Source organism: Talpa europaea (assembly GCF_964194135.1).
Source record: "Talpa europaea genome assembly, chromosome: 2".
Classification (NCBI taxonomy): Eukaryota; Metazoa; Chordata; class Mammalia; order Eulipotyphla; family Talpidae; genus Talpa; species Talpa europaea.
The window spans coordinates 135,245,030-135,317,118 of NC_140068.1; the positions used below are offsets into that span (position 1 = coordinate 135,245,030).

Consider the following 72,089-nt stretch of genomic DNA (forward strand, 5'->3'; position numbering starts at 1 on the left):
CCATCCTTGTGTTCCTGGAATAAATCCTACTTGGTTGTGGTGAATTATCTTATGGATACATTGTTGGATTTTGATGGCTAAAATTTTACTGAGGATTTTTGCATCCGTGTTCATTAGAGAGAATGACCTGTAGTTTTCTTTTTCTGTGTTGTTCTTGTTCGGTTTTGGTATTAGTGTAATGTTGGTGTCATAGCATGTGTTTGCTATTATCCCTTTCTTCTCAATTTTTTGAAAGAGTTTGTGAAGGATAGGCACTAATTTTTTTCTGAATGTTTGGTAGAATTCATTTGTAAATCCATCAGGTCCTGGGCTTTTTTTGGGGGGGAGGTTTTTGATTACCCTTTCAATTTTGCTGCTTGTATTTGGTCTGCTTAGGTGTTCTATTTCTTCTTTATCAAGCTTTGGGTGATTGTAGAGTTGTATGAATTTGTCCATCTCTTCTAGATTGTTGAACTTGTTTGCATATAAGTGTTCATACTAGTTTTTGATTATTCTTTTGATTTCTTCTGTGTCTGTTGTGATTTCTCCTCTTTTGTTTGTGAGTTGATTTATTTGTGCTTTCTCCTGTTTTTCCTTTGTGAGCCTGGCTAGGGGTCTGTCTATTTTATTTATTTTTTTCAAAGAACCAGCTTTTGGTTTCATTGATGTTTGGATTGTTTTTTAGTTTCGAATGCATTTATTTCTGCTTTCATTTTTATTATTTCTTTTCTTCTACTGGTTTTGTTTTTTTGTTGTTGTTCTTTTTCTAGTTCTTTGAGCTTTGAGATTAGGTTGTTTCTTTGAGATCTTTCTCGTTTCTTGATGTGAGCCTCTATTGCTATGTATTTCTCTCATATTACTGCTTTTGCTGAGTCCCATACATTTAGGAAATTGGTGTCCTTTTTGTCATTCAATTCAAACTATTTTTTTAATTTCTTCTTTGATCTCCTCATTAGTCCAGTGGTCTTCCAGTAGTGTGGGTTTCAATCTCCATGAGGTAGAAGAGTTCCTTGGCTTCTTTTCATGGTTTATTTCTAGTTTGATGCCTTCATGGTCAGAAAAGGTGGTTGGTATGATTTCAATCTTGGTGTATTTGTTGATGTTTGTCTTGTGTCCCAGTATGTGATGGATCTTGGAGTATGATCCATGTGCATTTGAGAAAAAATATGTACTCAGATTTTTGGATTTAGTGTTCTACATATGTCTGTTAAGCCCATGAGCTCTAGATCCTTATTTAGAGCTTTAGTGTCTTTACTTATTTTCTGTCTCATTGATCTATCCATTGTTGATGGTGATGTGTTGAAGTCTCCCACTATGTATGTGTTTTATCTGATGTCTGTTTTCAGAGATGACAATAGTTGTCTGATATATTTTGGTGCTCCTTCATTTGGTAAATATATGTTAATGAGTGTTATTTCTTCTTGAAGTATTGTCCCCTTGACCATAATGTAGTGACTGTTGGGGTCTCTTTTTATCTTTTTGAGCTTGACATCTGTTTTATCTGATATAAGTATAGCTGTTCCTGCTTTCTTTTTTGGTTCATTTGCTTGTAGGATTGCTTTCCATCCTTTAACTTTGAGTCTATTTTTATCTTTTGTAGCTAAAAGTGTTTCCTGGAGACAGCAAAAGGTTGGATTTTGTTTCTTAATCCAGCCTGCGAATCTGTGTCTTTTTATTGAAGAGATTAGTCCACTTTCATGTAGAGTTAATATTGCTATGTAAGCATCTGTATTTGCCATTGTGTTTATATTTTCTTTGATTTTATTTATTTATTCTTTTAATACCTTTTTTTTTTTTTTTGGCCTTCTTTCGTTGTTATTCGTCCCTCTGAGGTTCTGGCTTTAGGATTCCTTGCAGTATTTTTTGGAGTTGGGGTTTAGTAGTAATGAAATTCCAGAGTTTGGGTTTGTCTGGGAAGGTCCTTATCCTTTCTTCATAGAGGAAGGAGAGATTTGCGGGATAGAGTATTCTTGGTTGGCATCTGTTTTCTTGGAGTCTGTTGACTATGTCCCTCCACTCTCTCCTTGCCCATGGTGTTTCTTCGAAGTCTGATGTCAGTCTGATTGGTTCTCCTTTGAATGTTATCTGTGTCTTCCCTCTTGTCAGCTTCATTATTTTTTCCTTGTCCTGGATTCTTGGGACTTTACTATTATGTGTCTTGCTGTATTTTTCCTTTCGTCGTGGAAGTTTGGTGTTCTTCTTGCTTCTTGTATATCAATTTTCAGCTCCTTCTTCACGTTTGGGAAGTTCTCTTCAGTTATCTCCTTGAATATTTTCTCAGTTTCTACATCTCCCTCCTCTCCTTCTGGGATTCCCATAACTCTTATATTTCCTTTCCCCATGGAGTCAGATAGTTCCCGAAGTCTTTCTTTGGTCTTTTTCCTTCATACTTCTCTTTCCTTTTCTGTTTTGGTTCTTTTTATTTCTGTGTCTTCAAGAGTACTTATTTGTTCTTCCATTTCATCTATTCTGCTTTCATTTGTTTTCCCAGAGTTCTTTAGCGCCTCCATTAATTCTTTGATCTCCTGCATTTCTTTTACTTCCCTATTTAGGGATTCATTTTCATTCTTCTGATGGTTGATTATTTTTCCCTTATCATTGTTTTCCTTTATGACTTCTGTCAGTTTTTTAATCATGGCAATTTTAAATTCTGCAATAGACATGGTGGCATATATATCTATTCAATTTAGTGATTTTGTACTTTTTTAAATAGAGGCATGTTTTATTTATTTATTTGTTTGTTTGTTTGTTTTGTTTATACATGCACTGGGTACAGTCAGAAGCATGGGAGGGTGAGAGAATTCACCAGAGCCAGAGCGGGGAGCAGAGCAGGCAGAAGGACCGAGGTACACTGCTGAGGGGAGCAGCGGGTGGCAGGAGAGGTCTGCACACCATGTGGGACCCTCCTCAGGTGTCAGGGGAGCAGCCGGGGATGGAACCTGTGCCGCAGAGGCTGCGGGCAGCTTCATAACCCAGCGCTCAACCGCTGCGCCACCGGGGGGAGGCCCGGTGATTTTTTATTTTTATGTATATGTCCAGAAATGGATTGACTGGAATTTCTCTGGTCAATTGATTTCTTTTTTTCTTTACTGAAGTAACCATGACTTTCAGGAGTGAATGTGATTTAGTTGGAGAGGCTCACACCTCTTCAGATGTATGTTATCATCCTATAACCACCATCAAAGCACCCATAGTACTTTTCCCTGTACCTCTCTTTTTCCTATTTCTAGTTTCCTTTACCCTAGTAGCTTCAATTTGGCAATAATATTTCTAGGGTGTGTAGTGATTTGGTTTTGAAAGTTCTTCTTTTTTTTTTTTTTTTTTTGGTTTGGTTGTTTATTATCCATATGTTAGTGAAATCATCTGTTGTTTTTTTCCCTCTGACAAATAACATAATTCCTTCCATTTCCAGTCTCCTTGTATCAAACTGAAGAGTTCATTTTTATAGCTGAATAATGCACCATTTTGTATATAGATAACATTGACTTAAAATACTGCTCTGTTTTTCCATATTGCACTGCAGATAACATAGGAGTGCATATACCTTTGAATTAGTGATTTTGCCATCTCTGAGTAGATACTGGATCACATGGTAGATCTGTATGTAATATTTGAGGAATCTGCAGTTTTTCCCATAAGGACAAGACCAGTCTTTATCCTCACCAACAGTGTGCAAAGATTTCTTTTTTCTATATGTCCTCACAATTTTTTTTTTTGTTTTATTTTTTGGTGGTGGAGGGAATAAGGGCCATTCTTATTAGAGTGAGGTAGAATCTCACAGTAATGATTAACATTTCCCTGATGATAAATGATGATATATATATAAATTTTTGGTTTAATATATTTTATTTTATATAATTCTTACATCATTTTTCATTTTTGCACAATGTATACATTTTCATTTTGGTTATATTACCCATACAATTGCACCCCCCCTTATTTTGACCCTAATCCCTCATCTCCTCTCCTTCACCCCCCTGTAGTGTGTCTCTGGCTTATAGTTGCTAGTTGATTTTGATTTTTTTCTTTATTATAATTGGTCCTTTTCATGGTCCCTTATTTAGGTTTTCTAAATTCCTGCTATGAGTGAGACCATCTGGTATTTTTCTTTTTCTTTCTGGCTTATTTCGCTGAGCATGATCCCTTCCAGCGCCATCCATGTTGCTGCAAATTGCATGTGTTTATCTTTTTTTGAATGCTGAGTAATATTCCATGGTGTATATGTACCACATCTTCTTGATCCAGTCATTTATTTTTGGGCATTTGGGTTGTTTCCATAGCTTAGCTATTGTAAATAGTGCTGCTATAAACATAGGGGTGCTGGTGCCCTTTGGAATTAATGTTTTTGTGTCCTCTGGGCAAATACCTAGGATTGGAATTGCTGGATCATATGGAAGCTCTGTCTTCAGTAGGTTAAGGAATCTCCATACAGCTTTCCACAGTGGTTGGAGCATTTTGCACTCCCATTTGTTGTTGCTAGGTTTTTTTTTTTTTTTTTTTAATATGTGCCATTCTCACTGGTATAATATGGTATCTCATTGTAGTTTTAATTTGCATTTCCCTGATTACAAGTGATGTTGAACATTTTTTCATATGCCTGTTGGCCATTTGCATTTCCTCGTTGGAGAAGTTTCTTTTTAGCTCTTCTGCCCTTTTTTTGACTGGATTGTTTTCTTTTTTTTGTTGTTGTTGATCTCATTAGCTCTTTGTAGATTTTTGTGTGCCTTTTGGTCATCGTTATATCTTCTTTGAGAAGTGTTATTCAGCTCTTGATTTGCCCATTTTTGATTGGGTAATTTCTTTTTTTTATTGAGTTGTATGAGTTCTTTGGAGATCATATATATTTTCTCCTTGTCAGATGTATGATTTGAAAATATTTTCTCCCATACTTACAGTGCATTTTGTTTTAATGAAGCAAATAAGATAGAAAGAAACCAAGAAAAACAGTCAGAAATCAACTCTCAAGATTGCATTGGAAATCATTATATATTAATGACAACTTAAAATGTTAATAAATTAAATTTAATCAAAATACAACTTTATATTGACACTATGCAAACAATTCTGTTACTAAATAGATTAAAAACAAAACTAGAACCAAGGGAACAGATTTCTGATTAAGATGATGAGGTTGGGGAATCAATGACCAGCATGGTGATTATGGGTAATAATACCTACTACATACCTGAAAGTTGTTAATAGTAACAACAAATGACCCATGACAAAAAGATATAGGAATTATGTGACATGCTAGATGTGTTAAGTAATACTACACTGCTTATCATTTGGTATTTAAATTTTGTTAAAATACAACTCAACCAAAAAAATATGTATATCTTAAACTTATACTAATGTCAATTAGATGTCATATATGTCAATGAATTTTGAGTGAAAACAGGACCCAACTATTGGATGTCTACAAGGTACTTTCTTCAGTTTTAGGAACTCTCATATTGTCAAGCAAAAATAATGGAAAATGATATTCCATGCAAATGGGAAACAAAAGACAGCATGGATAATGATACTTGCATCATATAAAAGAGACATTAAGTGAAAACTTTAAGAGACAAAATGCTTTTAGCATAATGATAAGGAGCTGAATTAATCAAGAGGTAGAAAGAGGTATCAGCATAATTAAAGATGGCTTATATAACACAATTTCAAAAGTGAATACTTTACCCAGATAACAATCAGTAATGAAATATTGGGTTGAAGTACATTGTAGACCTAAGAAACATATACAGAACTTTCCACCTAACAATGTGAGAATCCACATTCTTCTCAAGTGTACAGGAATCGTTTTTCAGGATAATGATATATTAGGTCATGAAACAAATATTAACATCTAGGAGTTGATAAAGATCATGTCAAAGTAGTTTCTCTGACCTCAATGGTATGAAATTAAAAATACACAACAGGAAGATAATGGAAAACATTAAAAATCAGTGGAAAATAAACTACACGGCTTTCAACAATCAAGGGCTAAAAGAAGAAATCAAGAGAGAAATTAAAATGAAAATGGACATGCAGCATACTGAAATTTATGGTGTTTAGTAAAAGTAGTTCTAAGGATAAATTTATATCTGTCTCAAACAAATATCCCAAATTTACAGGTCAGTGAACTAGTCTAAGGAAAACAAAATAAGTTCAAATTTAGAAGAAATGAAATGAACAGAATGAAAGAAATGAAACAGAGACTAGAAAACTAGTAGAAATATCATTAAAGGTAAGAACAGGTTATTTGAAAAGAAAAGCAAAATCGAAAACCTTTATCTAGACTGACAAACATAGAACTTACTCTAGTAAAATCAGAACTGGTGGAGGAGGCGTTACAACTCATGCCACAGTACAAGGATCATAAGAAACTATTATGACTACAAATTTAATAACCTGTGGATCTGGATCCTTTCCAAGATATATACAAGATAACAAGACTCAATGATGAGGAAATAGAAAACCAACCAAAAGTCAGACACAATGTATGGCAACATATAATATCCTGTCATGATAAAAACTACAAAATAGGTGTATTGGAACATACTTCAGCATAATAAAGGCCATGTATGTAATCATGTTTTATTCAGAGGCACCACACAAAGGGTCAATCCTTCCTTTTAATATTTATATTGAAAGCAGAGGCACGTTTGGGAAAATCATATCCTCTGCTCACAAAGCAAAAGTAACTTGGACTTTGTCATTTTCATGTTTATAATTTTGATATTACTATAAACTCTGAATTTTAGTGTTAGAGAAAATTTTAGAGATCATAATGGCCAACATCTAGCCCAAATAAAAACTGTGTCTTTCCACTTCTATGTAGCTGTCATGCAACCTCATCCTGAACAGCTGTAGGGTCTCAGTAAATCTCTAGGACACCACATTTACTAAATAAAGTTTAAACATTTTAGAGCTCATCTTCATATTGAGCCAAATCTTCCTTCCTATGTATGTCTTTACTATTTCTTTTCTTAATATGTGGAAAAACAGATATAGCATGGGTAATTGTAATCTTGAAATAGTAATCTTGAAATTGTAATCTTGAAATATAGGAAGGTATCTTCATGATTTTCTGTAGTATTAAATATCGAAAGATTCTAAAATGTTCAATTTTCCTCATTTTTAATCTGTATGTCTTCCATGAAGTCAACAAGTTGCAAGTCTACCTAATTTTATGACTTTTTTCAAAGACACATCTCTTTGTTGTTTTATGTCATTGGAAACTTATGAATATTTTTCTCATTAAGCAAGAGAGAAGATTTATTCTGGAAATTCAGGAACACAGATACATGTACTGAATGATTGTCTTAAATTACACCTTTGTATAATATTCTTAGTTCACAAATGTGCAATTAGCTCTATATTAACAAATAGTTGAATTATGGTGTTAAAATGATAGTTTACATAGAAACCATGATTTTATCTGTGGCATCAAAAGATTGAAAAAGCTCACACTTGTGAAATGTTAATAGGATGAAGACTAGTTTTGTGATAATGGAATATACGGTTGTTAACTATAATAATTTGGGCTTAACATTGAAATAATGAGTTTATTTTCATAAGAGTTCTTATGATTATAGTAGACATATCATAGACCACACACAAATTAAAATATGTTTTTTTTTTTACTTCTTCACTCAAAGTGAAATCACATTGCCATTCATTTTTTGGATTCCAAGTAACCAAATGACAATTACATCTTTTTAAAAAATGGGGAAGTTTATTATGCGTTATAATATTATCTCTTAGAATTAAATTATTGCCTTGTTTATTCAATTAATGGAGTTAAATGTTTTGTGTATATTCTTTTTTTAAGATTTAATTTTATTTATACAAGAAGCAGGGTACAGGCCAGATATGTGGGAGGGTGAAAGGATTCACCAGAGATAGTGCAGGGAACAGAACAGGCAGACTGAGGAAACACACTGCTGAGGGGAGAAGCGGGTGAGACAGGAGAGGTCTGCTCGCCATATCAGTTGCTGCAAGGCCTGCAGGGATCGAACCAGCACTGCAGAGACTGCAGACAGCTTCACAGTCCTGCGCTCAAACGCCTACGCCACCAGGGTAGGCCCAGTGTGGATATTCTTGAATCTAACACATGTTATAATATTTTTCAATAATTTGGTCCAATTACACAAATGCATTGAAATTTCAGGAAACTAGGTGTGAATGTTATATCAACTCAGCAAGAAAACAATCTGAGGAACAGTAAATATAATTGCAGGTTTTGGCCCCAGAGTATTTACCTAGAAGAACACCAAATACCCACTGCACCCAAACTCTGTTTATGCCAAGGAGATATCATAGCCCAACCTCCAGAGGCCAAAAGAAGATTGAAATGGACTCATTTTTTTCTCCACAGTTCAGATTTTTCTGAATGTGACTGTCTTGCAGAGATCAGGACTCTGAACTAAGTGTTAGCTGCCCACACTGACAGCTTCTCATTCTGTTGAGGGAAGATGTTCTTGAATATGCTCTCGTGAATTTCCTTAGGTTGTATAAAAACATAGATTACAATGAATATTGAAAACCCATAAATTACTTAGTTTGAATGGGTGAGATAATCAGCTACTGCCATTTAACTTGTAAAATATGAAATAATATGTATGAGTTATGATAATTTTAATGGAAGTTAGGAATTTGGGAGAGAACATTGAAAACTCCTCCCATTCCAGAATCATTTTATGGATGGTGATTCCCATCTTTCTGTAAAACGGTTTTCTTTTTTTTTTTTTTTAAGATTTATTTATTTATTTATACAAGCACTGGGTACAGTCAGAAGTGCGGGAGGGTGAGAGAATTCACCAGAGCCAGAGTGGGGGACAGAATAGGCAGACTGAAATACACGGCGGAGGGGAGCAGCGGGCACGGCAGGAGAGGTCTGCCGCGCCATGTGAGACCCTTGCCATCAGCCGGGGATAGAACTGGCGCTACAGAGGCTCTGGGCAGCTTCGCAGACCAGCGCTCAACCGCTGCACCACCAGGGGAGGCCCTCTGTCAAAGAGTTTCTGTACAGAACCATCATAGAAGTAATTCAGTGTGAATGTTCCTTCCAGTAATATATATATTTTCTCTTATAATAGTGACTTATAAGATATGTGAGATGTTTTCCACATCAGAAAACACAGGTAAATTGCTGAAACGTGGGAGGAAAATTTATCTATCTTCACAAAATAAGGATCAAAATAAACTACAGCTAAATATTAAGAGAGCATAACAAAAATCATGCTTGTCCTAACCACTCATTCCAGCCTTCTTATTTATTCTAATTCTAAGGGAAAAATCTGAGTTATGGAAAATTCTAGAATGAACTCTCAGTATTTCCAGAAAGACAGAAAAGTTCTGACAATGAAAATAATGGGTAAATATCATTAGCAGTATCTAAATACATTTAGAAAAGACTTTCATGTAGAATGATTTAGAATGATTTAGAATCATTATATCCATCTAAACATTAGATTGCTTAAAAAGATCAATGTTCACCTAAAACTGTGCTAAAGATGCTGGATTTTGAATTCCCCATTGTTATCACACAGCAATAATTTGGGCACAATGAACCATTACAGTTAAAGATGTAAAACCAATATAAAAGTCTGATCAATAATGAAAAAAGAAAAAAAAAATGTGACCATCATTGTGTTCATAAATTAATCCTCATCAAAAAATGACAAAAAAATCTGAAATAACAATTAATCACTAGCAAAAGAGACACTTAAGTCCCTTCATTATTTTTCCTTCTATACTTGGTATCTCAAACAGTTAATTCAACACTATTTTAAATAAGTCTTAGATATTTATTACACATAAGTGTAATAAGTGACACAGTTGTTTTTACATACACACATACTAACACAACTCAATTGTGCTAACATGTATGAATTTTTTTTAAGAGTAACAACATGACTACTCTAATCCTTACTGGCAATCATAGATTTAAATTAATGGAAAGACAAGCAAAATAATTTTGGGTACATCTTGTGATATTGCCATGAATATGGAATGGAGATGTTTATGTTAGATTTCTAAATAGAAAATAAGCAACATTCTCCCAGGCATAAAAATGGAAATCTGGGGCCTCCCCGGTGGCGCAGCGGTTGAGCGCTGGGTTGCGAAGCTGCCCGCGGCCTCTGCGGCGCCGGTTCGATCCCCGGCTGCTCCCCGGCCACCGGAGGAGGGTCCCACATGGCGCGCAGACCTCTCCTGCTGCCCGCTGCTCCCCTCAGCAGTGTACTTCGGTCCTTCTGCCTGCTCTGCTCCCCGCTCTGGCTCTGGTGAATTCTCTCACCCTCCCACGCTTCTGACTGTACCCAGTGCATGTATAAACAAAACAAACAAAAAAAACAAACAAATAAATAAATAAAACATGCCTCTATAAAAAAAAAAAAAATGGAAATCTGGAGGTCCCGCAAACCTCACCTGCCTAGATAATTAAATTTGTCATTACAGTTTCTGGAATAGTCAGTGATATCATCATTCTCTCTTCAGTGTTGTATAAATATAAAATTAATTGGTTTAATTTACAGTATTTTGACACTCCAGTGCAACAATCCACACATACACAGGTAATATATGTAAAATGAATATACAGCAGAATATCATATTAAAACTAAAAAATAACAAAGACAAAAACATTAGTAATTACATTAAAATGTTTACTGCTTTGTTCTTTACTTCAGTGGTCCCATTGAAAATTATTCTTGCATGAGGTACAAAGTAGAAATTGTGGTTTACTTTATTAAAAGTTACTCCTCATGATTCGGTTTTACTAAGAAATATTGTTTCCTGATGAATTTCACTGTTTTAATATCAAACGATGCTATAGTGTGAGAGTTTTAATATGTTCGGCTGATGTATGTGTTCATGCTTATAATATCAGACTCTGTTAATAGCTGTAGTTCACAGTACTTTAGTAAATTAAAAACTCAAAATTTTCCAACTCTGTTCTTCCAACTTTCCAATTCTTTCCAACTCTGTCCGTTTCTCTAGATTCTTTCTATATCTTTATAAGCTTTAGAATCAGTGTACCAATTGCAAAAGATACCTGCTGAAATATTGGTTGGTATTACATTAAATTTGTAGATTGAGCAGGAACATAAAAAATTCCTCTCTTCCTATTCATGGCCAGAATACTGTATAAATATGTAAGTAAAGACATTTACTTATGTCTTTAAAAAGTCTTTCCTCAGTCATGTATGGTTTTTAGTGTAATGGTATTATACACCATTAAAATATTCAAATCCATTTCTTCCATGGACACAATGCTGCGTTATAATATGAATATTTCAGATGTGCACAATTAAAAATCTACCTGTATATATACACTGCGTTAAGTTCAGCACTAAAGCTCCAGTTCTGCCCTCCATATAAGTGACATATTTTACCTGAGTCACCCACTCCTCTTCCCTTCCCTTCTAACCAGTAGTTGTTCTTAAAGTTAACTTTTGTTTTATTTGGTTAACGTATTTTTTTTCCCCTCGGTATATAACACATGCATGAAATCATATGCTGTTTGTCTTTCTCTGACTCATTTAACTGAACATAAATATCTGAGGCTCATCAAGGTTGTCACCAGGGCAGGATTCTAGCCATTTACACCTTTGGGATCCATCAAGTGCATTGACCTCATCTTCTTCAGCCGATCGTCTGTCCCTGAGCACTGAGGTTGTTTCCAGGTCTTAGCTATTGCTAATAACACTGCAATAAGGATAGTGGTGCACATCTCTTTGAATTTATGTTCTTTTATTTTTTTGGCTAAATAGGATAACTGGGATCATATGGAATTACTAATTTTAATTTTTTGAGGACCATAGTTTTCCTTAATGTTGGCACAGCTTTCATTCCCTTCAAGAACTTGTAAACATTCCATCATCTCTACATCCACTCCATCACTTTAAAGTGTTGAATAATATATATTTTGGGTATTTTTCTTTTTGTCATGTGAAGTGTAAATATTTTCTCCCATTCTGTGGAATACCTTTTTGTTTTAGAGTTAGATTCCATGTATAGAGGCTTTCATTTTATTTCATTTTTAAACATCATTGTTAATTTCTTCACAAATGACAGGACTTCCATTTTTAATGACCAAGCAATTTACTACTGTGTATATAAACACAACTTCCTTAGTCATAATTCTTTGATAGACACTTATGTTGTTTCTACTCATTGCCTCTGTTTTCTGCCATGCATTTTGTTTCAAGTTTTCACTAAGCTACGTGTCAATGAGCTTATTGTCTATGTTTCTTTCCTCACTTTTTAGGTCATACCTTCAATGTTTTAATCCATGTTGAATACATTTTTGTAATAAGGTGAAATTCCAGGTAACTGGGTTTAATCATTAAGTCAACTCAACAGAAAAATACTCTGCAGGAACAATGACTGTAATTATAAGTTTTGGTCCCAGGGCACTGACCAAGATCACCAAATGCCCACAGCACCAGACACACTGCTTGTGCCAAAGTGACTTCATAGTCTAACCGCTAGGGGCCAGGAAGGGTTGAAATGGACTTATTTTCTCTGTCAAGTTCAGATTTTTCTGAATGTGCATGAACTCAGAGATCAAGACTTTGAGCTAAATGTCAGCTGCCCACACTGACAGCTTCTCCTTCAGTTGTGGGGAGAAGTTCTTGAATATGCTGTGGTGAGTTTCCTTAGGTTCTAAAAATATAGATTACACAGAATAATGAAGTCACCATAAATTACTGGTATTGAGTGGGTGAGAGATGAGCCACTGCTATTTAACCTGTAAAATATGAAATATTTTGCATGAGCTATGTTTATCTAAACAGAAATTATGATCTGGGAAAGAACATTGTAAAACCTTCCTTTCCAGAAACATTTTGTGGAGTGCAGTTCCCACCTCCCTAGCAATGCCTTTCATTACATAACCATCTTAAAAGTATACAGTGTGAATGTGTGATGGGAGGACACTCTGATACTCCTTGTATTCCCACCATTCTTTGAGTCTTATAATTGCCACTTATAAATGATAGGAGGGGCTTTCACATCAGAAATCACAGAAATTATTCAAGTAAAGTAGAAAAATTAAAAAATTGGGAATGAATTTGACATTAAGGATAGTGAAGTAAGGATAAAAAAGAAACAATAAAGATTAACAGATCATGATGACACCGTGATTCTTGTCATAAACATTAATTCAGTCTCTGATTTCTTCTAATCATCAGGGAAATTTCTGAAGCAGAGAAAATTTAGAAAAATTTGGAATGGACATGTTACTAGCCAATTTTTTGGTATATAGAGAAAAAGACTTTCAAGGAAAATAACTGGCAAAAATCATTAGATATCACACTTAGTACATTGAAAAAGAACTTTTGTTAAGTTTTGAAAACATTATCTACCTAAAGTTTAAACACTAATGTTTAAAAACATGAAAATTCATGAAAAATGTTCATGGAGAAGTTAGACTTTGAATGCCTCCTTTGATCTTTATTTTATGTAGGACTTTCAGAAAAGAAAATGTGAAAAATCTTGATTATCTTGTTTAAAGTAAAGGCTTATATAGAAAGGGAAAATTGCCTTGAAATAATACTAAAAATGAACCTTTTCTCCCTCTTCTTTTTATCCCTCGTTTTATCCCTTTTTAAAGTTGTGCTCACAGCATACTAAATACTAGTTAGATATGACTAACCCATAATGTGACAAAATTCTTTTTACATACCCACAAACACACAGATGATTGGGGTTAACATATAAATTATACATAAATATATATTCATATGTATGTAATGTTATATTGTTTTTTCAAAAGGCAGAAAAGATATGTAAAGTTTTAAAGAATAAAACAAAAATTGCATTTAATTTCACTATGTGGCTACCATATAAATCATTATCAATAGATGATTTAAATTAATAGAAGACAAGACAAAATACTTCTGGGTAAATCACACAATATTTTCATGCATATGGAAAAAATCATTTTTGTTGGTTTCTATAAGGTAAAGTGAGCAATCTTCTCCCATGTACCTAGGCATAGAAACTCTTGGAGCCTCCAGAAATCTCAGTTATTAAGTTTCAGTTGCAAGAGACAAGGGGCTCCTCAACAGTATAAAGTCTTTTCTATCAACCTCAGACTTAAACAAATCCTTGATTAATTTAAATGGTACACTACAGAAGCTAGAAGCATCAATCACCCTCGGTGTTCAGAACATTAATACAGGAACATGAATGGATTTCAGCCTGTAAAACTAAAAAGGAGGCTCATTTTCCTGTGGGTCTCAACCATCAAATCAGGCCAACAATACATAAAATAGTTACAAACAGTATCAATCCCTCACCATTCAGAATATTAAGGCTGTTATGTTTTTTTTTTGTTTCCTTATATGCTTTATTCTCTGCTTATTCCATGTCTTTAGAACATGAAATGTATGTAATATATCCAAATAGCAATCAGATCCAGTAAAGCATACTTAATACAGTTATATTTTTAGGATTTGTCAATACTTTTGCTGCAGTACTAATTTTAAATGAACATAGTTTTCTATATAAGAATTATTCAGATGATGATTTAAAATATCATTTAGATATAAAGTTTTGTTGTTGGCATACAGACTGTTTCAAAACTTTGGCTAAATAATTTGCTCTTTTCCACAGAAAATGCACAAATTAGGCCATACTGCTTGCCTGTTTTAAGATTTTTCTTTTTGTATGAAATAAGAATAATATTTAATATTTTTATTTTTATTTTTTAAAAGATTTTTTTTTTATTTATACAAGAACTGTGGTACAGGTCAGAGGCGCGGGAGGGTGAGAGAATTCACCATAGACAGAGCGTGGAGCAGAACAGGCAGATGGATCAAAGACACTGCTGAGGGGAGCAGCTGGCAAGAATGGAGAGGTCTGTCATGTCATGTGGGTATCTCCCTGGCCAGATGGGAATCGAACCCGCACTGCAGAGGCTGTGACAGCTTCAAAGCACGATGTTCAACCAGCTGTACCACCGGGGAGGCCCAATATTTAATATTTTTATTATTAATTTTATTGACAACATTGATTTTGGGTCTACATTTTCATTTTCAGGTGTATGATACCACTAGCTATCTTTATTCATAATTAACAGTACTTAGGGCCTCCCCGGTGGCGCAGCGGTTGAGCGCTGGGTTGCGAAGCTGCCCGCGGCCTCTGCGGTGCCGGTTCGATCCCGGCCACCGGAGGAGGGTCCCACATGGCGCGCAGACCTCTCCTGCCGCCCGCTGCTCCCCTCAGCAGTGTACTTCGGTCCTTCTGCCTGCTCTGCTCCCCGCTCTGGCTCTGGTGAATTCTCTCACCCTCCCGTGCTTCTGACTGTACCCAGTGCTTGTATAAATAAATAAATAAATAATAAATCTTTAAAAAAAAAAAAAAGTACTTAGTATTTTATTTTTGCTCTTAACTAATGTTTCGGGTTCAAACATTAAAATTCATATATTTCTATAATATTTTTATTTATTTGTTTATTCAAGCACTGGGTACAGTCAGAAGCGCTGGAGGGTGAGAGAATTCACCAGAGCCAGAGTGGGGAGCAGAACAGGCAGAAGGACCGAAGTGCACTGCTGAGGGGAGCAGTGGGTGCGGCAGAAGTCTGCGTGCCATGTGGGACCCTTGCTGGCAGCCAGGGATTGAACCGGCGCAGCAGAGGCTGTGGGCAGCCTCAAAACAAAGTGCTCAACTGCTGCGCCACCGGGGAGGCCCTGCAATTCATATTTATTCAATATTTTATTTAATTAGGTATTAGAGTAGAAATATTTTGCGTGTATATATTAGGTATGTAATTTTCTCAAAAAAAAAAAAAACAACACGGTGAAAGTTCTGTTATACATTTCATTTGGGAAATTAACATTTTTCAGATGAGTTTGGAGTTTTATGTGAATTATACTGGTTATTTATATATCATAAGTATTGTAAAATTTCTATCAATTTTAAGTTTCATAATTCCATTCAAAAGAGAAAATATATAAAAATGAGTGATATTTCCCTCATACATAAAATAAAAATTAAATAGCAGTTATATAAATCAGTTGTTGATAGAATGGCATATGATTAGGTAGAGTGATTCATGAAAAAGAATAGGAAACTAAGAAACGTTTATAAACACCATTGTATGGACTGGCAAATAAATCTAAAGGAAAATTGAATATTCTGGCCCTTAATTAGTAAAATTATTTAAAGGTTGTATTAATTTTATTATGTATATTATTATTTTTCTTGTCTATGATGAAATGGGCAATACTATTTAAAATCTTGTTTACCCCTGTTTCCATAACTGAGGCAAGTAAATGAAATTTCTTGACATAATTTTTAGTCTCAGAACTACTTCATATTTGTGATGAAGTGTGATTTCTTCAAATGGCTTTTTGCCAAACTTGATTGAGTCCAGGTAGATTAGTAGGTTAATTAAATTTCAATATTCTTTCACGGGCTCAATTTGTCTTGCAGCCAACAATACTGGGAAATTAAGAAGGACTATGGCTAATCTCACTTTGAGTGGGTTTTTTCTGATGGGATTTTCAGACAAACCTGAGCAGGAAATCATACTTGCTTCTCTGTTCTTAGTCTTCTATCTGGTGGCATTAACTGGCAATGTCCTAATTATCACAGCAACTTCCATGGACAATAGTCTCCAGTCACCCATGTATTTCTTCCTGAAACATCTCTCCTTTCTGGATCTGTGCTACATTTCTGTGACTGTGCCAAGGTCCATTTATAACACTTTCATCCACAGTGGCTACATTTCCTTCAGGGAATGCATAGTGCAGTGTTTTGCTTTCACTCTCTGTGCAGCTTTTGAGATGTCCATGCTTACAGTGATGTCCTATGATCGCTACGTGGCCATCTGCCTTCCACTGCGCTACGAAATCATCATGGATGTCCGCACCTGTGTCCACGGAGTGATAGGTGTCTGGATCAGTGCGGTTATTACTGGAACCATGCACACAGCTGGAACTTTCTCCATCCATTTCTGTGGTTCCCATATCATTCACCAGTTCTTCTGTGACATCCCCCAACTCTTGAAACTCTCCTGTTCTAATGAGTACTTCGGCGAGATAGGGGTCAGTGTCTTCTTGTCTCTAATGGCATTTCTTTGCATTATCTTTATTGGTCTGTCCTACACAAAAATATTCTCTACTGTGCTGAGGATGCCATCTGCTGAGGGCAGAGCTAAGGCTTTTTCTACTTGCCTTCCCCACCTCGCTGTCGTCATTTTATTCATTTCAACAGGTGTCTTTGAGTATCTCAAGCCATCTTCTGACTCTCCAAGTGCACTGGACACTTTGCTCACTATTATGTACACGGTTGTGCCCCCAACACTCAACCCATTGATCTATAGCCTGAGAAATCAAGCTATGAAGGCAGCTTTAAGAAAGATTTTCCAAAGAAAACTCTGCTTTTTTTGTTGAGGCACTTCTGTAAATTCTTGGTTGGGATACAAGTTCAAAATAAATTGGGAAAACTATTGCTTTAAATAAGTCAAAATGAACAAAAATTAAATGAATTTATGAAAGAATAAAGACTGAGGACTCAATCTGGGAACAAGCTCCTGATAGTTCCGGAAAAGCTGTCTGAACTTTGATCTAGTCAAGAGGAGTTTATATGACTTACAAGGGAAATGTTTCAAGATATGATAGCAGCCCATTTTGTGTATTTCTGTGATGTCTTCTGTGCATTGAGAATAACCAGAAAAAAATGCTAAGATTTTCCCTATGGTATATTTCTTATTATGGAAGCTGGGAGTTTAAGCTTTACTGATCTTTAGTTACTGATCTGTCCACAGGCAGTGGGATCTAAAATGCTTTTTCCCTCAAGAGCATTTTTCCTGGGCTCAGCATCTTCAGTCCAAGGCCCAGCTGCATCTTAGTTCTTGACTTGTGCCCCTAATTTGGGACTGTAACAGTGTGGTCCTCAGGGAAAGGGGACGTTCCAGATTGCCTTTTGTACCCAAGGTAGGGGGGAGCTGAGCAGGGAGTAGTAGAAGCTGGAGAGAAGACTGAGAGAAGTAAGGAAAATGGATGGAGAAGGAGACCTAGAAGAGGCACATGGAGCAGAGAGAGACAAAGAAGCTGCCCCTGATTCTCAGCCTTGGGATTGTTCCAGGGATTTGCGAGACATGGAAGGAGACACTTAAAACAGATGTGGTTGAGAGACCTTGGGGAGGTTAACAATGCAGCATTTACCTTGATTATGATTTTGCTCTTTTCCTTCCTGGCCCTTTCTGCTGCTTTTCTAAGGGTCCCGTTTGGAAGGTGCTTTAGATTTGTGGCTAGCTTTTGGGCCTCAGCAGCCTCATTTTGGGCCAACCCTATTTGGCTGGACATTTACCCACAATAGAATGGGTCACTTGGGTGTTTTGTGTGAAAGCTATTTTACCCATTTTTTTCCTTCTCTTTATTTCACACTAATTGTATTAAAGTTGTTTACATTAAAGGTCTTACACACTAGAATATGATTTGTTTTGATATGGTGAATGGCAGAACCTATTTAAAGTGGGCATGTTTGGGAGTTCTAGGATGTCTGTCACCCTGTTCAGTAATAGGATGAGGGAAAAGGGTACCCATTGATGTCAGTTTGGTCAACCAAACATAGCATAATCAGGCAAAAATAATTTAACAGAGAAATGAGCATAGGGAAAGTTGTCATATGAGAAAGTTGTCAGAGTAGCTATCTAATAAAAGATATTCACAAAATAGCTCTGTAAACACTATTCCTTCAAATGCAATAGATTAAAATCTAACCCCATGAAACTGGGTGTGCAAAATTTCCATAATTTTAAAGAAGTTAACATGATACCTTCAAGAATCATACGTGCCAGGATGACAGAAAATAATAAGCATGAGATTCTTTTCTCAGTTTGAGTTACACTGGAGTTGGAATATTATGTGATACACATGAATTGATGAGAACAACCAGACTCGAGCGCCCATTAACTCTGGCTTTGCTAAGGCTCTATGAACCTCACAGGACTCCTTGAGCAATATATTCAGGTCATTCTGGGAAAATCTTATACCATATTTTGCATCTAAAAATGCAAAGGCTTAATTGCCATGCATGTGGGAGGAATCTTTAGACAACACAATAATCTGTATATTATTAAAAGGATGCTGTACTAACAGAAATAAATGTATTTGAAAAATAGGGGAAAATGTACATAGGAGTATAATGTTCAGTGATTGGAGTATAAAAATCATGGATGGACTGATAACATAACACAAGGGAAGACATAAATAGTGAACTGAAATAAAAGTTTTCAAATGTAAAAATAAGATTTTCCACCAAATGAGCAAATGAAGCAGTGACAAAACATCATGAGAAAGTGATTCAATCATAAGTGACAGAAAAGAAGACTCTAACATTGACTTATAAAAGTTCCCAAACATCATTTGATATTTTTCCATGCTTTGAAGTCATGTAAAGAGACAACATTTAGGGCCTCCCCTGGTGGTGCAGCGGTTGAGCGCTGGGCTGCGAAGCTGCCCACAGCCTCTGCAGCACCGGTTCAATCTCCGGCCTCCGGCGAGGGTCCCACATGGTGCGCAGACCTCTCCTGCCGCCCGCTGCTCCCCTTAGCAGTGTACTTCATCAGTCTGCCTGTTCTGTTCCCCGCTCTAGCTCTCGTGAATTCTCTCACTCTCCCATGCTCTGACTGTACCCAGTGCCTGTATAAATAAATAAATAAATCTTTTTTTTTAAAAAAAAAGATGAGTTAAAAAAAAAAGACAATATTTAAATAAATAATTTTCTTTTTTTTTCCCCAGAATTTATGTAGATATAAATGTTTATGTTTGAGACACAAATATTCCCTAATATATGTAAATGAATCTGCAGGTACAATACTTATTGAAACTTTAAAATAACAAATGCAAACATTAATGATTACAGTAAAAGTTTTACTATTTCATCCTTTGCTTTCAGTAATCTATTTAAAAATTATTTTTGCATAAAATATAAGTTGTAGTTATTTTATATTTTCTAGGTTTTTATATTTGTTTTAATTTTTTAATTCTTTTTTCTTTCAATCATTTTTTATTTTTTTATTTATATATATTTTACATCATTCTTCATTTTTGTAGAGTGTATCTTTTCTCCTTTCTGGTGTAGTTCCTATAATATTCCCACCACCAATTCACCCATGCATTATCACCATAGTCCCTTGTGCTCTTCCTCCCCCTGTTTTGATCCCTCCTCCTCCCAGTCAGAATATCCCTGATTTATAGTTGCCTGTTAATTTTGTATTTTTTTATTTATTATAATCATTTCTCCCCTGATCCCTTACTGGTTTCCCTCATATTCCTCCTATAAGTGAAACCATCTGATACTTTTCTTTTTCCTTCTGGCTTATTTCACTGAGCACAATCCTTTCCAGCTCCATGCATGTTCCAGCAAATGGCATGGATTCGTTGTATAAATATACCACAACGTTTTGATCCATTCATCTGTTTTGGGGCATTTGCATTGTTTCCATATCTTGGCTATTTTAAATAGTGCTGCAATAAACATAGGAGTGCATATTTCCTTTCAAATTAGTGTTTTTGTGTCCTTTGGGTAGTTGCCTAGCAGTGGAATCACTGCATCATCTTTAAATAAGTTGTTTCCTCAATTAATTACAATGCCATTGACTGAAAAGTTTTTTTTTTTCTGATGAATATCACCTTTGTTATGTCAAATGATGATATAGGTGTGGGAGATGCTAATCTGTTCAATGGATGTGTGTGTGTTCATGCATGTAATATCAAACTCTGTATTACTGTAGTTTCACAGTACCTTACTGTGTATGGACTCTGTTTTCCAACTCACATATTCTAGGCTTCTCTATTTCTTTTCTTGATATGTGAAAAGACCATCTAGTCCTGTTAATCCTAACAATTCTTCAGATATGTGTTATCACCTTGTAACAGGGTGGTCCCCAGGAAATGGGGAGGTTCCATGTTTCCTGCCTCACTCAAAAGGAGGTGGTGCTGAGCAAAGAGAGAAGAAGCTGCAGAGGAGACTGAGGAAGAAAGGAATCAGGATGGAGCCAGAAGGAGACCTGGAGGAGAAACATGGAGCCTAGAGACTCATGAAGAAACTACACTTGCCTTTTGATCGTGGACTGGGTGACACAGATGTGGGTGAGAGACCCGTGGGGAGGTGACAATGATGGTTTTGTCTTGATTTTGATTTAACTCTTTTCCTTCCAGACATGTCTGCTTGTTTCTGATCCTTTTCTGTGGGTCCCCACTGGAAGATGCTTTAGACTTGTGACAGGATTTGGGGCCTTGTTCTGGGCCAATTCTGCTTGGGTGGACTTTTTACCCATGAGGGGATGGGTAACTTGGGTGCTTGATTTAGAAACTAGATTCTTTGCCTTTCCTGTATTGTTTCCTAATTGTATTAAAATTCCTTCCCATTAAATTCTCATATGTTTTGTATTGATGCAGCAGATGGCAGAGCCTATTTAGAGCAGGCAGGTTTGCTGGGTCTGGGCTGCCCCTCTTCCTGTCCTGTAACATCCTTATATGATTTTCTGAAGTCATTTAAATTTTGAAATTCTAAAATTCTTCACTTTTCCTGAATTTTAATTTGTATGTCCTTCTTCATGAGCTCAACAACTTACAAGTTTACACATTTTTATGTTGTATTTTCTCAGACATATGTCTTTGTTATTTTATGCCATCAGAAATCATGAGCTATTTCTCTCATTCCTTAAAGTAGAAAATGTATTCTTCAAATTAAGGAGCACAGGTAAAAGTACTGAATGGTTGACTTAAAGCCTTGAATACTATTCTTAGTTCATAAATGTGTGACACATTGACAGTTAGTTGAATTATTGTGTTAAAATGATAGTTTATTTATTGTAGAAACCAATTTAGACCCATTTTGTGACATTAAAGGATTGGAGAAACTCATGTCTGAAATGACAGCCATGGATAAAGACTTGCTTTTAATAATGAAATAAATGCATGCTTGTTAACTATTTGGTTTGGACTTAACCTTGAAGAAATGAGCTTATTTTCCTAGCAATTTTTATGTGATACTTGTTAGAAAAGAAAGGAGGCCAAGATTACCAGATAAAAATGAGCTTTATTAGAAGTCCAGTGAGGTGACAACTCTCTGCAGGCCAAGAGTTGAGCCCCTAAATGGGAAAGAAAGTTTTTAGGGTCTGGCTACTGCTGGACCTTTATCTGCCAGTGGGGATCTGCTGGAATCAATTTACTGACAGCGTCGAGGGTCTCTCCTGCCCTAGAGGGTGCGTTGGAATTTACTGCAGGGGTGGGGGGGCGCAGGGGTCCTGTGTTGCTGTCAGCTAATGTCTAGTTTAGCTTATCCCTGGTATCTTGGATACTGGGGCAATGATGGGTTTCATGATAGGCCTGTGTGTGCTCTCTTCAATACTAGTCAAACCATAGACCACACACGTGATTCTGAAAAAAATGGCTACTTGTTACTTCCTCATTCAAAGTGAAATTACATTGTTATTTGGTGCCATACGATTAGGAGGACAGTGGTGATGGTGCACAGGTGCCTTGGGGAAGGAAATTCTATGGGGACTCATTTTGAGGGGATGGGGGGAAGCAAATATTGTTTAAAAATAAAAAATTTAAAAAAGTATAATCTGAAAGCCAAAGGAAGTGAACATTTCAGGTAACTCTATTGATATTCATACTAACCACTTATAAAATCAATACAATTTAGAATATTTTCCTCACATTCAGTGCCAAAGATTAAATTAAACTTGAGTTACTTGGTAATTTGTATCCGTGTGCTCTGTGTGTCTTTATTTTTTTTTTTAATTTTTAAAAAAGTTTTATTTATTTTTTTTCCCAAGAACCAGGGTACAGGCCAGATGCATGGGAGGGTGAGAGGATTCACCAGAGACAGAGTGGGGAACAGAACAGGCAGACTGGCAAAATATACTGCTGAGGGGAGCAGCAGGTGAGGCAGGAGAGGTCTGCTGTACCATGTGGGACCCTTGCAGGCTGGCAGGGGTCAAACCGGCACTGCAAAGGCTGCAGATAGCTTCACAGCATGGCACTCAACTGCCTGTGCCACCAGGGGAGGCCCTGTGTGGATTTATTTTAATCCATGTTTTGCTATCACTGTATTAAATGAGAATAATTTCCCAAAAAAAAAAAAAAAAGATTAGGCTGTACTTCACTGCTTCATTAATAGTAATCCGATGGTATTTACCCCTTTTCAGAAAAGGGCAACGTTTATTAGGCATTGCAAATATTATGGACTTAAAATTAAACTAATGAGGGCCTCCCCAGTGGCACAGGGGTTGAGCGCTGGGCTGCGAAGCTGCCTACAGCCTCTGCAGCATCAGTTCGATCCCGGCCACCAGCAAGGGTCCCACATGGCATGCAGACCTCTCCTGCCATGCCCACTGTTCCCCTCAGCGGTGTGCTTCGTCAGTGTGCCTTTTTTAGTCCCCGCTCTGGCTCTGGTGAATTCTCTCACCCTCCTGTGCTTCTGACTATATCCAGTGCTTGTATAAATAAATAAATAAATAAATAAATAAATAGTTTAAAAAATTAAACTAATGAATTGCTGAAACAATGAATAGTACTTAATTAAGATTTTGGGGGTATTCATCTCTCAACTTATGTCATGATATTTTTCAATAATTTTGCCCAATAAACACAAACAAGTTGAAATTCCATGTTACTAGGTAAGACCATCAAGACAGCTCAGCAGAAAAAAGAAACTTTGTAGGAACTGTTGTGTCAGTAACACCACACTGATAGAGAAACAGGAGTCTAGAGTAAGCTGCACCATGTAGAATGCTGCTGAAGAACAAGATCCTGGCCTTTTTATTGATAAAATAATCATACAGTGTCAGTTGTAAGGGAAAGGAGGAAGAAAGGAAAAGGGGAAGGATGAAACTAGAAAATGTACTGTTATCTACGGTATCAAGGATTGTGAGTCTGCCCTCCAGGCACATCTCATCTGCTTGATGACTCAGCATTGTAATTGAGATAAAGCTGTAGATCCCCAGCCAGGGTTTCAATCTCATCAACAAGCTATTCCACTGTTCAGCTTCTGGGGTCCCTTGTCATATATCAGTCCTCCCCAATCCCCTCCCCTGGGGTTCCAGGGCATAACTTATGATGCATAGCCTTCCCAGAGTGATCAAGCTTTCTGCACTTGATTGATTTGAAAGGCACCTTGCAAAGTTGGGCTCCTAATAACTAATTGACTGGGCAATCCTGTCCTAATAGGAATAAGGAGCTGTAGGTAACAAAATGGTGGCCAAATAGGCCACTAAAAATTAGCAGATCCACAGGAACAATAAATATTATTCCAAGTTTTGACCCCAGGGTATTTACAAAGAACATCAAACACCTGCTGCGTTTACTAATTATTCTTATGCCAAAAGATTTCATAGCCTAACCTTTAGAGACCAAAGAAGGATTGAAATGGACTTATGTTTCTCCTCAGTTCAGAATGTTCTGAATATGACTGAATTGCAGGACTTTGAGTGAAGTGTCAGCTGCTCACACTGACAGCTTCTCCTACTGTTGAGGAAAGATATTCTTGAATATGCTCTGGTGAGTTTCTTTAAGTTTTATAAAAAGATAGATTACACAGACTAATGGAAAGCCCATAAACTACTTAATTTGAATTGGTGAGATAACAAGCTACTGCCATTTAATTGTGAAACATGAAATACTAGGTATGATTATTTTAATGGAAATTAGGAATCTGGAAGAGGACATGGTAAAGTCTTCCCTTTCCAGAATCATTTTATGGACTGCGATTCCTACCTCCTGGAAATGTTTTTCTTTAATAACCATCATAATATAATGGCTTAAAAGACATTTGAGATATTTTCCACATCAGAAATCATTGATAAATTGTTAAGTGCAATAGAAAATTTTATAAATTTAGAATGGATCAAATATTTTATTGAAAGCAAAATAATTACATTTTCCAGCATCATGAAATAAGGATCAACAACAACAACAACAACAACAACAACAACAAAAAAAAACATAGAAAATGACATGCTTCTTGTAATTCCAACTTTATTATTCATTTTCATTCATAGGGAAAACTCTGAATTTTTTTTTAAGATTAATTTATTTATTTATACAAGCACTGGGTATAGTCAGAAGCATGGTAAGGTGAGAGAATTCACCAGAGCCAGAACGGGGAACAGAACAGGCAGACTGATGAAATACATTGCTGAGGGGAGCAGCGGGCATGGCAGGAGGGGTCTGTCGTGCTATGTGGGACCCTTGCCCGGCAGCTGGGGATCGAACCAGCTCTGTGGAGGCTGCAGGCAGCTTTGCAGCCCAGCGTTCAACCGCTGTGCCACCAGAGAGGCCTGGGAAAACTCTGAATTAAAGAAAACTCTGGAGTGGACTTGTGAATGGTCATTATTTTCAGAATACAAAGAAAGTTCCTGAGAATGAAAATAACTAGTAAAAATAATTAAATGTATCTTAATACATTTAGAAAAGACTTATATTTTATAAACATTATGTCTATGTGAACAGTAAACATTGTTTAAGAACATCAATATGACCTAAAACTGTGGTAAAAGTTTTGAATTTTTTAATTCCCCCTTTGTTATAGCAGAGTGAATAAACTGGAGAGAATAAAATAGTAAATTAAAAGTGTAAAACCAACTTAATGTTCTGATCAACAATGAAAAAAGTGATTTCATTGAAGAAAACAATGTTACTATCATTATGTTCATAAACAGATACTCATAAAAATAGACAAAAAATATTGAGTTTGTTTGTAAGAACCAGCAAGTTACATTCATGTCCCATCATCATATACTGTTTTTGTACTTGGTACCACAGACAGTTGTGCAGCAGCATATTCAGTAATCTTAGAAAGTTATCTATAACCCAAATGTGACGTAATTGTTTTTGCATTCACACATACTCATATACATAATTGAGTTAATATGCATGATTTTTTTCCTTCAAAAGGAAGAAAAGTTATATAGTTTTAAAGATGCAAACAAATACTGCATTTGATCCCTCTATTTGGCTCCTGTGCTTATTAATGTAATTGCAGATTTAAATTGATGGAAGACCAACCAAAATACTTTCGGGTAAGTAAGCAATATTTCCACACATATGGAACTGAGTCTCTTTTTCTTGGTTTCCTTAACAGAAAATAAAAAATTTCTCCTATACACAGATATGGAAGTTTCTGGGGGTTCCAGACACCTCATCTGCCATGTTGAGTGTGTCATCATAATCTTTAGAATGTCAGATGTCACCTTAAAAGTGTCTCCTCAATGTGGTCTAAATATAAAATAATCATTTCATTTAATGATAACACTCCAGAAGACACCCACACATATACACAATCACATCCAAACACAGACAATAAGGCTGAAACAATTTTCCAATAAGTTTCCTTGTGTGTGCAAGCAACTCCCTCATTAGTCAAGTCTTTTCTATCAATCCAGACAATTTTCCAATTAAATTACATAAAACCCAACAGGATTTACAAACATCAATCACCCTCAGCTTCCAAGTAAATTATTCTGGTGCATCCATGGAGGTTAGGCTGAAAAAATAAAATGCAGGATCATTTTCTTATGTGTTTCAGGTCAGGCTAACAAATCAAACTGTTATAGGGCAACCCCGATATAAAATAAAATGGGTTGCCTGGCTGTGGGTCCTCACCCACGAGCTTAAAAGGGACTTATTAATACTCCACTACAGGCACACACAAAAGGTTAATAAAAAGGTTTATTTACAAGGGAAAGGGAATTAAGGAAATGTACAACTCAGGGAGAAAATAGGGAAATAAAGTCTTTAATGCGTCCTACCTGATCCGCTGACCTGGAAACCCAAAGGCACTCTCAGAGCTGGCCAAATGCTGTGAGCTGGCGGGGAGCCCAAATGGGGGAACCCCTCCAAAGCCCAAGTGTCTGGCTTTATACCACACCTGGCTGCTTAACCCCACCCTCAGGTCCCAGCCACCTTCCCTTCCATGGTGATGGGATTTGGAGTTCCCATTGTCTTTTGGCTTTGGTCTGGAGTTGGGGGTGGAGTCTACAAAGCCTGTATGGAATTAGCTTTAGGACATCCTTTTCCCCCTAACAAAACCAGTAATAAGGATAATCATTCCCTCACCATGCAGAAATTATTACTGTTGTTATGTATTATATTTCCTTGTATTCTCTATTCTCTGCTTACTCCAACATTGAGTATTTACACATATTGATAACATACAGTGTGTGTGTCTTCCTTCTATGTCATCCACATAGTGATCAGATTGTATTTCAGAAAAAAATGTCATCATTATAATTTTCAAGACCACTAGAATATTATTATGAACATAACAACTCAAGTTCAATTTTAGAATTTGTCGATATTTTTGTTACGGTGCTAATTTTAAATGAACCTAGTTTCCTTAACTAATTACCAAAGAATATAATTAAAATGGTCTCTAGCTAAAAATTACATTCTCTAGGTGGTAGATTGTTTCAAGTCTTCTGCTAATAATTTTCTCTTTTCTGGATGTGTGCACAAATTTGATTTTACTACATATTTGTTTTAACTTTATATCTTGATTTTTATTAAGCAAATATCATATTTGTTTATTTTTAATTTTATTAGTTTCATTTAAGTAATGTTGATTTACAAAACGATATGTGATTTGGGCTTTGACTCAGACCTCCTCAGATGTATATACCAATAGATCAGTTTCTCTATAATTAATAGAACTATTTTAATTTAAATGTTAACTAATTTTATGAGTACAAAAATTGTTTGCATAGTTGTTTTGTTTTTGTACTCAGAATGAGTGTAAATTATATGTATATTGGTTATATTTCATATATATATGTTTCCATTTATTTTTATAAAAATACACTTGGGCAAGTCTGTTCTTTTTCATTTTCAGAGGGAAATTAACATTTTACAGTAAACATTTTTATGATATTTTATGCTAATGATAATGGTTATTTTATATATGATTATTGCATAGGTATTATTAGCTTGATTTTCAATATATTATTTATTGAGAAAATATTTAGTCAGATGAAAAAACACGAGGCATGTATCCTCTCACATAAAAAAAAAATATATATATAAAATTGCAACCACAAATCCATTGTGGTTGCAATAGTATAAAAAGAGATAGAATGATTAATAAAAAGGAAAAGGTAGATAAGAAACTTCATAAATGTGAATGTATTAAGTATATAAAACTTTTAAATATAAATAAAAATTAATGCCATACAGCATGGTAACAATATTATGCATTTAACAATGTATTTTAGGGCATTCATGGTATTCTATGCGTTAAGTCTCAGCACTATCACCAAAATGGCCTGAGTTGGATCCCTGACAAGGGAGCTGACCCACATGGCACAACAGACCTCTCCTGTCTCATCTACTGCTCCCCTCTGCAGTGTATTTCAGTAGATCCACGTGTTCTGTTCCCCATTCTGTCTCTGGCGATACTCTCACCACCACACCTCTGGCCTACACCCAGTTCTTCTATGTTAAATAAATAAATAAATAAACAAACAAACAAATAAATAAATAAATAAATGTTCAAATATATATTATTAATTTTATTATATGTGTTTGGGCTTTTTTTCACTGAAATGCTCAATAATCACATAATCATCTCCCTAACCTATGTTTTCATGACTGAGTCAAGTAAAATAAAGTGCTCCACATGATTGTTAGTATTGACAAATACTTTCATATTTATTTATGAAAGTAAATTTATAAAATTTATTTATTTCTTCAAATAACTTCATCCTTTCCTTCACTGAAAGGTTATGTAATAATAATTTGTGAATAGTTCCATTTTGTCTTATAGACAACATAACACAGAAATGATGTGTGATGGCTATATGAAGGAATATGGGGAATTTCACTATGAGTGGGCTTCTACTGTTGGGATTTTCTGCCACAGCTGAGCTAGGACTTGTCCATACTTCTCTGTTCTTAGTCTTATACATGGTGGTGGTAACTGGAAATATCTTCGTTATCACAGCAACTTCCATAGACAATAGTCTCCAGTCACCCATGTATTTCTTCCTGAAACATCTCTCCTTCCTGGATCTGTGCTATATTTCTGTGACTTTGCCAAGGTCCATTCACAACTGTTTCATGCACAGAGGCTACATTTCCCTAGGGAAATGCATAGTGCAGTGTTTTGCTTTCACTCTCTTTGCGGCTGCTGAGATGTCCATGCTCATGATGATATCTTATGACTACTACGTGGCCATCTGCCTTCCACTGCACTATGAAATCATCATGGATGCCAGCACATGTGTTCATGGAGTGATAGGCATCTGGATCAGTGGGGTCATCTCTGGAGCCATGTACACAGCTGGCACTTTCTCCGTGCATTTCTGTGGTTCCCATACCATTCACCAGTTCTTCTGTGACATCCCCCAACTCCTGAAACTCTCTTGTTCTAATGAGAACATCAGTGAGGTTGGGGTCAGTGTCTTACTAGCTGCTATGGCCTTTCTTTGTGTCATCTTTACTGGAGTGTCCTACACACAGATATTCTCTACTGTGCTGAGGATGCCATCTGCTGAGGGCAGAGCTAGGGCCTTTTCCACTTGCCTTCTCCACCTCGCTGTGGTACATTTTTTTTTTTTATTTCAACAAGCTTCTTTAGTTTCTCAAGCCACCTTCTGCCTCTCCAAGTGCACTGGACATTTTGCTAACTATTATGTACAAAGTTGTGTCCCCAACACTCAACCCCATGATCTACAGCCTGCAAAATCAAGCCATAAAGTCAGCTCTGAGAAAGGTTTTCCAAAGAAGAAAAGACTGACTCTTTTGTTGTGGCCCATTGTTAATTCTTAGTTGGGAGACAAGTTCACAAAATGTTGGAAAACTGCTGGGTTAAATAAATTGAAGTGAGTGAAAATTAAATGAGTTTATGAAAGAATCAAGGCTGTGGACTCAAGCCTGCGAACAACCTACAGATAATTCGGAAAAGCTGCCCAAGCTTTGTGCTCTTGGATGAAGATATTCTCTAATTTCCAGGGGAATAAGGCAAGGATCTGGGGAAATGTCTAGTTGTTGTTGTCTGTGCATTGATTAAAAAAAAAGATGAGAGTGTCATCTACCCAGAATTGGGAGAGTTAGCTCTTCCATAAACCTTGATATCTGTCTATTTTGAAGTTACTAATTTGCCCAGAGAAAGCAGTTTCCAAATGCTGTTTTATCTCAAAGTACATTTTTCCTAGACATAATATATTTAGGTCCAGACCAGTTAAATTTTCACTCATGACTGTGTCCTTTAGTGAGGAATAGAGGCGGGGGGGGGCAAACTGATACCCAAATTGTGGTGAGCCAAACAGGCAACCAGAAATTTACCGGTAAATTGAGAAACTAGCACATTGACTGTCATATCAGTCATTCAGTAGCACTATGAAAATTACTTTCGTAAACAGTGTAAATTAATATGTCGCCACACAAAATTCGGTGTGAGAAAAAGTTCCATAATTTTAAAGAAGCCAGTGTAGTCTCTTCCCTGATGATTTCTGTCAGGATGATGGCAAACGGTAACATGAGGTTCTTTCTCATTTTCACTATTCTCCTAAGGAGTTGGGATATCATATGGTGCCTGTGAACTCAGTAGAACTACCTGACTCTCAGCACCTATTGACCAGGTAGCACCCCACTAAAGCTCTATCTACTGTAGGGCCTCCGGGAGCAATACACAGGGGTCACTCTGCAACTCTCTCTATGCACTTCGTTGTCTCTGAAGATACATGGATTGCTTGACACTCAAGTGAGAGAAATTTTAAATCACACAATAATCTTTAAGTTGCTCAGAAATACATATTCTCAAATGTTAAAATCACTTATGGAAATATTGGCAAAATAATGGCTTTATTGTGTACTAACAAAAGGAATAGTGATGTTTAAAGATAGGTAAATAAATTTATGGATGTATAGTGAGCAGTGATCAGAACTTCGAAATCAATGGATGTATAATCATCTCATATCTCAAATAAAGACATAATTAATGAACTGAAAGACACATTTTAAATGTGATAATATGAAATTCTGCCAAATAAACTCACAAAACAGTGGGAGAAAACAGCATGAAAAAGAGATTGAATCATAAATGATAGAAAAGGAGAGTCTATCAGGCTTATAAAAGTTCCCAAACACCTTTTCATCTATGTTTCCATACTTTAAAGGTAAAGATAGCAGACTATATTGAAAAAGATTTTTCTATTTTTTCCAAAATTAATAGTAATTTAAAAATTTTGTCTTGAGAAACAAAATTTTTGATATATGTAAAATGAATTCAAAAGCATGGTATCTTACTGAACATTTGAAATAACATACCAAACAATAATTATCATTAAAATTTTACTTCTTTATTCTTCATTTCAACAATCCATTGTATAATTAATTTTGCAAACTGTGACGTAGTTTTGATTCCTTTTATTCAAATGGTATATGATGGATTCTGTATCTTTATTTATTTATTGTAATTTTATATATTTTTACATCATTTTTCATTTTTGCACAATGTATGCATTTTCATATTGGTGATAGTCCCCTTACAATCCCACCCCCTTATTTTGACCATAATCCTTCCTACCTCCCTATCCCATACTATGTCTCTGCTCTATAGTTGCTTGTTTATTTTGATTTTTACTTTATTATAATTAGTCTTTTTCCTGGTCCTTTATTTAGGTTTTCTAAATTCCTGCTATTAATGAGAGCATCCACTATTTTTCTTTTTCTTTCTGGCTTATTTTTATTTTCTTTTTGTTTCTGGCTATTTCTTTCTGGCTTATTTTGCTGAGCATGATCCCTTCCAGTTCCATCCATGTTGTTGCAAATTGCATGAGTTTATCTTTTTTGAATGCTGAGTAATGTTCATTGTGCATGTGGACCACAACTTCTTGATCCAGTCATCTATTTTTGGGCATTTGGGTTGTTTCCAAAGTTTAGCTATTGTAAACAGTGCTGCTATAAACCTAAGGGTGCAGGTGCTCTTTGGAATTAATGTTTCTGTGTCCTTTGGGCAAATACCTAGGAGTAGAATTGCTGGATCATATGGAAGCTCTGTCTTCAGTAGGTTAAGGAATCTCCACACAGCTTTCCATAGTGGTTGGACCATTTTGCACTCACACCAGCAGTGTGGGAATGTTCCTTTTTTCCACATCCTAGCCAACATTTGTTGTAGCTACTTTTTTTTTTTCACACAACACTAATAATAAAGGACTCCTCACAAAAATCTACAAAGAGCTAAAGAGACTCAACAAAAACAAAGTAAATAATCCAGTCAAAAAATTGGCAGAAAAACTGAAAAAGAACTTCTCTAAAGAGGAAGTGCAAATGGCCAACAGGCATATTAAAAAATGTTCAGCATCACTTGTAATCAGGGAAATACAAATAAAAACTACAATGAGATACCATCTTACAGAAGTGAGAATGGCACATTTTAAAATATTAATTTTTTATCTTGCAAAACAAATATTTGCTGATGTTTGTAAAATGAATTCAAAAGCATGGTATCTTATTGAAAATATAATATAACAAAGACAAAACATTTATAATTTTTGCTAAAATTTTACCGTTTCATTCTTTATTTCAACAGTCCATTGTAAAATTAGTTTTGCAAAAGTTGTGAGGTAGAAATGTTGGTTTCTTTTATTCAAATGATATCTGGTGGATTCTGTGTCTTTCAATGAGAAATCACGTCCTCAGAATTTCAGTGCCATTAATTGAGAAATATTGTTTTCTGATGAATTTCACCTGTGCTTTGTTAAATGATGTTATAAGTGTGTGAGTTTCTAGTCTGTTCTATTGGTATATAGGTTCATGCTTATAATATCAAACTCTGTTAAGAAGTAGTTTCACAGTACTTACTATATTAAGGACTCTAAGTTTTTCAGCTCTTTTCTTCCAGATTGTTATGCTTCTCTAGAGTCTGTCAATAGCCTTACAAGCTTTAGAATCCCCAATGGCAAAATATTAAATTTATATATTAAGCAGGAAAAGAAATAATGTCTTCTAATCCATGACCAGAATATTTTTTTGCATTTACTTATGTCTTTAAGAATACTTTTCTCCTTTATATACAGTTTTTTATTATAATGGTTTTTGAATCTTTTTTTAAAATCAAATCCATTTCTTTTTAAAATGACTTAAGTGTTTATTTATGCATACAAGAAGTGGGGTACAGGCCAGAGGTGTGGGGGGTGAGAGGATTTATCAGAGACAGAGTGGGGAGCAGAACAGGCAGATTGATTGAAATATACCCCTGAAGGGAGCAGTAGGTGAAGCAGGAGAGGTCTGCTGCACCATGGGGGTCAGGTCCCTGGCTGGCAAGGGATCAAACTCATTCTGCCATGGCTGCAGATAGCTTCATAGATCTGCAACTTAACCCCTTGTTCCACCAGGGAGGCCCTCAAATCCATTCTCTAAATGGATACCACATGTCATTATAATATCATTATTTCAAGTGTGCATGATTAAAAATCAACTTGTGCATATATTACATCAAGTTCAACACTAAAGCTCCATATAATTGACATATTTTACCTGTGTCACCCCCTCCTATTCTCCCTTCCCTTTGGAAAGCACTAGTTGCTCCAAAAGTTTCTTTTTGTTGTTGTTGTTGTTGTTGTTGTTGTTAGTTCATCTCTTTGTTTTCTAACTATACAGCACATGAGCAAAATCATATGTTCTTCTTTGACTCATTTCACTAAACATAATAATCATAGGCTCATCAAGGTTGTGACAAATGGCAGATTTTCAGCCATTTTAAACCTGTAGTAAACATCATAGTAAACCTGTGCCACATCTTTAGTCATCATTCTTTGTTGTCATTTTTTTCCCTTTTGGCTAACTCTGTCTTTGCTTTTATTATTTATATATATTTTACATCATTGCTTATTTATTTATTTTTTTACAATGTTTGTTTTCCTTTCTCAGGTGTAGTCCTTATAGAATTTCCACCACCATTTCACCTGTGCACCAACACCATAGTCCCTTATGCTGTTCCCTCCCTCCTTTCGATCCCTTCCCCACCCCTTCTCTACAGAATGTCTCTGTTTTACAGTTGCCTGCTGATTTTGATAGGCACTTATGTTGTCTCTACCTCTTTGTTAGTGTAAATAGAATCTCTATTTTAAAATACTGGTTTCACATTCTTTTAATGGGGACCAAGAGTGGAATTTCTGGATCATATAGTAGATCTATTTTTAAATTTTTGAGAAATCTGCATCTTGTTCTACAAGGTAGTTGCATTAATATACCAGTGTATGATGATTCCCTTCTCTCCTTCTCTCTCCAGCACCTGTGCCTTCTTGTCTTCTGGATAATGGACTCTCACAATCTTGAGATGAGATGTGATTGTGGCTTTGATGTACAAATCCTACAATAAAATAATTGAACATCTTTTCATGAGACAGTTGGCTATCTGTCATCTACAGTGAGCACCTATTCAGATTTTCTGGCCATTTTTAATTGGGTTGTTTGTTTTTTTTTTTTTCATTTTAAATTGTATGAGTTGATTATATTTTTTAGACATTAATCCCCTATCTTATATACAGTTTGTAAATATATTCTCATATTAGTAGGTCATCTTTTACTTCTAATGATGGTTTCCATCACTGTGCAGAAGGTCTTTAATTTGATGCAGTCCCCTTTGTTGATTTTGAGTTTGTTCCCCTTGATGTTGGAGTCCAATCCCCAGAGTCATCACTAAGCTGATGGCAGTAAACCTATTGCTTCTGTTTAATTTTTTTAAATATTTTATTTATTTATACAAGAACGGGGTACAGGTCAGAGGCACGGGAGGGTGAGAGAATTCACCAGAAACTGAGCGGGGAGCAGAACAGGCAGACGGACCGATGACACTGATAAGAGGAACAGCGGATGAGGCAAGAGATATCTGCCACACCATGTGGGTTTCTCCCTGGCTGGGCTGGGAATAGAACCAGCGCTGCAGAGGCGGAGGATAGCTTCACAGCTTGCACTCAACCTGCTGCGCCTCCGGGGAGGCCCTATTGCTTCTGTTTAACCCCAAGTAATTTTATGGTCTCAAGTTTTCACTAAAGAAAATATCAATGAATTTATAGTCTATGCTTCTTTCCTCATGTTTTAGGTCATAACTTCAAGGTTTTAATCCACTTTCAATATGTTGTTGTAATAAGGTGCAATTCCAGGTAACTGGGTGCAATCATTACATCAACTCAACAGAGAAATACTCTGCAGGAACAAATAATGTAATTACAAATTTTGGTCCCAGGGTGTTGCCCAGGAATACCAATACCCACAGCACCAAACAACCTGCTTGTGCCAAAGTGACTTCATAGTCTAACCTCCAGAGGCCAAAGAAGGGTTGAAATGAAGTTATTTTCTCTTAAGTTCAGATAATTCTGAATGTAACTGAACTCAGGAGATCAAGACTTTGAGCTCAATGTCAGCTACCCACACTGACAGCTTCTCCTTCAGTTGCAGAGAGAAGTTCTTGATTATGCTCTGGTGAGTTTCCTTAGGTTCTAAAAAGATAGATTACACTAAAAAATGAAAAGCACTCAAATTACTGGTTTTAGAGTGGGTGAGAGATGAGCCTCCGATATTTAACCTGTAAAATATGAAATATCATGTGTGATCTATGATTATTTACTTGGAAATTATGATCTGGGAGAGAACATTGTAAACTCTTTCCTTTCCAGAAACATTTTGTAGAGTGCAGTTCCCACCTCCCTAGTCATGCCTTTCATTACATAACCACATTAGAAGTATGCAGTGTGAGTGTGTGATGCGATGACACTCTGATACTCCTTGTATTCACATTATTCATTGAGTCTTATAATTGCTACATATAAATGATAGGAGGTGCTTGCAAGTCAGAAATCACAGATAAATTGTTCAAATATGGTACAAAAATGAAAAATGGGAGGGATTTAAACATATTGATGAGAATAAAGTCACTACGTATTCCAATTTTCACAGTCTAAAGATGAAAAATAAATCTTTTAGATTGAAAGACTATGATTTAAAATTCCTTTAAAACATTATTGTAGCCTGCTGATCTAATTCTCAATGAAAGTTGTGAAGTAGAGAAAATTCAGAAAAATTCTGGAAATGAGTTTTTAATAGCCGAAATTTTAGACATATAGGGAAATTTAGGGAATTTTTAAAATTTAAGGAAATATTTAGAAATATAGGGAATAAGACTTTCAAGAAAAATAACTGGTAAAATTCATAAAGGGCATCACTCTTAATACAATGAACAAAAACTTTTATTATTTTTTGAAAACATAATATCTACCTAATGTTTAAACATTAATGGTTTAAAAAACATAAATACTCACCAAACACTGTGATATGTTAGATTTTGAATACCACCATAAAAATAAGACAGTGAATAAGCTGGAGAGAATGAAATAGTTGAATGAAAGAAGTATAATTATGGATTTGCACTGAATGGAGGACTTTCATAGAAGAAAAAAGTGACAATCTTCATCTTCTTATCTTCTTATTTAAAGTAATAGCTCATAAAGAAAGGCTAAATTATCCTGAAACAATACCTACAAGCCAACAAAAGAGACACTATAAATCTCTTTATACCACTGCCTCTTTTTTTGGTATACAGACAGTTGTGGCTACAGCATATTAACTGCTAGTTAGACATTTACAAACCATAATGTGACAAATATCTTTTTACACAGCCAAAAACACACAAATATTTGGGTTAATGTTCATATGTATGTAATGTTAAAAATAATTAAATATTTTTTCAAGAGTTAGAAAAGACAAGCAAAGATTTAAAGATGAAAACAAAAATTGCATTTAATTTCACTATATGGCCACTGTATAAATTATTAACATTAGTCGATTTAAATTAATGGAAAGAGCAAAGAAAGTACTTCTGTGTAAATCAAGAAATATTTTCATCCATAAGGAATATACCATTTTTTATTGGGTAGCATGAAGAAAATTAAGCCACCTTCTCCAAGATACACAGTATTAGAAGTTCTTGGAATCTCCAGAAACCTCACTGCTCAGTGTCAGTCTTCAGAAACAATGCCTGGATGAGCAAATATGACATTGAAATGTCTAGAATTGTCAGGTGTCATCTTTAAAGTCTCTCTTCAATATTTTTTAAATATAACATTTCTTGCTTTAATTTAACAGTATTATAATGCCCCTTTGTAATACACAGAAAGACATACATGCTTACACACCCATTCCCAACAACCACTCCCCCCCCACACACATACACATGACTGATTTTTAAATAAGTTTTACTTGATGTATGCAGGGATTCACTCATCGGTTCCAAGTCTTTTCTATCAAAATGTTATCCTATGCCTTCACTATCCCTGCTTTGGGTGATGTGTCTGTAAAGATGTCTTTGATGTGCAAATCACATAGTGTTTCGCCTATATTTCCTTCTATATATTTTATGGTTTCAGGTCTTATGTCTAGTTCTTTAATCCATTTTGAGTTGATTTTTGTGTATGGTGTGAGGTAGTGGTCAAGCTTCATTCTTTTGCATGTAGCGACCCAGTTTTCCCAGCACCATTGATTGAACAAACTTTCTTTGCTCCAATGCATAGTCTTTGCTCCTTTGTCAAAGATTAGTTGACCATAAATCTGTGGGTTTATTTCTGGATTTTCTATTCGATTCCATTGGTCTGTATGTCTGTTCTTGTTCCAATACCATGCAGTTTTGATGATTATGGCTTTGTAGTATAGTTTGAAGTCTGGGAGTGTGATGCCTCCATTCCCTTCTTTTTTTTTCAGGAGAGCTTTGGCTATTCGGGGTTTTTTGTGATTCCATATGAATTTCATCAATAATTGTTCTATTTCTTTGAAGAATGACATTGAAATTTTGATTGGAATAGCATTGAATCTGTATATTGCTTTTGGAAGGATGGCCATTTTAATAATGTTTATTCTTCCAATCCACGAGCAGGGGATGTCTCTCCATTTCTTTTTGTCTTCTTCTATTTCTTTTAACAGTGTTTTATAGTTTTCTTTGTATAGGTCCTTTTCACCATTGAGAATGATACTGGCTGTTGGCTTGTCATATATGGCCTTTATGATGTTGAGGTATGTTCCTTGTATCCCAAGAATTTCAAGGGCTTTTATCATGAATGGGTGTTGCATTTTGTCGAAAGCCTTCTCAGCAAAAGAGACAATAACAAAAACAAAGAGAAACCCCACCAACTGGGAGAACATTTTTGCACCCAACACTAACGATAAAGGACTGATCACAAAAATCTGCAAAGAGCTGATGAGACTCAACAACAACAAAGAAAATAATCCAGTCAAAAAATGGGCAGAAGAGCTAAAAAGAAACTTCTCTGAAGAGGAAATGCAAATGGCCAACAGGCATATGAAAAAATGTTCAACATCACTTGCCATCAGGGAAATGCAAATCAAAACTACCATAAGATACCATCTTACACCAGTGAGAATGACACATATTAAAAAAACTAGCAACAACAAATGCTGGCGAGGGTGTGGAGAAAAAGGAACTCTTCTGCACTGTTGGTGGGAGTGCAAACTGGTCCAACCACTGTGGAAAGCTGTGTGGAGATTTCTGGACCTACTAAACATAGAGCTTCCATATGATCCAGCAATTCCACTCCTAGGTATTTACCCAAAGGACACAGAAACATCAATTCCAAAGAGCACCTGCACCCCTATGTTTATAGCAGCACTGTTTACAATAGCTAAGCTTTGGAAACAACCCAAATGCCCAAAAATAGATGACTGGATCAAGAAGATGTGGTACATATATACCATGGAATATTACTCAGCATTCAAAAAAGATAAACACATGCAATTTGCAGCAACATGGATGGCGCTGGAAGGGATCATGCTCAGCGAAATAAGCCAAAAAGAAAAAGAAAAATACCGGATGGTCTCACTCATAGCAGGAATCTAGAAAACTTAAATAAGGGACCAGGAAAATAAATAACTATAAGAAAGTGAAAATCAAAATCTACAAAAAACTATGAACCAGAGACACTTTTAGGGGGGCGGGGGCAGGAGGGGAGGGATTGGGGTCAGAATGGGGGGGCTGCAATTGTATGGGGAATATAACAATAAAATTTATTATAAAAAAAATGTTATCCTAAAAAATTTATTCAGTTATAATTTAAGATTTTCAATATTTTTTCTGCTGGAGCAGTAATTTTAAATGAGCATAGTTTTCTAAATATTAATTATTCAGGTGACTATTTAAAAATATCACCTAGATATAAATTTCTTGGTTTAACATACAGGCTGTTTCAAAGCTTTTGCTAAATAATTTGTTCTTATCCACACAGCATGCACAAATTTCACCATAATGTTTGGCTGTTTTATGTTTTTGCTGTATTTATGTGAAATAAACATCATATTTGATATTTTTAATAGCATTAATTTTATTGTTATAGCATCGATATACTGCACTATATGATTTTTGGTCTACATTTTCTTCTTCAGATGTATGATAACACTAGTTTTCTTTATTCATAATTAATAATACTGAGTATTTTACTTTTCATCTTGACCAATATTCTGGGTATAAAATTACAATTCATAGATATTCAATATATTATTTAATTAAGAATTTAAGTAAAATTATTTTTTCTTGTGTATATTAGTGATGATATTTTCTTATAAAAATACACTGTGAAAGGTCTGTTCTTTTCCATTTCCTTTGGGAAATTAACATTTTTCAAATGAATTTTTATAATCTTTTGTGTGAATGATACTGATTATTCATATATCATATTTATTGCTTAAGTCCTACTAATTTTGAGTTGCATAATTGCAGTAAATGAGAAAATACATGGGGAAAATGGAGAGATTTTCCTCTTATACATAAAATAAAAAAATAAATTGCAATTATAAATCAATTGTATATAGATGGGATGTGATATGTAGACAATTAATGAGAAACAGTAAGTAGATAAGAACATTTATTAATGCAAGTACATTGAACTAAAAATTACAATATAAATGAACACTGAGTATTCTATACTGCTAAAAATGTATTTATATATTTTAAAGATCTTATCACTTTTACTATGCACATTCATTTTTCATTGATTGTAATGGGTGATTAAAATTTAGAACCTTGTTTACCCATGTTTCTGTAACTGAATAAAAGCATATTGAAATTTCTTGACATGGCTTTTAGTATACAGAACAACTTCACATTTGTGATGAAGTGTGATTTCTACAAATGACTTCTTGGCCAACTTGATTGAGTCCAAGTTAGGTTATATGTAAAGGAAATTTCAATTTTTTTTCATGAATCCCAACTTGTCTTGCAGTTACCATCACTGGGAAATTAAGAAGGACTATGGCTAATTTCACTATGAGTGGATTTCTTCTGATGGGATTTTCTGCCAAGCCTGAATTAGAACTCTTCCTTGCTTCTCTGTCCTTAGTCTTATATATGGTGGCGGTAACTGGCAATATCCTCATTATCACCACAACTTCCATGGACAATAGTCTGCAGTCACCCATGTATTTTTTCCTGAAACATCTCTCCTTTCTGGATCTGTGCTACATTTCCGTGACTGTGCCAAGGTCCATTTATACATCTTTCATACACAGTGGCTACATTTCCCTCGGGGAATGCATAATGCAGTGTTTTGCTTTCACTCTCTGTGCTGAGGCTGAGCTGTCCATGCTTACAGTGATGTCCTATGATCGCTACGTGGCCATCTGCCTTCCACTGCGCTATGAAATCATCATGGATGTCCGTACCTGTGTTCTAGGAGTCTTGAGTGTCTGGATCAGTGGCATCATTTCTGGAACCATGCACACAGCTGCCATTTTCTCCATGCACTTCTGTGGTTCCCATATTATTCACCAGTTCTTCTGTGACATCCCCCAGCTCCTAAAACTCTCTTGTTCTAATGAGTTTATCAGCGATATTGGAGTCAGTGCCTTCCTGTCTTTTGTTGCATTTCTTTGTGTCGCCTTTATTGGCCATTCCTACATCAAGATATTCTCTACTGTGCTGAGGATGCCATCTGCTGAGGGCAGAGCTAAGGCCTTTTCCACTTGCCTTCCCCACCTCGCTGTGGTCATTTTATTTATATCAACAAGCATCTTTGAGTTTCTCAAGCCACCTTCTGACTCTTCAAGTGCACTGGACATTTTGCTCACTATTATGTACACAGTTGTGCCCCCAACATTCAACCCAATGATTTACAGCCTGCGAAATCAAGCTATGAAGGCAGCTCTAAGAAAGGTTTTCCAAAAAGGACAAGCCTGAATCTTTTGTTGAGGCCCAACTGTAAATTCTAGTTGAGAGTGATGTTGAATATTTATTGGGAAAACTATTGGCTTATTTAAGTCCAGACAAGTGAAAATTGAGTTTATGAAATAATTAAGACTGAGGACTCTAGTCTTGGAACAACTCTAGATAGTTCTGAAAATTCTGCCTGAACTTTGAACTCTCAAGAGATTTTATCTAAATTACAAGGAAACTTTTAAAGATACAGACAGGGGCCTATCTTATGCATTTATGTGATGTCTTCTTGAAGAATACAGAGTACGGAGCACGTTGTTAAGATTTTCCCCATTTAACGTTCCATGTATAGGAGCTGGGAAATTTAGCCCTGCCATAAAGATGAAGGTTTTTTTTTTTTTTTAAGTTACTGATTTTTCAGAGGCAGCAGTATCTAAAATGCTTTTTCACAAAACAAACAAACAAACAAACAAAAAAAGAAAACCGGAAACACTTTTCCTGGGCGGTTTCGGTCCGTACTATCCCCAGCTGCATCTTTACTTTTGATTTATGCACTTTTGTGGGATAAGGGGACATGGAACCCACTAGTGTAAGCAATTTGGTTAACTAAACATCATACAGTGAAGCACAAATAAAACTAACAGGAAGTGAGCATAAGGGAAGTTGTCATATTAGAGTTTTGTCATAACTGAGTAACAGCAATATTCACACAATAGCTCTATAAACATTACTCCTCCAATGCAATAGAATGACCAGACTCTCAGCACCCATTGGCTCATTTAAGACTCTGAAGCTCACAGGCCTCCTTGAGCCATGTGCTGAGGTCACTCTGCAAATATCTCATTATGCCATTTCTTTGCCTCTATAAAGTTGCAATGGTTCAATTGCCACACATGTGGGAGGCATGTTTAAATAGCAATAATCTGTGAGTGCTGCAGAAATACATGTTATTAAATGTTAAAAGGATATAAAGAGAAAAATAGAAATATTATTAATAGAATCCTCTGCTAACAGAACTAAATATATAAAAGGATAAAGAGTAAATATATGAATATAATGTGTAGTGATCAGAATTTATGAATGAATGCATGCATTAATCAGCACATCACAGAAGGAAAGACAGAATTAGTGAACCGAAAGTTAATTTTTCAAATGAAAAATGAGCATTTTCACCAAAGGAGCAAATGAAGCAGTGGTAAAACTTCCTGAGAAAGTACCTAAATAGGGCCTCCCTGGTGGCACAAGGGGTTAAGATGCAATCTATGAAGCTGTCCTCAGTCTCTGCAGCACGAGTTCAATCCCTGGCCGGCCAGGGAGCAACACACATGACACAGCAGACCTCTCCTGACTCTCCCACTGCTTCCCTTGGCAGTGTATTTCTTTAGAGCTGCCTGTTCTGTTCCCGGCTCTGTTTCTGGTGAATCCTCTCACTCCCCACTCCTCTGGCCTGTGCCCCAGTTCTTGTATGCATACATAAATAAATCTTAAAAAAAAAAGAAAGTAACTGAATAAAAATGATAGAAAAGGAGATTGTATCATTGATTTAATAAAAGTTCGCAAACATCATTTGATGATTTTCCATGCTTTGAAGGCATGGACAAGAGACAATATTTTATAAAATAATTTTTCTGTTTATTTTACAGAATTTCTGTAGCTATAAATCTTTAGTTTTGAGTAAAAAATATTGGCCAATATGTGTAAATAAATCCCCCAGGGCAACACTGATTGAAGTTTAAAGTGATAAAAACATATTAATAATTACAGTAAAGGCTTTACCCTTTCTCATTTGCTTTCATTAATTAATATTAAGATTCTTTTTGCATAGGGTAGCCATTGTGGTTTGTTATATTCAAAGTGCTATCCAGGAGATTCCATATCTTTAGGTGAGAAGTAGTTTCCCCAAGGAATTTCAGTGCAATTCACTTTTTGCTAATGAATGTCACCTGAGTTGTGAAATGATGGTACAGGTATGGGAGATGCTAATCTGTTCAATTGATGTGTGTGTTCATGTGCATAATACCAAACTCTAAAATGCTGTAGTCTCACAGTACCTTATTATATTATGGGCTCTATGTTTTCCAACTATTTTCTTCCAGATATTCTAGGCTTCACTGTGTTCTTTGTGTATTCAGACAAACTTTAAAATCAGTTTTCCAATTTCCAAACATTCCAGCTGAGATTTTGATAGGAATTACATTCAATCCATACATAAGACAGAAAAATTAAAGATCATGTCTTCCAATCCATGACCATGATGCACTTTGCATTTGTTTAAATCTGTCAAAATTTTCTCTTATGTGATATATATATATATATATATATATATGTATGGTTTAAATGTTTTGTACATTTTTTAAATACATGACTCCTTTTCTTTACGAAAATAATTTTGCTTTTCAACATTATGTTAGTTTCAGGTATATGCAATTAAAAAGAAATTTGTGTTTATATTGCATTAAATTCACTACTAAAGCTCTTGCTCTTCCTTTCCCATAAAATTGACATGTTTATCTGATAAACTCTGTTTCTACTCACTGGTAGCTACTAATGAGACCAAAAGTTTATTTTTGTATTATTTGGCTCATCTCTTTGTTTGGCATCTCTATATAGCACAAGTGAGTGAAATCCTACTTATTAGTCTTTGTATAAGTGTGTCATTGAGCATAATACCCCAGGGCCATCCATGCTATTGCAAATGGCTGATTTCAGCCATGGGACACTTGAGTAGTATTCCACTGTGTATATGAGCCACATTTCTGTAACTGATTATCTTTCCCAGGATACTTAGGTTGTTTCTAGCTTTTGTCTATTGTTGATAATACTGCAATAAACATAGTAGCTTATGTATTTATTTGATGTAATGATTTTGTATTTTTTAATATATACACAGAAATGGAATTACTTTAATTTCTATTTTTAATTATTTTTTTCTTATTGAGGTAACAGCAATTTGCACACTTTATATGATTGAGGGGGACAAACTCACAACCCCACCTGATGTATACAATCATCCCACACTCAACATCAAAGCACTTTGTGTATATAGGTAATTTTAAAGCACTGTTCTGTTGTTTCCATACCTTGGATACTGTAAATTAGACTTCAATTAAACATAGGTTGCATATATTTCTTCAAATTAGAGATTTTGGAGTCCCTGTGTAGATACCTAGGCATAGAATTGCTGGGTCATAGAGTAGATTTGTATTTCATATTTGAGGAATCTGCAATATTTTCCCATAGCATGGACTAGCCTGTATCTTCACCAACAGTGCACAGGGGTTTATTTTTTTCCTTACCTTCATCAATATTTGCTGTATATATTGCTTTTATTTTTAAGATCTATTTATTTATGCATACAAGAACTGGGGAACAGTCCGGAGGTGTGGGGTGTGGTGAGAGGATTCACCAAAGACAGAGTGGGGAGCAGAACAGGCAGACTGGGTGAAATACACTGCTGAGGGGAGCAATGGGCGAGTCAGGAGAGGTCTGCTGCGCCATGTAGGTAGCTCTCTGGCCAGGGACGAACTTGAGCTATAGTGGCTGCTGATACCTTCATAGGTTGCATCTTTACCCTTTGCAGCACCAGGGAGGGCCCTGTTTTTCTTTTTTGAATATGGACCACTGTTACTGAAATGAGGTGGTATTCATAGTTCTGATTTGCATTTCCCTGTTGCTAAGTTATTTTGATAAATTTTTCAAGTGCCTTTTGATAATCTATATGTCTTCTTTGAGAATTGTCTCTAGTTCTTTTGCTCATTTGTTTATTTGTTTCCTTTGATTTATTTGTTTCCTTTTGATTTATTTGTTTCCTTTTTGTTGATTTTTTGAGTTATTTGGAGAGTTCTTGTGAGATGTATAATGTGTAATTATTTTCTCCCATTTGATATGGTGTCATTTTGTTTTTATGAAGCAAGAAATGTAGAAAGAAACAAAGAAAAAAAGTCAGAAAACAACTCTCAAGGTAGCCTTAATGTCTACATTTTAATTATAACTTAAAGTATAAATAAATTGAATTCTCTCAAAAACAACATAGTTAACACTATGTTGAAGATTCTAAACAATTCTAGACAAGACCCAACTCAAAAGAACAGACTTCTGATGATAAGATGACCAGGTTGGGGAATCCAATGGCAAGATGGTGATTATGGTTAATAACACCTAACTACGTACTTCAAAGTTGATAAAAATAAGAAAAATGTTCTTATGACAAAACAGATATAGAAATTATGTGACATGATTCATTTATTAGCTAATACTACATTACCTAATACTACTAGATTATCATTTTATAAATTATCTGTGGCAAATCAAAACATTATATATCTTAAATGTGTACAAAGTTCTATGACAATTGAACTTTGTCAATAAATTTGGAATAAACCCAGGCCTGAGTATTTCCTGTCTGCAAGGCACATACTTCAGCTTTAGGAACTCTCATAGTATGAAGTGAAAAGGATGGAAAACAATATTCCATGCAAATGGAAAATAGAAGACAACAGGATAGTGACTCGTACATCAGATAAAAGAGGCATTAAGCAAAAAACTTTAAAAGAGAAAAAAAAAAAACCTTTTTTTACATAATGATAAAACTTTTTACAAAATGGTTATTTGAAAATACAAACAAAATTGAAAACCATTTATCCAGACTAACAAAAAGAACTTAATTAAAATCAGAATGGTAGAGGAGACATTACAACACATGCCACCAAGAAAAAGGATCATAAGAGACTAATATGAACATTGAAATGACAACAAATTTAATAACCTTTTGGAATTGACACTTTCTATAACCATACAAGATATGAAGTCTAAATTATAAAGAATAATTTCAAATGAACATAGTTTCCTTAACTAATAATCAGATCATAATTAAAATGTTCTCTTCCTATAAAATTACATTCTCTAAATCGTAGATTGTTTCAAGTATCCTGCTAAATAATTTGCTCTTTTCCCAAAATATGCACAAACTTGCTTTTGCTACATACATGTTTTAAACTTATATCTTTATATAATTTATGTATTATCATATTTTTATTTTATTATTTTTATAGAAGTAATGTTTATTTACAACACTGTGTATGATTCAGACTTCTTCAGATGTATACTATCAGTAGATGACTGTCTCTATAATTAAAACAACTATTTTAATTTTAAAAGTCAACTAGTTTTTTGAGTACAAAAATTATATTTTATATTGTTTTAGTTGCTCTTTGTACTCAGAATGAGTGTAAATGATATTTTCATGTGTATATTAGTTATATTTTTTTAATAAAAATGCACTTGGGGCTGGTCTCTTCTTACCCATTTCCATAGGGAACTTAGCATTTTACAGTTCATTTTTTATGATATTTTATGTTAAAGATAACAGTTATTTTCATATATGATGATTGCATAGATATTGTCAATTTCATGTTTCATAATTTTATTTGTGAAAATAAATATTTAGTTAGAAGAAAAAATCATGGGGAATTTTCCTTCTTATATATAAAACAAAGGTATAAAATTGTATTAACAATTCCATCGTGTTTGAATTATTATATATAGAGATAGAATGGTTAACGAAAAGGAAAAGGTGGCAAAGAAACCTCCATAAATGTGAGTGTATTAGGGCCTCCCCCGTGGCGCAGCGGTTGAGCGCTGGGTTGCAAAGCTGCCCGCGGCCTCTGCGGCGCCAGTTCAATCCCCTGCTGCTCCCCGGCTGCTCCCCAGCCACCGGAGGAGGGTCCCACATGGCGCACAGACCTCTCCTAACGCCCGCTGCTCCCCTCAGCAGTGTACTTCGGTCCTTCTGCCTGCTCTGCTCCCCGCTCTGGCTCTGGTGAATTCTCTCACCCTCCCGTGCTTCTGACTGTACCCAGTGCATGTATAAACAAAACAAACAAACAAACAAACAAATAAATAAATAAAACATGCCTCTATTAAAAAAAATTAAAAAATGTGAGTGTATTAACTATATAAACCTTTAAAATATATTTTTCTAGTAATAACTAAGCATATTTTTATTTTATTAGCTGCTCCAACAGTGCAAACAGAAATTAATATTTTCTGAGACATTAAAAATAAAGAGTATCCTAGCTTTCACCACTAGATCATAAAAACTACGTAATTTAAAATTTATTTTACATTTATAGTTTAACATAAAGATTGCAATCAATAGAATCATGGAACAGAGAAAATTCATAATCACTCTTGTCATTAATAATCCACAGTAACTTTTCAGGTGCTGGACTCTTTTGCCATCTGTCTGTATTTTTTCAACTCTCAGTTAAAACTTTGGGGAAAGCACTTTTCTCCTAAATCTCTTATTTAAAATATGTAAATGATTATAAAACAAACTTAAAAAAATTCAATCATGCAATCCAATTAACAAAATTATACATTTTAAATTTTTCTTATTAATTTTATTGTTTAAATACATTTTGTTTCTTTTCTTTGAAATGGTAATATCAAATAATCATCTTCCTCATCTGTTTTCATGACTAAGTCAAGACATTTCAAATATTCCACAATATTACTAGTATAGAGAAATACATTCACATTTATGATTTAGTGGTGATTTCTTCAAGTAACTTCATCCTTAGGTTCACTGAATGGTTAAGTAACAGAAATATCCAATGGTTCCATTTTGTCTTCCAAGCAAGTAACACAGAAATGATATGTGATGGCCATATGAAGGAATATGGGGGATTTCACTATGAATGGGCTTCTATTGTTGGGATTTTCTGCCACAGCTGAGCTAGAGCTCATCCACGCTTCTCTGTTCTTAGTCTTATATGTGGTGGCTTTAGCGGGAAATCTCCTCATTATCACTGCAACTTCCATGGACAGTAGTCTCGACTCCCCCATGTATTTCTTCCTGAAACATCTCTCCTTTCTGGAACTTTGCTACATTTCCGTGACTGTGCCAAGGTCCATGTACAACGCTTTCACACAGAGTGGCTACATTTCCCTCGGGGAATGCATAGTGCAGTGTTTTGCTTTCATTCTCTTTGCGGTTGCTGAGATGTCCATGCTCACAGTGATGTCCTACGACCGCTATGTGGCCATCTGCCTTCCATTGCGCTACGAAATCATCCTGGATGTCCGTACCTGTGTTCACGTGGTGATAGGCGTCTGGATCAGTGCAGTCGTTCCTGGAACCATGCACACAGCTGGCACTTTTTCCATGCACTTCTGTGGTTCCCAAATCATTCACCAGTTCTTCTGTGACATCCCCCAGCTCCTGAAACTCTCTTGTTCTAATGAGTATATAAAAGAGGTGGGGGTCTCTTGCTTTGTAGTGATTATGGTCTTTCTTTGTGTTTTCTTAATTGTAATGTCCTACATCCAGATATTCTCTACTGTGCTGAGGATGCCATCTGCTGAGGGCAGAGCTAAGGCCTTTTCCACTTGCCTTCCCCACCTCGCTGTGGTCATTTTATTTATTTCAACAAGCGTCTTTGAGTTTCTCAAGCCACCTTCTGACTCTTCAAGTGCACTGGACATTTTGCTCACTATTATGTACACAGTCGTGCCTCCAACACTCAACCCAATGATCTATAGCCTGAGAAATCAAGCCATAATGGCAGCCATAAGGAAGGTTTTTCAAAGGAGAAAATCTAACCTCTTTTGTTGAGGACATTCTGTTCATTTTTTTGGGGTGAGAAGTTCAAAATATATTGGGAAAACTCTTGGCTTAAATAAATTGTGATGAAAGAAATTAAATAAGTTTATGAAAGAATTAAGATTGAGGACAGCATAGCAACAATCACTAGATAGCTCTGGAAAAGCTGCACAAACTTTGAGTTTCTTTTTATATTATATATATATATATATATAAATATATTATATGATCCTCTTTTTTGTACAATGTATGCTTTCTCCTCTCAGGTGCAGTCCCTGTAAAAGTCCCACCACCAATTCACCTGTGACCATCACCATAGTCCATTGCGCTCTTCCCACATTTGTTTTGATATATTTCCCTCCCCCTACCCTGCAGAATGTCTCAGATTTATAACTGTCTGTTGATTATGATTTTTAATTTATCATAATTTTTTTCCTGATCACTTTTATGGTTTATCTACATTCCTCCTATAACTGGCTTCTTGATAGGACTTTATATAATTTGCAAGGGAAACATTTAAAGGACTTGGTGGGGGGTTGTCTGGTTTATGTATTACCTGATATTTTCTGTGCTTTGAGAAAAACAGGAGAAGTTGTTAATATTTATCCTATTTAGAGCATGCTCTACATAGAACTGGGAGTTTTAGCTTTTCCCTAATCCTTGAACTCTGTCTTTCTTTGAAGTTAGTGATTTGTCTTGAGGCAGCAATTTCCAAAATGCTGATTTATCTCCAAGAACATTTTTCTTGGCACAATATATTCAGGACCAGACCAGTTTTCTCTTCACTCATGACTTGCATCCTTCAGTTAGGAATCGGGAGTGGGAGGACCTAAACTGTTATCTGTGATTAACCAAGGGGCAACCAGGAATTTAGATCTAAATTGAGAAATGAGAATAGGGAAAATTGTCAAATCATACTAACAACAGCTCTATGAAAATTACCTTCACAAATAAAGTAGATTGCTATCTCACCCCACAAAACCAGGTGTTAGAAAAACATTTCCATTATTTTAAAGAAGCTAATGTACTCTCTTCCCTGATCATTTCTGTTAGGATGATGGAATACAGTAAATATGAGATTATTTTCTCATTTTTCCTGAATTACACTGCAGCTAGGATATCACAAGGTATCTCTGCATTGATGAGAAACACCAGACTTTCAGACCCACTGGCCATGCAGAGCTCCACTGAGGCTCTATCAATTTTACAGCTTTGAAGAACAATACACTGAGGTCACTGCAATAATCTCTTCACCTCATTTCTTTGCCTCTTAAATTACATGGATTAATTACCACTCAAGTGTGATAAATGTATAAATAACACAATAATCTTTGAGTTGCTCAGAAATACATATTCTAAAACATTAAAATGTCTTAAGGAAATAATGACAATATTAATTGCATTATTATATGTTAACAAAAAGAATAGATATATTTGAAAATTGTTATGATATATAATGGTAATGATCAGAACATAAAATATTAATGATGATTCATCATCTAATACCCCTAGTAAAGACAGAATCAGTGAACCAAAAGGCAACATCATGAAAAAGAGATTGAATCATAAATGTTAGAAAAGGAGAGTCTAACATGGGCTTATGAAAGTTCCTGAACACCATTTCCATCTGTGTCTCCGTGCTCTAAGGCAAGAACAATAGACAATATTGAATTTTTCCACCAGAGTTAATAGAAATTTAAATATTTGTCTTAAGATACAAAAATTCACTGATATATGTAAAATGATTTCAAAATCATAGTATCTTATTATAAATATAAAATAACAAAGACAAAAATGTTAATAATCATTAAAATTTTACTGTTTTATTCTTTGCTTCAATAATCCACTGTAAAATTATTTTTTGCAAAAGTTGTGAAGTAGAGGTTTTGATTTCTTTTAGTCAAATGCTGTCTCATGGATTCTGAATCTTTAAATGAGAAATCATGTCCTGTCAGTGTCATCAATTTCGGTATCGTCAATTAAGAAATTTTGTTTCCTAATGAATTTCACCGGTGTTTTGTTAAGTGCTAGAATATATGTGTGAGTTTCTAATCTGTTGTAGTGATATAGGGGTTCATGTTTCTAGTATCAGCTGCTAATAACAGCAATTTCACAGTATGTAGTATATTAAGACTCTTAAGTTTTCCTACTCTGTTTTCCAAATTGTCTTTGGTTCCCTAGAGGCTTTCTATATCCTTACCAGCTTTAGAATCAGATTACCAATTGTAAATGTTAAATTTATATATTAAGCAGGAAAATAAAATTTTCATATCTTCCATCCATGACCAGAATATTTTTTGTGTTTGCTTATGTAATTAGTAATTCTATTCCATTATATAGTTTTTAGTGTAATGGATTTGTACAAATTTTTAAAAAAATATTCAAATCCATTTTTTTAATGGACACAGTATTCCTTTCTAACCTGAAGATTTCAGGCATACATGATTAAAAATCTATTAAAAATCTACTTGTACATATACCAGAATAAGTTCAGCACTAAATGTCCAATTCTGTCCTCCATGAAACTGACACATTTTACCTGCATCACCCATTCCTCTTCCCCTTTCTTCTGGTAACCACTACTTGCTCCAAAAGTTTATTTTTTTGTTGTATTTAGTTAATTCCTTAGTTTTCTTTCTATATAACACATGAGCAAAATCATATGTTGCTTTACTTTGACTTATTTCACTAAATGCAATAACCTAAGGCTCATGAGGTTGTGACAAACGAGATAATTTCAAACGTTTTAGACCGGTAGTTTCCATCCTGTATATCTACCACATCTTATTTAGTCATCATTCTTTGATAAACACTTATGTTGTTTCTACCTCTTTGCTGGTATAAATAGTGTTGTGATGAGCATGAAGATGAATCTACCTTTCAAAATTACTGGTTTCATATTCTTTGAATGTAAGCCAAGGGTGAAATTAACAGATCACACAATAGATTATTTTTAATTTTGAGACATCTCTGTCTTATCTCTATGGTAGTTGCTTCAATTTACAGGATATGAAGAGTTCCTTTTCTCCCTCTTCTCTAGCATATGTGCCTTCTTGTCTTCTGGATAATAGCCTCTCACAAGTTTGAGGTGAGGTATGATTGTGGTTTTGATGTACATATCCTACAATAAAAGAATCGGACATCTTTTCCTGAGACAGTTGGCTATCTGTCATCTGCAGTAAGAGCCTATTCAGACCCTCTTTCCATTTTTAATAGAGCTGTTTCTTAATATTGAATGGTATGAGTTATCTCTTATTAGTGGTCATCATTTTCATCTATTGATGGTTTCCTTCACTGTGTAGAAGCTCTTTAGTTAGATGTAGTCCCCTTTGTTTATTTTTGTGTTTGTTTCCCTTGATGTTGGAGTCCAATCCTCAGGGTCATCTCTAAGGCTAATCTCAATAAACTTCTTGCTTCTGTTTTCTCCCATGTATTTTGTTGTTTCAAGTTTTCACTAAAGTACATGTCAATGAACTTATAGTCTGTATTTTTTCCTCATGTTTTAGGTCATACCTTCAAGGTTTTAATCCACTTTCAATATGTTTTTGTAATAGGGTGAAATTCCAGGTAACTGGGTATAATGATTAAATCAACTCATCAGAAAAATACTCTGTAGGAACAACAAAAGTAATTACAAGTTTTGGTCCCAGGGTATTGCCCAGGAACACCAATACCCACAGCATCAGACTCTCTGCTTGTGCCAAAATGACATCATAGCCTAACCTCCAGGGGCCAAAGAAGGGTTGAAATGGACTTATTAATCTGTCAAGTTCAGAATTTTCTGAATGTGACTGAAGTCAGAGATCAGGACTTTGAACTAAATGTCAGCTGCCCACATTGGCAGCTTCTTTTTCAGTTAAGGGAAGTTCTTGAATATGGTCTGGTGAGTTTCCTTAGGTTCTAAAAAGATTAATTACTCAGAATAATGAAAAGCCTATAAATGACTGGTTTTGGGTGGGTGAGCGATGACACTCTGATATTTAACTTGTAAAATAAGAAATATAATGTGTGATCTATGATAATTTACATGAAAATTATAGATCTGGGAGAGAACCTTTCAAACTCCTTGCTTTCCAGAAACATTTAGTGGAGTGCAGTTCCCACCTCCCTAGCAATACCTTTCATGATGTAGTCATCTTAGAAATAATGCATTGTGTATGTGTGTTGGGATGACACTCTGATACTCCTTGTATTCATATTATTTGTTGACTCTTATGATTGCCAATTATAAGTGATAAGAGGTGCTTCCACATCAGAAATAACAGATAAATTGTTCATTTATCATACAAATATAAAACTGTGGGAGTTAAACAAATTAGTGAGAACAAAGTGACTACATATTCCATCCTCACAAAGTAAGGATCAAATGGAAATGATAAAGATTGAGAGATTATGATAAGTGACCAAACTTCTTTTGTAACATTAAAGTAGCCTTATGATTTTTTTCTAATCCTCAGGGAAAGTTCTGAAGTAGAGATAATTTAGAAAAAATTCTGGGAAGGACATGTTAATGGCCAAATTTTTAGAAATGTAAGGAAAAAGACTTTCAAGGAGAATAGCAAGTAAAAATCATTATATGTACCTCACTTTATACATTGAACAAAAACTTTATTATATTTTGAAAACATTTTATCCATATAAAGTTTAAAAATTAATGTTTAAAAAAGTGAATATTCACCAAACACTATTATATATTGTTAGATTTTGAGTGCCCCCTGTGAAATAAGACAGATAATAAGCTGGAAGAAGTAAAATTTTAAATCTGTATTGAATTGATCACTTTCATAGAAGAAGAAAAATCTTCATCTTCTTCTTAAAGTCACAGCTCATGAGGAAAGAAAATTATCTTGATAGTAATACCTAAAAACCAACAAAAACAGACATTTCAAGCATTTTGTTTTCCACTGCTTTTCTCTTGGTATCAAAGACAGTTATGGTTATAGTATATTAATTACTAGTTAGATATTTATATTCCATAATGTGACATTTCTTTATACACACACACACACAGAGACAATTGGATCAATATATAAATTATATACATATATGTGTGTATACACACACGCACACACACACACATATATATATATATATATATTATGTTGAAAATAATTGTGTAGTTCTTGTCCTGGCAGAAAAGACAAAGTTTCAAAGATGAAAAAAAAAAAAAGGTACATAATTCTACTATATGGCCACTGTATAAATTATTAACAATAGTTGATTTATATTAAGTAAAAGACCGATGAAAATACTTCTAGGTATATCAAGCAATATTTTCATGTAAGGAATATACCATTTTTGTTGTTCCATAAAGAAAAATAAGCAACTTTCTCCCAGATACACAGAAATAGAAGTTCTTGGAGCCTCCAGAAACCTCACCTGGTAAGTTTCAGTTACAAGAGATGATGGATGAGGAAAGGTGTCATTAGATGTCTAGAATTGTCAGGTATAGTCTTTAAAGTCTCTCTTCAATATTTTTAAATATAATGTTACTTGGTTTAATTTAACAGTATTTTCATATTTCTGTGTAATACACACAAAGACACACACATACACCCAAAAACCCCTATCCCACACATACATACACGGAACTAAATTTTAAATAAGTTTTACTTGGTGTTGCAGAGGACTCACTCATTATCTCCAATTCTTTGCTATCAAAATATTATCTTGAAAAATCATTCAGTTGTATTTAAAATTTCTCAATGGTTTTGCTGCATCACTAATTTTAAATGGATGTAGTTTTCTAAGAACATTATTAATGTGAGTGTATGGACAGAAAAAAATTAATACAAATGAACAATGTATATTCTATACCTCTAACAATAAAATTATATGTTTAAAATATCTTATTAATTATATTGTGTACATTCATTTCTCCTTGTCTTTGATTGAAATGAGCAAATCCAAAAATTAGAATCTTATTTACCCATATTTCCATAAATGAATCAAAGCATTTAAAAATATCATGGGATAAGGGGCCTCCCTGGTGGCACAGGTGGTTGAGCGCAGCACTGTGAGGTTGTCTGCAGCCTCTGCAGCGCGGGTTTGATCCCAGCCAGGCAGAGAGAAACCCACATGGCGTGGCAGACCTCTCCTGTCTCTCCCTCTGCTCCCCTCAGCAGTGTATTTTGTCAGTCTGCCTATGCTGTTTCCTGCTTTGTCTCTGGTGAATCCTCTTACCCTCCTGCACATCTGGCCTGTACCCCTGTTCTTGTATAACTAAATAAGTCTGAAAAAAATAAAAATTTCATGATACAATTTCTTTGTATACCAAACTACTGGACATATGTGATGAAGCGTAATTTCCACAAATGGCTACTTGCCCAACTTGACTGAACCCAAGGTAAGTTAGTAAGTTATGTAACTTTCCATTTTCTTTCATGGATCCCAACTTGTCTTGCAGTCACCATCATTGGGAAATTAAAAAGGACTATGGCTAATTTCACTATGAGTGGATTTCTTCTGACGGGATTTTCTGTCAAGCCTGGACAGGAAATCACTTGCTTCTCTGTTCTTAGTCATATACATGGTGTTGGTAACTGGTAATATCCTCATTATCACCGTAACTTCCATGGATAATAGCCTCCACTCACCCATGTTTTTCTTCCTGAAATATCTCTCCTTCCTGGATCTGTGCCAAGGTCCGTTTATACCTCTTTCATGCATAATGACTGCATTTCCCTTGAGGAATGTATAGTGCAGTGCTTTGCTTTCACTCTTTCTGCTATGGCTGAGATGTCTTTGCTCACAGTGATGTCTTATGATCGCTACGTGGCCATCTGCTTTCCACTGTGCTATGAAATCAGCATGGATGTGCGCACCTGTGTTCTAGGAGTCTTAAGTGTCTGGATCAGTGCGGTCATTTCTGGAACCATGCACACAGCTGCCACTTTCTCCATTCACTTTTGTGGATCCCATATCATTCACCAGTTCTTCTGTGACATCCCCCAGCTCCTGAAACTCTCTTGTTCAAATGAGTATATCAGCGAGTTTGGGGTCAGTGCATTAATGTCTTTTGTGGCCTTTCTTTGTATCACCTTTATTGGCCACTCCTACATGCAGATATTCTCTACTGTGCTGAGGATGTCATCTGCTAAAGGCAGAGCTAAGGCCTTTTCCACTTGCCTTCCCCACCTCGCTGTTGTCATTTTATTCATTTCAAGAGGCGTCTTTGAGTTACTCAAGCCACCGTCTGACTCTCCAAGTGCACTGGACATTTTGCTCACTATTGTGTACACAGTTGTGCCCCAACACTCAACCCAGTGATCTACAGATTGAGAAATCAAGCCATGAAGGCAGCTCTAAGAAAGGTTTTCCAAAGAGGAAAAGCTGACATCTTTTGTTGAGGCCCATTTTTAAATTCTGGTTGAGAGACAAGTTGAATATTTATTGGGAAAACTGTTGGCTTTAATAAGTCCAGATAAGTGAAAGTTGAGTTTATGATAGACTCTAAACTGAGAACTCATGTCTGGGAATAACTTCCAGATAATTCTGGAAAATCTGCTAGAACTTTGTACTCTCAAGAAAATTTTAAATAATTTGTAAGGAAACATTTCAAGATATGGACAGGGGCCCATCTTGTGTATTTATGTGATGTCTTATGTGATTTCAACTGTGAGAGCTGGAAGTTTTAACCCTGCAGTAAACATGAAGGTTTTGTTTTTTCCGAAGTTACTGATTTTTCCAAGGCAGCAGTATCTAAAATGATTTTTCACAGGAAACATTTTCCTGGGCTCAGTTTCTTCAGTACCAGCCCCAACTATATCTTAATTTTTCACTTTTGGGATGAGGGACACAGTACCCACTAGCATAAGTTTGGTTAGCCAAACACAGTACTGTCAAGCAAAAATAAAGCTAACAAGAAATGAGCATAAGGAATGTTGTCATATTAGAGTTTTGTCATAAATGTGGGCTCTCTGAGTAACAGCACTATTGATACAATAGCTCTGTAAACATTACTCCTCCAATATAATAGAACAATCAGTCTCTCAGCCCCCACTGGCTCATCTAAGGCTCTATGACTCTCACAGATCTCCTTGAGCCATGTGCTGAGGTCACTCTGCAAACATCTCATTATGCCATATATTTGCCTCTATAAAGTTGAAATGGCTCAACTGCCATGCATTTGGGAGGAATGTTTAAATAAGCTATGAGTGCCTCAGATATGCATGCAATTAAATGTTAGAATACAAAGAACTATAAATATTATTAATAACATCAATGCTAACAGAAATTAATATATTTGAGAAACAGTGGAAAAGTACATATATGAGCATAATGTGAAGTGTTCAGAGTTTAAAAATCAATGCAGGCATTAATCAACACATCATGTTCCATTAATTCTGATGGAATGACAGAATTAGTGAACTGAAAGATAAGTTTTCAAATGTAAAAATAATATATTTCACCAAATGAGCAAATGAAGCAGTGATAAAGCATCATGAGAAAGAGATTGAATCATAAATGACAGCAAAGGAGAATCTAACATTGACTTATAAAAGTTCCCAAACACAGTTTGATGATCTTCCATGCTTTGAAGGCATGCACAAAAGACAATATTATAAAAAATAATTTATGTTTGTTGATTTTGATATTTTCTTTCTTATAGTTATTCTTTTTCCTGGTCCCTTATTTAAGTTTTCTAGATTTCTGCTATGAGTGAGACCATCCGGTATTTTTCTTTTTCTTTCTGGCTTATTTCGCTGAGCATGATCCCTTCCAGCTTAATCCATGTTGCTGCAAATTGCATGAGTTTATCTTTTTTGATTGCTGAGGAATATTCCATTGTGTATATGTACCACATCTTCTTGATCCAGTCATCTATTTTTGGACATTTAGGTTGTTTCCAAAGCTTAGCTATTGTAAATAGTGCTGCGATAAACATAGGTGTGCAGGTGATCTTTGGAATTGAAGTTTCTGTGTCCTCTGGGTAAATACCGAGGAGTGGAATTGCTGGATCATATGGAAGCTCTATGTTTAGTAGGTCCAGAAATCTCCACACAGCTCTCCATAGTGGTTGGACCAGTTTGCACTCCCACCAACAGTGCAGGAGAGTTATATATGATTATATTTATGGATAAATTTATGATTAAATATATTTATGATTAAACATATAATTTGTATATCTTTACCTATTTCTATAATTTCCATTGTAACCGAGTTGTATTTGTGAGCATGTGGGTGTGTAAAAGTGACTTTGTCACTTTATGGCTTATAAATATCTAGTTAACACAATATTTTGTAGCCAAAAAGTCTGTGATTCTAAGTATGAAATAGGAAAAATTAAGGACTTGAAATGTCTTTTTTGTTGGTTCTTAGATATTATTAGAAGATTTCGGGCTTCCTCGGTGGCGCAGCAGTTGAGTGCTGGGTTGCGAAGCTGCCCACAGCCTCTACAGCACGCTGGTTCGATCCCTGGCTGCTCCCAGCCACCGGAGGAGGGTCCCACATGGCGCGCGGACCTCTCCTGCCGCCCGCTGCTCCCCTCAGCAGTGTACTTCGGTCCTTCTGCGTGCTCTGCTGCCCGCACTGGCTCTGGTGAATTCTCTCAGCCTCCCACGCTTCTGACTGTACCCAGTGCATGTATAAATAAATAAATCTTTGGAAAAAAAAAAGAATATTTCTTTGTCTTTTTTTAAATTATATCACTTTAAGGCAATAAGATGGTCAATTTTCTTCTTCAATGAAATCTTTATCAGTGATGATCCAGAAACTTTTAGATTTTTAATTCTACTATTTCATTGTCTCCAAATTTTTCGTATAAAAGGAGGCATTCAAGATCGAACATCTCTTGGGCCTTCCCTGGTGGTGCAGTAGTTGAGCGCTGGGCTGCGAAGCTGCCTGCAGCCTCTGAAGCACCTGTTCAATCCCCTGCCGCTGGGATCCATATGGCATGGCAGACCTCTCCTGCCATGCCCGCTGCTCCCCTCAGCACTGTATTTCATCACTCTGCCTGTTCTGCTCTCTGCTCTGGCTCTGGTGAATTCTCTCACCCTCCTGTGCTTCTGACTGTACCCAGTGCTTGTATAAATAAATAAATAAATCTTTAAAAAAAAAAGATTGAGCATCTCTATTACACTTGCATGTGGATAATAATGTTTATAAGCAATGTTTAATGTTAAGATGAATGTAAAGTTTTTAAAATATAACAAAATCTTTGCTAAGTGTGTAAACATATATGTAATTATTTTTCCAGTTATTTTCACTCTTTTTTTTTCTATATTTCTAAAACTATTCAATTTTGTATACTTCAGAATTTCCCTCTAAGAATAAAAATAAATCAGAAAGCTGGGTGACTGGTTACAACAAGAAGCAAATCTCTTATTATGATCTTTCAGTCTTTATCTATGGTTTCTTTTTGATGTTTTCTCTGTGAAGATGGAAAACATGATTGTTTTGTTACCCTTGAGGTAGTTGATCTATTCTTAATTTTAAAATTCTTTAACAGGGTCCTGCCTGGTCATGCAAGGGGTTAAGCACAGCACTATGAAGCTATCCACAGCCTCTGCAGCATGAGTTTTATCCCCAGGCGGTCAGGGAGCAACCCACATGGCGAAGCAGACCTCTTCTGTCTCACCTGCTGTATTTCAGTCAGTCAGTCAGTTCTGTTCCCCACTCTGTCTCTGGAGAATCCTCTCACCCACCCTGCATCTCCGGCCTGTACCCCAGCTCTTGTATGCAGAAATAAATAAATTCAAAAAACAAATTAAAAAAAATCTTTAACATACTGAACAGTTTTTCCGTAATTTCTGATGTGGAAGGCATCTCCCAGCTCATACTAGTCACTATTATAAGATCCAAATATACAAGGAAGATTCATGCTTATTTCCTTCTCATGACTGTTACAGAAAGTCTTTTCTATAGAGGGGGGAATTGCACTCCACAAAATGTTTCCGGAATGGAAGGAATTTACACTGTCGTCTCCTGATTTCCATTAAAATAATCATAGCTCATACATTATTATTTCTTATTAAACAAGCTGAATGACAGTGGCTGTTTCTCTCACCCCCTCAAAACCAGTAATTTATGGGCTTTCCATTATTCTGTGTAATTTATATTTTTATAAAAACTGGGGAAACTCACCAGAGCATAGTCAAGGACATTTTCTCTCAACAGGAGAAAACGCTGTCAGTGTGAGAGCTGACACTTACTTCGATCTCTGCATTTCAATCAGTCACAAAAATGTGACCTTTGTAGAAAAAAGTCAGCCCATTTCAATTCTTCTTTGGCCACTGGAGGTTAGACTATGACATCTCTTTGAGACAAACAGAGTTTTGGTGCCCTGGGCATTTGGTGTCCTTGGTAAATATCCTGGGGCCAAAAATGCAATTACATTGATTATTCCTGCAGAGTATTTTTCTGTTGATGTGACTTAATGATTATACCTTGCTACCTGGAATTTCAGCTTATTTATGTCTTTTGAATAGATTCTTTAGCAATATTATAATTTGTGTTATATTCTGTACTACAAACAGACATTTTAATTCTAATATTATGTTAACAAGTCATTAATTTAATTCACATCTAGATAATATTATAAAGTCTAATTGGCATTTACATTATCTGAAAAAGGGTAAATACCAACAGATTACTGCCAAAGAAGCAAATAATCTACCCCTAATTTTATACCACTGAATTCAAGTTTAATTTCATTTTGAGTCAGAAGTATCAAATAACCATTTTTTTAAAAAACCTATGTGAGGGGGGAGGACTATGGCTTGTCTATTAAGAAAGTTTATTATGGAAATAAATTCATCATTTCAATGTTAAGCCCCAATACAACTGTTGACACTATGCGTTGCATTATTACACAGTATGTCTTTATCCAAGGCTATCATTTCACAAATGTTACCTTTTCTAATTCTAAAAATGCCCAAAATAGATTTCAGGTGGTTTTCATGAAAAATCTCTCTTAAACACAATTTTCCAATCAAATATCAATACATTTAATTCCAATTAAATATTGGTACATTTAAATCACTATTAATAATATGATTATACATTTCTGGCATTTTCATTTGTTTTTATTTTATTTTTTTAAGATTCATTTATTTATGCATACACGACCTAGGCTATAGGCCAGAGATGTGGAGGGTGAGAGGATTCACCAGAGACAGAGTGGGGAACAGATCAGGCAGACTGACTGAAATACACTGCTGAGGGGATCAGCGGTTGAGACAGGCGAGGTCTGCTGTGCCATGTGAGTTGCTCCCTGGCCAGTGGGGATCCAAGTCTGAAATCATGCTGGACTGCTTCACAATGTGGTGTTTAACCCCTTGCACCATCAGGGAGGCCCTATTTTCATTTGTTTTTAATAGGCATAATGTGTTTATTAATCATGTGTTCCTTCTTTTATTGAATTTTAATGATATTTCTAATGTAACATTTTAAATTCTTAATGACTTTCACACTTAAGAGATAATTTTCTTGGTAGTTTTTTCTTGTCTCCTGTCACTAAATGCAAGGTGTCATTTTTTGTCAACTCTATTCCAGCTCTGAAACAAGAGTTAGACCTTGAAGCTTCTGGTTATAAAACCCTGCAGGTTGAGGACTCCCTCTGATGGGACAGCCTCTACTCACACCAATTGAACATCATGCCTCCTGTGCTTCCGAGTTACTAGCTGCTATTTGGTAACTCCAATTCTTTCCATACAATAATTTTCTAGAGTGATGTATAGACCTCAGGAATATGCATTTTTTACTACTGCTGGTGTATTTATTTATTTTTTAAAGATTTATTTATTTATGCATACAAGAATTGGGGTGCAGACCAGAGATGTGGGGGGGGTAAGAGGATTCACCAGAGACAGAGGGGGAATATAACAGGCAGATTGACTGAAATACACTGCTGAGGGGAGCAGTGGGAGAGAAAGGAGAGGTCTGCAGCTCCATGTGGGTAGCTCTCCAGGGATCAAACTCATGCTGCAGTGGCTGTGAATATCTTCATAGGTTGTGTCTTAACCCCTTGAGGGAAGCCCTATTGCTGGAAGATTTATAAAGAACACAAATAAGAAACATGGAAATGATGCAGGGTTAGGTTTGGGAGGAAGAGTAGAATTTCCTTTTCCTCTTTACACACCACCTTCCCAGCACCAGCTTGGGCTCAACAAAGAACTCCTTGAACCCCATTGTTGAAAATCACTGGTGGAGTGAGAATGGCACATATTAAAAAAACTAGCAACAACAAATGTTGGCGAGGGTGTGGAGAAAAAGGAACTCTCCTGCACTGCTGGTGGGAGTGCAAACTGGTCCAACCACTATGGAGAGCTGTGTGGAGATTTCTGGACCTACTAAACATTGAGCTTCCATAGGATCCAGCAATTCCACTCCTAGGTATTTACCCAAAGGACACAGAAACATCAATTCCAAAGAGCACCTGCACCCCTACGTTTATAGCAGCACTATTTACAATAGCTAAGCTTTGGAAACAGCCCAAATGCCCAAAAATAGATGACTGGATCAAGAAGATGTGGTACATATACACCATGGAATATTACTCAGCATTCAAAAAAGATAAGCACATGCAATTTGCAGCAACATGGATGGCGCTGGAAGGGATCATGCTCAGCAAAATAAACCAAAAAGAAAAAGAAAAATACTGGATGGTCTCACTCATAGCAGGAATCTAGAAAACTTAAATAAGGGACCAGGAAAATGAATAACTATAAGAAAGTGAAAATCAGAATCAACAAAAAACTATGAAACAGAGACACTTTTGGGGGGGATGGGGGCGGGAGGGGAGGGATTGGGATCAGAAAGGGGGAGTTGCAATTGTATGGGGAATATAAAAATAAAATTTATTATTTAAAAAAAAAAAAAGAAAATCACTGGTGGTTGCAATAGATAGACAAGATTGATTACAATATCTCTCTCCTCTTCAGAGGTGAGGGATGGGGCAAATGTTTTAACCTTCTAATCACATGGTGGTTTCTCTGGAAACCTGAATTTACATAAGTTCCCACAATGCATCACATCATTACCATAAAGTCAAATATTATGAAAAGGAATTAATATGACTAAAAAGCTGTTCTGCTGAATCCCATTACTCAAGGGTTTGGGAACTCTATGAAAGGAACTGCCAAAGATGAATAAGGAAAAATAAACTGAACATATCATTAAAAAGAAGAAATGTTAAATAATATTAAAATAATAACTAAGAGTTCTACAAATTTTCTGTAAAACACTGAGTTATATCTCCAGAAAACTCTATAATATCCAAGTTGGGTAAATACAAAAACTTCCACAAATAGAAACATTATGGTAAAAATGCTGACAAATAAAAGAAAACAATCTTGAAAGATGCAAAAAAAAAATACCTATGAGTTACAAGGGAAATAAAAGGATAGCAACTAACTTTTGTTTCATTTTATAAATGAAATTTGGACTAAATCTTTTTTTTTAAAATATTTATTTATTTATGCATACAAGATCTGGGGTATAGACCAGAGATGTGGGGGGTGAGAGGATTCACAAGACACAGAATGGGGAACAGAACTGGCAGATCGATGGAAGTATACTGCTGAGGGGAGCAGCGGGCAGACAGGAGAGGTCTGCTGCACCATGTGGGTCACCTACCTGGCCAGGGATAGGAATCATGCTGCAGAAGCTGTGGAGAGCTTCACAGTGCTGCATCTCAACCCCTTGCACCAGCAGAGCCCCCACCCCCACCCCGCAACTAACTTTTCTGCAGAAACATTGGTGGCAGACAATGGAATCTCATGCTCAGAATGCTGAAAGTATCTGTCAGAAATGACAGAAACTATCTTTCAAATAAGAATCCTATATTTAGCAAAACCATAAAATCTGAAGCTGAATAAAGACATTCCCAGGAAAACACATACTAGAGAATTGCTATCAAATTTATCTTACAAGAATCGTGAAAGGAAATTGATCAGCCTGAAAATTTATTGTCACACAGTTCTGAACATCAGTTCTAATTTAGGTATTCAAGATCAAAGAGTCAGTAAGGTTGGTTCTTTCTAAAGTCTATAAATGATTATTTTTCCATATCTCTTACCTAGTGTCTGGGGTTTGTAGGGAATTTTGGCTTTCCCTTAGCTTGTAGAAGAATCATGCCAATCTCTTTTTTTAAAGTAATGTCTCATGATATGATCTCTGTGTTCAAATTTACCCTTTTTATAAGGACACATATTCTATTGGATTAGTGTTTACTGGTCCAGTGTGACATCATCTTATCTTCACCATAACACCTATAATGACCATATTCCTAAACTCAATCATATACTGAGATGGTGTGGATGAAGACTTCACAATATGAATTTTGAGGGAACATAATTCTACCTAGAGTAAAAAGTAGAACACAATTCTACATAGAGTAACTGACTCTAGAAAGTAATTCAACTCACAATAAATCAAAGGACACAAGGACATTTATAGATACTTAACAATGTCAAAGTGAATATTTCTTCTCTCTTAACTACTTTAGGAAGCAATTGTATAAAACCAAATGTATATATTGCAATAATAAGTTGGGTTTAAAACATATGGGAGGAAATATATTCTGTAATAATAGCACTATAAAGGCAAGTGGAAATAAAATAGAATGAGATTAAGGAAATAATGGTAAATTGAATTGACAGGAACAAATGTAGAGAGCTATAAATGATAAGATAAATATAGCAAAAGATATACATGTAATAATGTTCTTCTTTTAATTATTTCAAAGACACATAACTATGTATACTGATATGTATGTATAACAGCATGATGTTGACTTTGTAATACTGACTATTATTATTATGTCATATATTATGTAATGTATGATTCATATATGTATTTATAGTCCCACATACACCTGTGTCACAAAGGAAGAATTTTTATTTCCATTAAGAAACAAATATGGGGCCTCCCTGGTGGTGCAGGCAGTTGAGCGCAGCACTGTGAAGCTGTCTGCAGCCTCTGCAGTGCCTGTTTGATCCCTACTGGCCGTGGAGATGTCCATGTGGTGTGGCAGACCTCTCCTGTCTTGCCCGCTGCTACCCCGAGCAGTGTATTTCATCAGTCTGCCTGTTCTGTTCCCCACTCTGTGTCTAGTGAATCCTCTCACCCTCCCACACATCTGGCCTGTACCCGGGTTTTTGTTTTAGAAAACAAAAAACAAAAAGCAAAGTGCTATTAAAAAAAGAAACATAAATATGTACATGGTAAGCCCACAACAATCTATTAAATGTGACATAAAAAGAAATATATATTTGGTCTTTTCCCCAAGCTGATGGGACAGAATTTCCAAACCCTTGTGATTGCCTGAGTGATCGGCTTGAGTGGAGCATCTTGTTATTCATAATAAGTCCCTTTCAAACATACTTGAATTTATGGTAATGCTTGACCCATATGGGCACTTAAGTAAATTCATGTTTTCAGATAATCCATCCTCTTAAAATGAGACAGTGATTGGAGATTGAGTTATTTGCTCAATAATTTAATCTTTATGTAGTTTATGTAAAGTGACCACCAATGGGCCTCCCTGGTGGTGCAGGGGTTAAGTCTTAGCTCTATTAAGGTATTGCCAGCCACTGCAGCATGAGCTTGATCCCCAGCCAGGGAGCTGACTCACATGGTGCAACAGATAGACAAGATTGATTAAAGTATCTCTCTTGTCTATCACTGCTCCCCAGTCTCTCTCTGGTGAATCCTTTCACACCCCCACACCTTTGGCATACACGCCAGTTCTTGGTGTATCTCACCCCAGTTCTTGTATGCATAAATAAATAAAACAAATCTTTAAAAAATGGGTAACCACCAGTGACCTTATATAAGGAGACTCAGGGAGTTTTTGGCTGTTGAACTCAAGGAGGTTCTGGGAAGGCAGTATGACAAAGAGGATGAGGAAATTCTGCTCTCCTTCCCAAATCTAGTCTTAAATATTGCATTTTCCTGAATTATGGTCTTTATAATAAGCCAGCAGTAGTAAGAAATGCACATTGCTGAGTTCTATGCACTGCTCTAGGAAATTATTGAACGTGAAGAAGTGGAGCTACCAAATAGTAGCTAGTAACTCAGAAGCACAGGAGGCCTGTCTGTAGAGGCAGTCTTGTGGGAGGCTGTGCTTATCTTGCAGTTTGATTCTATGACTGCTTTATGCACTGAAGTGTTGAGAAAAAAAGATGCCATGTATTTGGTGCCAATAGTGTGAGTAGACGAGCCCAAACCAACAAGGAAATAACTTTATAAAAGTGCAGAAGTCACTGAAAGTTTAAGATGCTACATTAGAACATATTCACAAAACTTCAATAAAAATATTCAGTAAGGAATGAAAGAAAAATAAAGACATGAGGCATATTAAAAACAAAGAAAAAGGGGCATCCCTAGTGGTGCAGGTGGTTGAGCGCAGCACTGTGAAGCTGTCCACAGCCTCTGCAGTGCCGGTTCGATCCCCGCCAGCCTCGGAGCAACCCACATGGCGAGCAGACCTCTCCTATCTCGCCCGCTGCTCCCCTCAGCAGTATATTTCATCAGTATGCCTGTTCTGTTCCCTGTTCTGTCTCTGGTGAATCTTCTCACCCTCCCGCGCATGTAGCCTGTACCCCGGTTCTTGTATAAATAAAATAAATCTTTAAAAAAAAAAGAAAAAAATGCCAGAATTATATAATCATGTTATCAAAAGCAACACAAATGTGTGGACAATTAAGTGGAAGATTGTATTAAAATAAGAGTTTCCATGGAAACTATCTGAATTCCATTTGTTCACTTTTAGTCTTGGAAAAGCTCAGATTTATGAAATGATAGGCTGTGAGGAAGACCTATTTATGATAATGCAATGCCAAGTGTCAACTATTCTAATTTGGGCTTAACATTGAAACAATGAGTTTACTTTCATAATAATTAAAATTGTCTAATAGACCATCATAGACTACACACATACAAGTTTTTAAAATATGGCTATTTGATACTTCCCAACTCAAAGTGAAATTAGATTGGCATTTAGGGGTGCAAGATTGGAAAATATTTCATTGTTTTGTTGGTAATAAACTATTGGTGTTCACCCCCATTTCAGATAATGGACATGACAGACATTTATACATTTATGTAACTATGAATTCAATTAGTGAATTATTAGTTCAATTCATAGAATTAAATGAGTTTTTTGTGTGTATTATTGAATCACATCATAAATCACAATATTTTTCATTAACTGGTCCAATAAACACAAATAAGCTGAAATGCCAGGTCACTAGGTATGATCATTAAATCAACTCAACAGGAAAATACTCGGTAGGAACAATCAATGTAATTGCATGTTTTGGCACCAAGATATTTACCAGGAACACCAAACACCCAATGCACCCAGACACTCTGTTCGTCCCAAAGAGATTTCACAGTCTAACCTCCAGTGGCCAAATGGACTTATTTTTTCTCCACAGTTCACATTGTTTTGAATGTGACTGATTTCAGAGATCACCACTTTGAGCTAAGTGTGAACTGCTCACTCTGACAGCTTCCCCTTCTATGGAAGGAATGTACTGCTGAATATGTTCTGGTGAGTGTCCTTGGGTTCTGAATGGAAGACAACACAGAATAACGGGATGCCATTAAGTTACTGATTTGAGTGGGTGAGGTACCCAGCCACTGCCATTGAGCTTGTAAAATATGCAATACCAGGTGTGAACTATGATTTTTTCAATGGAAATTAGTGATCTGGGAGAGAAAATTTTAAACTTCTTCCATTCTAAAGATAGTTTATGGGTGTGATTCCCACTCCTCTCTAGCATTGCCTTACTTTACATGACCATTGCAGAGGCAATTCAAATTTGATATATGATGGGATTTTGGCGTGTTATATTCCATTCCCTGTAGACACTGACTCTTATAATAGTCACTTATGGTAAATGGGAGATGCTTTATCTATTAGAGATCACAAACAAATTGTTCAACTATGGTGGAAAAATTTCAAACCAAAATGGATCAGACATTTTAATAACAATAAAATAACCAGATTTTACCCAACAAAATGAAGAGGAAAATGAAACCATAATGAAGACTGAGTAATTAGTAAGAATCATTAAATGTGTCTTAATACATTTAGCAAGACATTTGTTTTGTTTTAAAACATTATATCCATCTAAATATTAAAAACTGTGTAATAACATAACTACTCACCTAAAACTGTGTGACAGATTTGGATTTTGAATATCCCCTTTGTTTGCTATACAACTGCGATAAAGTTGGAGAAAATGAAATAGCAGAATTTAAAGACAAAATCAATGTAATCTTCTGCATCAACCATGAAAATAGGAATTTCATTGAGGAAGTGAAACACTGTTCTTAACCTCCTTAGTTAAAAGGACATTCATTAAAAAAAAGCCAAAAACTCTTGAAATAATCTTTAAGAACCAAGATAAGAGATCTTTCAAGTGCCTTAGTTTTTCTGTTTTTATATGCAGTATCACAGAAAATTATGGTAACACTGTATTAAATATTATTTAGATATTTATAACCCATAATGTGACAATATTATTTTTACATAACCAATGTGAACATGACAATTGGGATAATGTATACTTTATTTGTATATTTTTATATATAATCTATTCTTACATACAATTATATATATATTTTTCAAAATACAGAAAAGACATGAAAAGCTTTAAAGATGAAAGCAAAAAATTGCATTTACAAAATCAACTGGTAACTATAAACCAGGGACACACTACAGGGGTGGGGAGAAGGCAGTATAATTCAATCAAAGGTGGTGGGAATTTCATGGGGAATACAACTATGACGAAAATGCATACATTGTACAAAAATGAAAAACAATATAAAAATATATAAAATTTAAAAATTGCATTTTTTAAGTTTTTTTTTTGATTTATTTATTTATTTATACAAGCACTGGGTACAGTCAGAAGCGCGGAAGGGTGAGAGAATTCACTAGAGCCAGAGCAGGGAGCAGGACTGAAGTACACTGCTGAGGGGAGTAGCGGGCAGCAGGAGAGGGCGGCAGGAGAGGTCTGCGCGCCATGTGGGACCCTCCTCCGGTGGCCGGGGAGCAGCCATGGATCGAACCGGCGCTGCAGAGGCTGTGGGCAGCTTTGCAACCCAGCATTCACTTGCTGCACCACTGGGGAGGCCCTAAAAATTGCATTTAATTCCACTATATAACCACTGCATTAATTTTTGGCAATAGTATATTCAATTTAATGGAAAGACCAAACAAATTACTTCTGGGTAAATGAAGCAATATTTCCAGACAAGGAATGAATTTTTTGTTGTTGTTGTTGTATTTCATAACAGAAATAAAATTAACATTCTTCTAGGCACATAAAAATGGAAGTTTTGGGAGTCTCCAGAATCCTCACCTGGTAAATTGCATTTGCAAGCGAAAATGACTAGATGAATATATGTTTTATTACAATATCTAGAAATGCCAAGTATCATCTTCAAAATCTCCCTCAAAATAGTCTATAGTTCTTGGTATAATTTAATAGAAGTTTTATACTCCTGTGGAACACACACACACACACACCCAACCCCCCCCCAAACAAATTCTGAAGTTTTCTTGAGGAGTGCAAGGGACTGTCTCATCTAAGCCAACTCTTCTCTGTCCATTTCACAGTTAAACAATCTCCCAGTAAAATTATATAATTCCCTGCAAAAGCTAGGAGCATCCATCACACTCTCACCTTCTAGGTAAAGTACATCCATAGGGTTTGTGCAGAAAAATACAAAAGAGAATCGTTTTCCTTTATGTCTCTGTGTCAGGCTAACAAATTAAGCAAGAGATAAACACAAACATGCCCTCACCATTCGGACATAATTACTTTGTTAGTGTTTTATTCTCTTTATTCTCTGCTTATTCCATTCCTGTGTATTTTCATACCTTGAGAACATAAAGTGTTTATAATACATGCTATTCCTATGTCATCCAAATGGTGATAAGATCCACATGAGAAAAGATATTTCACAAAGATAATTTTGAGAACACCTAAAATATTATCATGAAAATAATGACTCAATTACATTTTTAGGATCTGTCAATTATTATTTTTTTTCCTGCTTGTAGGGGCAGGAAGGCACAGAGAGAGTTCTGGAGCCCTCGGTGACTTTTCAGGCTTTTATTGAGCTTTTTAAAAGGCAGGGGGGCCAGGGGTTGGGAAGCTGGCAGGCCTCCCAGCACCACTGCCCCCAAATCTTCACTCTTTCTGGGCTATCTGGTGTTCTCTAGTGGTGTCCGCGCTGTCGCTGGTTCTCAGCTGCTTCCACCACTGATACTCTTTCTGCGCTTCGCCTAATGCCACCCTTATAAGCCCCGTTTCTGCCCAGGTGTGCCCATCTATGCCCGCCCACACCCTACCCTAGGTGTCCGCCATCAGGCATGCAGGTAGGCCCGCAGGGATGCATCATCAGTGTCAGTGGTGGGAGGGAAGATAAAGCTTGATCACTTATCCTACACTGCCCCTGCGCTAATTTTAAATGAAAGTGGTTTCCTCAAAATTAATTATCAGTGGCCTCCCCTGGTGGTGCAGCAGGTTGAGCGCCGCGCTGTGAGGCTGTCCACAGCCTCTGCAGTGCCGGTTATATCCCTGCCAGCCGGCGAGAATCCTACATGGCTAAGCAGACCTCTCCTGTCCTGCCCGCTGCTCCCCTCAGCAGTGTATTTCATCAGTCTGCCTGTTCTGTTCCCCGCTTTGTCTCTGGTGAATCCTCTAGTCCTCCAGCGCATCTGGCCTGTACCCCAGCTCTCTATAAATAAATAAATAAATCTTAGAAAAACTAATTATCAGATAATGTAATTGAAAAACCACCCATATATAAAATTATGGGGCTCTCTTTCATCTGGGAGGCAAAATGACATCCAGACTAGGAAGACCCAAAACTTCCGGTCCTGTGAACAATTACCAGGGCCTCCTGGGGAAGTAAGGAAGCTCCCAGGAGGCCTGGAAATGCCTCCCAGCATCCCAGGATCAACTTTGACAAATACCACCCAGATTACTTAGGGAAAGTTGGCTGAGGCTTTACCTCTTAGAGAGGAATCAGAACTTCTGGCCAACTATCAACCTTGATGAATCTTATCACTGAGCAGACTCAAACTCAGGCAAACCTACCCAAAACAAGACTGGAGCTAAGGAGGGGGCGGGTGGGAATTGTATGGGGAATATAACCAAAATGAAAATGCATATAAACTGCACAAAAATGAAAATGATGTAAGAATTATATAAAATAAAACAATAATTAAAAAAAAATAGGTGGTTTATGTTGCAGACTTTTTCAAGTCTTCTGTTAAATAACTTGCTCTTCTCCAAAAAGTGTGTGTAAACTTGATGTTATTACTTACATCCTAGGTTCATTTTTTCTTTTTACGAAATACATATTGTAGCTATTTTTATATCATCCATTTTATTGAAATGACTGGTTTACAACACTGTATAAGATTTAGGGTTCAGACTCATACCTCCTCAGACATATGATACCAGTAGGGATCTTTCTTTGTAATTAATAGCAGTTAGTATTTTAATTTAAAAGATTACCTAATTTGGAGTGTTACAATATTATATTTCATAGTTGCTTCCATTTATTTACTAAGAATTATTTCAAATGATAATTTAATATGGATAATAGTTACATTATTTCCTTATAAAAATACACTGAAGTTCTGTCTGTACATTTCCTTTTCCTTTAGGAATACTATATTTCAGATCAATTTTTATGATGTATTATGCTAATAATAATGTTTATTTATACATCATTGTTATTGCATAGTCCTATCAACTTGGTGTTTCATAATGTTAACTTACTTATTGAAAATAAATGTTTAGTTAGAAGAAAAACCATAAGGATTTTTTCCTGTCATATATAAAACAAAATTATAAAACTGCAATATTAAATCCAGTAATGTTTCGGTGGTACATGAACAGATACAATGATTAAGAAGAAATCATAGCAGTTAGGAACATTTATTAATGTGTAAAATGAATAAGGTATTTTAATAAAGATCAAAAACTAATGTTTCATAGTCCAAAAAACAAGATTATATTTTTGAAAATATATTTTAATAACTTTATTATATATACTAATTTTTCCTTTAAGTAAAATGAGGAATACTCAAAGACATTATATTTCTTACCAATGTTATCATGACTGAGTGTCAATCATTTAAACTTTCTAAACATGTTTATTAGAATAGAGAGCTACTTTTACATTTATGATGAAGTGGTGATTTCTTCAAGTAACTTCAGCCTAACTTTGTTGAGTCCAAGGTAGTTTAGGAGGTTAAATAACAAGTTTCCAATGGTTCCATCTTCTGTTGCAGCCAACCTCAATAGGAAATTAAGAAAGACTATGGCCAATTTCAATATGAGTGGGTTTCTTCTGATGGGATTTTCTGCCA

The 72,089-nt window shown here is 35.6% G+C and overlaps 4 protein-coding genes across 4 annotated transcripts in view; all 4 read left to right on the forward strand.

Annotated features, from left to right (window-relative positions):
* Window positions 1–16,433: 16,433 nt before the first annotated feature.
* LOC311167482 (olfactory receptor 14J1-like) lies at window positions 16,434–17,366 on the forward strand (the record flags this gene model as incomplete). Its single annotated transcript, XM_084228502.1, has 1 exon — window positions 16,434–17,366. The coding sequence occupies one exon, from the start codon at window positions 16,434–16,436 to the stop codon at window positions 17,364–17,366; it is 933 nt and encodes a 310-aa protein (XP_084084628.1).
* Window positions 17,367–40,239: 22,873 nt separating this feature from the next.
* On the forward strand, window positions 40,240–41,228 carry LOC311167486 (olfactory receptor 14J1-like; the record flags this gene model as incomplete). The annotated part of the gene is made up of 1 exon (XM_084228506.1): window positions 40,240–41,228. The coding sequence occupies one exon, from the start codon at window positions 40,240–40,242 to the stop codon at window positions 41,161–41,163; it is 924 nt and encodes a 307-aa protein (XP_084084632.1). The 3' UTR covers window positions 41,164–41,228.
* Window positions 41,229–47,818: 6,590 nt separating this feature from the next.
* LOC311167704 (olfactory receptor 14J1-like) lies at window positions 47,819–48,754 on the forward strand (the record flags this gene model as incomplete). Its single annotated transcript, XM_084228754.1, has 1 exon — window positions 47,819–48,754. One exon carries the CDS (start codon window positions 47,819–47,821, stop codon window positions 48,752–48,754), a length of 936 nt encoding a protein of 311 aa, XP_084084880.1.
* Window positions 48,755–72,040: 23,286 nt separating this feature from the next.
* The window catches only part of LOC311167705 (olfactory receptor 14J1-like), a gene marked incomplete at both ends in the record, with an annotated part of 924 nt that continues 875 nt past the window's right edge, over window positions 72,041–72,089 (forward strand). The window contains one exon of the mRNA XM_084228755.1: window positions 72,041–72,089. This exon is cut by the window's right edge and continues 875 nt beyond it. Within this exon, the coding sequence (XP_084084881.1) occupies window positions 72,041–72,089 (49 nt within the window).